The sequence below is a fragment of the Podarcis liolepis genome (assembly GCF_965112155.1).
Source record: "Podarcis liolepis genome assembly, chromosome: 8".
NCBI classification, from domain to species: Eukaryota; Metazoa; Chordata; class Lepidosauria; order Squamata; family Lacertidae; genus Podarcis; species Podarcis liolepis.
Genome location: NC_139560.1, coordinates 76,963,747 through 77,035,835, shown reverse-complemented (window position 1 = coordinate 77,035,835; position 72,089 = coordinate 76,963,747). Strand labels below are relative to the sequence as shown.

The 72,089-nt window shown below is 44.1% G+C and overlaps 1 long non-coding RNA gene across 1 annotated transcript; it reads left to right on the top strand.

Annotated features, from left to right (window-relative positions):
• Positions 1 to 46,252: 46,252 nt before the first annotated feature.
• LOC310714526 lies at positions 46,253 to 51,097 on the top strand. The gene is made up of 3 exons (XR_014529868.1): positions 46,253 to 46,314; positions 47,636 to 47,749; positions 51,042 to 51,097. It is a non-coding gene; the product is annotated as an uncharacterized lncRNA (long non-coding RNA).
• Positions 51,098 to 72,089: the final 20,992 nt, after the last annotated feature.

Sequence of the window (72,089 nt, the reverse complement as noted above, 5' to 3'; positions counted from 1 at the left end):
CCGCTAACCTTTTGATCGGCAAGCCCTAGGCGCTGTGGTTTAGACCACAGCGCCACCCCTGTCCCATCTAGATAAGCACTCTCAAACCTAGTGCTCTCCAGATATTTTGATACTACAACTCCCATCAACTCCAGCCATCATGGAGAGGTCCAGGTTGTTGAAGGCTGGCCTGGATAAAGCTACACAGGCAAGCCCTGGAAAATCCACCCTTTAAAACTTTATTCAGATCTGTGCAGCACTCATTGGAAAGAAAGAAATATTTATTTCAGTGCGTCTTCCCAGTGGATCATGCCTGGTAATTCTACTTAGTAGGGTTATGCTGAAACTACTCATTTTTAAAAAATATAAACATTTTTGGCAGTGCCAAAAAATGGCCTCTCCTTTTCAATAATTTATCAGCACTCTTTGAAAAATGTTCACATGCAGTATAATCCCATGCACGTTTACTAAGAAATAAGTCTCATATGTTCAGCAGGGCTTTTTCCCAGGTAAATCATGGGCATATCTGATTGCAGCCATATTTGTTTCAATGACTATATCATTTGCTGTCTGTGATGTTGTCACAGAGCCATACCGGACTGGCTATGAGGCATTATTACATCATCCTGTTCACTGGGCAGTGATTGGTGGGATGATTCAGGTAGCTAATCTGGGGAGAAGGAAGTAGCAACAGCCAGAGGAAATAAGAGTGCTAAATGAGATAAAACGTGAATATTCACGGGACATGTTTTAGGGAGAACCGTCGATCTCACCATCATATATCTAGTTTTGATCTAAAAAAACACACCAAAAAAACACTAAAGTAGGAAATACCTGGTACAATTTGTTAGTGTTAGCATTTGTTAGTTGATAATAAATACAGAATTAACCACTTCCATTTTCAAAGTGAAAAGAGCAAGATAAAAGTGAAAGACAATGAGAAGGCTTTCTGGGGGATTACAGAGAGTGATCTTAAGACACTGTATACACAACCAAGAAAAACAGAGAGAATCCTACCTCTTATACTCCTTGGACCTCCCTTCCTTTTCTTCAGCTCTAATCTGATTTTTGCCAGATCCTTTTGATCTCCCAGAGGCAAGCAAGCAAGGTCCACCACTACAGATGGAGTAAATATGGAGATTAGCCTCTTCTCGTACTGCATTAGCTCCTAATACCTGATTAAGTCCCCCGAATCAGGCAATTGTCTCAGCTTTGGCTATCAGAGAGGCAGAGCACAGAAGGGGGCAGGATGAAGGCCGATTTTGTAATGGATCCTTATTTTATCCCAGTGCTCTAAGAAGATTAGGCCTGGGGGTGTCACATTAGCCATGATCTCTGGGCCTCTGGTTGTCTCTTGCAGTTTTCAAACGCCTCGGCTTCAGCCTTAGAACAAACAGCCCGCTTGGACTCTTCGGCCCCATGTTGTGGCATGAATAATTGCACACAGCAAAGTGTCTCTGAAGCTCACCAAACACTACGCAAATTCACCAGTTTCTGCCGTTGACAAAAAGAGTGACTTGCGGCAAAAAAACACCCAAATCTTTGTGCAATTTAGGATGAAATTGCATTTGTCCGTAGCACTGGACTTGGAACTGTGCACAGATTACACTACCACTACTAACAACTTGTATTGTTCTTGTTATTATTATGCCTGTTTGCACCCCCGCTTTCTTACTCGTATTGTGAGCTACCTTAGGTTGAGAGTAAATGGCCAGCCTTGGCCACCTGATAAACTTTTTCTTTAATGCTTTATTAATATTAAAACAAAGAAACATACAGAAGAATTGTCCATAAAGGCAAAAAAGAAAAAAGAAAACTTACTACATTACATCACGATACATTCTTCCTCTTAAGTTTCTATAGACTTCCCATTTGCCCCATCAACTTCCCTATCTACCACTTGTTCTGTCTAACGCTCTGTATATTTCTGTTTTCTTTTGTTAAATTTCATCAAAATTATGAAATCTCCTAATACTCCATCATACCGCAAAAGTCATTCAAAGGCTGCCACAGACGGCATGCTATTACATTAATCCTTTAAATATTGTTGATACATATCCCATTTCTTAATAAACCTTTGATTGGTGTGACCTCTCAGTTTTTCTGTTAATTTTGCCATCTCTGCGTATTCTAACATTTTTATTTTGCCACTCCAGCTTTCTGGAGTTTTCTCTCCTTTAGTTCATATCTATTAATACTCTTGCCACTACGGCCACCTGATAAACTTCATGGCTAAGGAAAGCTTAGGACCCAGATCTTAGTGGATCCACTGCACTACACTGGCCCCTAACCAAAAAAAAAAAAGTGCTAATCTTCTATGAAACACTGGGAAAAATTGCACAGTCCCTGTGATTTTTTTTTTTATCCCCCTGCCCTTTCACTGCCCAGAACATATTGAGAGGTTATTTGTGCACAATTCTAGTCAACCTTGATCAAACTTACCAAAGTCTGGCTTTCACAGCTCCAGGCACTATACCATCAGTGCCCAGGAATCACCAGGACCGATCATGCAACGAATATAAGTGATAGCTCTCCATACTGAATGTAAGAGAAGCCATACCAAAGCAGCAGTTTCCTTATAAACCTTATAAACTCACCAAATACTCTTTGAGTTTTCACAAAATATTTACCAGATATTTAGTATTGTTATTTGCCATCCAAGGATACTTGCCCACCCAATGAAGTTTTATTTTAGTATTTAATATCTAGTGTTTGGGTGAGCAATGTAATTAATAGGCAGAAATCTGCCAAGGGGAGTGGCTGGGTGAACTGGCATCAAAACCGCCTATAAAATACAGTGGTACCCCTGGTTACGAACTTAATTTGTTCTGGAGGTCTGTTCTTAACCTAAAACCGTTCTTAACCTGAGGTACCACTTTAGCTAATGGGGCCTCCTGCTGCCGCCAGCTCACGATTTCCGTTCTCATCCTGGGGCAAAGTTCTTAACCCGAGGTACTATTTCTGGGTTAGCGGAGACAGTAACCTGAAGTGTTTGTAACCCGAGGTACCACTGTACAACACTTCAGCTAGACTCCTGTTATAGGAAAAAGGATAGAACTAATGCACAATTATGTGCCCTTCATATAATATAAACCTAGCTATGATGTTTTGCCAGATTTCTTATAATCTGCATACTCATATGTGAATATTTGATCTATTTCTGTTGCTGGTTGGGGAGATGTACCTCTGCCTAACTATCACATCAATCTTTGTGATACTGACATTACAAGTCATTACTTAATTATTTCCAGAACCTGATTGTTCCCCAATGCAGTATGAAATGTTTCGTTATCACATTATAAAGGTAGGGGTGTGTGAGAGAGCGAGAGCGAGCGCGCGATCAAATGTCACCACTTTTCAGTAACCTAATCCAGTCATTTCTAAAGCTTTTAAAATTAAAAACCCATCATAATACCAATTCATATCTAACTGATCTCCAAGGACCAATTTCTGCGCCGAGCGTCTTGCCAAGAGGCTGAGTACGCCAGTCTAAGGAATTGGCTTGAGCAGTGTGCTATGTGCATCGGTGTAGCAGAAGGCAACATCTTCTTGCTTGCCTACTTCCCAAGAAGCCCTCCCATTCCTTCCCATTGGCTGTGGCTTTGTGTTGGCCCCTGTGCCTACTATGAGGCAAGGGAGCCACAGGAGACTGGAGCAGCCCCTTTCACCAACTGAAGCCTCCATTTGTGTTATAATTCACCCCTTGTGTAACTCTTGCTCTCGCTGGCCTCCCCCTCTCTCAGCTGATTCCCCGCTGAGATTCTAAGCTCTTTGGGACAGACACTTACATTTTATTCCGCTTATGTTCCTCTGAAAAACCCCATATACATTGAAGACACGCTGGTGCCATCCCCATGTCACTGATTAATGCTATCAAGGAGCAAACAACATTCATTTTTGGACTATTTTGCAAAATAAGCAATGTATTTAAAAGTAACTGTTTGGTCCTAGAGAAACAAAAAAAGAAAGATCTTTGGATATGCTTCAAAGTAATGTGGCGTAAGCTAGTCAAGCAAGCTAGCATAGGGAAGGGAAAGAAAGAAAAAGAAGAGATAAGATGAATATAAAGATTTTCATTTGTATTTTTACATGATGGATTATAATCAACAAAGCAATCTCATCAGATCAAAGTCTGTTTTAATTCTTACCGTAAACTGGCATTTGTTTAGTGGGTTTCCCCTAGAATACATATAATGGCAAAGCAGAAATCTATTTTTCTTCTATAAAAGCCAAGCTGCTTGAATGAATTAATAAGTACTGATAAAACGAAAGCAAACAAACCATCCTCAGCTGACACCCTTTAAGGAATGGGTGTGCTTTGTTTTAAAATAATAAGATATTCTCAGACAGGTGGGGGGGGGGCGGGGGACAAATCTCCAAATCATTGATTGAGGCAAAGTGGAATGTTGTCTAGTGCACATCACTTCCTACAGGATTTAGAACAAGTGTGCACTAAAGCATAAACAAACAATGTAAAAGAAGAAGAAGATGCAAAGCCAAAACAAATAGCAATATCCATCTGCAGTGCAGATAATCTGGTGCCCAAATTCAGCAGGCATCTGCATAGTTATAACCTCCTAAATTGGAAACCGTGAGTTGTATCTGAGTACATCATGCTCCAAGGATACTCACTGAAATTAGTGAAGTTAGTCTTAAGTCCATTGATTTCAATTGATCTCCTCTGAATATGATTTAGTAAGATACAACCCTGTGTGTATAAAAGGATGCCACATCATCTATTTCTGATATGGGATCTCTGTATCCAGAGGTGCAGGGCTACATGCACTGTTCATGTCACAGGGATGGGTCAAAATGAAATGTGTAGGACTGCATCTAGACCTCCTTCTCTCTTCCTCTCCCATGAGAAGGGAAACTTGAATTCACATCTCTCAGTGCACCACGAAAGGTAAACCAAAGTAGTAACTATACATTGCAAGTGATCTGTTGTCTCCCATCAAGCTCTTCCCAGTTGTTATCTGGACACTATGACATGATCCTTGTGGAAGTGGATTCTATAAAGTGCGGACTCTTTGCATCGTTCCTTCAACAAACATTATTCCAATTTTGGGATCATAAAGGATTCAGCAGGATCAAATCATGTTGCCAAAAATTCAACCCTGCTGGATCTTTTGATGGAATGTGCGGTGTTGAAATGAACAGGACTATCCTAAAAGATAAGTGGTTTGAAGATTAATAATTGACCTATAGTATTCTGTGATCGCCGAAGAATTGATGCTTTTGAATTATGGTGCTGGAGGAGACTCTTGAGAGTCCCATGGACTGCAAAAAGATCAAACCTCTCCATTCTGAAGGAAATCAGCCCTGAGCGCTCACTGGAAGGACAGATCGTGAAGCTGAGGCTCCAGTACTTTGGCCACCTCATGAGAAGAGAAGACTCCCTGGAAAAGACCCTGATGTTGGGAAAGATGGAGGGCAGAAGGAGAAGGGGACGACAGAGAATGAGATGGTTGGATGGTGTTCTTGAAGCTACTAGCATGAGTTTGACCAAACTGCGGGAGGCAGTGGAAGACAGGAGTGCCTGGCATGCTCTGGTCCATGGGGTCACGAAGAGTTGGACACGACTAAACGACTAAACAACAACAACAACAATTATGTGACCTAAATACAGGGAATTGGGGATAAGGGATGAGGATAATGCTTTCTTTTGGATTACTGTGAATGCATATGGGGTATGTGTGTGTATATCTACATATATACATGCACATCTTCATGTCTTTTATGTACTAACATTGCCTTGACTTAAATATTATTTGCACATAAATTAACAGAACAGAGTGAGCAGGACTGACATTATGTTAATAGATCAATATTAGTTATACCAGGGAAGAAATAGCAAAGTTTGAGAGTTGTACAAATGCACAGTAAATCTTTCTTAACACCATTATTATTTGTAAATTGCTTAAATGGATATTAGAATTTAGCAGCTGCCAAGTTAAAGATTAATATTTCCAATAAAACCCTGGTTCTACAAGAGATATTAGAGTATCTTCCACTGGTCCCCCCCCCCTTCTTTTCTTCATGTGAGAAATAGAACATACATTACTCAACGGAGCAACTAAAACTTGTTTAAAGGAGAGATAAGGTAATTTCAGGGAATAATCTTGTTCACATTTTGACAGCTGCTGCAATTATTTGTCCTGCTATCATCACACTGACATTTTTATGAACTATTCTGTCCAAATTTGTTTTAATGTATGATTTAGTTCATTTGTTCAATGGAGTTGTTTAGAAGATAGAGAGAGAGCGCGAAAGAGAAATTCCTATGCAGAAGCAGACTAATACTAATGGGTATTGAAGTGCCATTAGGCAAAACTGCTCCCATAAGCAGTCCTTGATCTCTGTGAATATTGATTCTTTTAATTAAAAGAGATCACCGGGGTGGGGGGAGTCTAGGGGGTAAAAAATACTTGACAAGGCACCTTATGTAGATCTTTATGGACTGTCAATGAGCAAACGGTTTGAGATGTCAATGATTTCAGGCTGGAGCAATTCCAAATACGTTTCATTTATGGAGTCTTCCAATTGGACCCTTCAGATTTAGAATGTGAAATGTTGCTCTGTTTTTCTTTCCCATTAAATCTGCGTGTGAAATTCAACAAGTTGAGTTGTTTTAGCTGTTGCCCTGTGCACATTTGCTTCAGAGCAAGCCTTTCTGGGTACCTAAATGGGATCTCTGGTTTCCGTATCACTCCTTCTAGTGGTAAAGGTAAAGGGACCCCTGACCATTAGGTCCAGTCGTGGCCGACTCTGGGATTGCTGTGCTCATCTCGCTTTATTGGCAGAGGGAGCCAGCGTACAGCTTCCGGGTCATGTGGCCAGCACGACTAAGCCGCTTCTGGCGAACCAGAGCAACACACGGAAACGCCGTTTACCTTCCCACCAGAGCGGTACCTATTTATCTACTTGCATTTTGACGTGCTTTCGAACTGCTAGGTTGGCAGGAGCAGGGACCAAGCAACGAGAGCTCACCCCATTGTGGGGATTTGAACCACCGACCTTATGATCAGCAAGTCCTAGGCTCTGTGGTTTAACCCACAGCGCCACCCGCGTCCCCAAATTTGGTACCCAAATGGTACCAAAAATAAGGGCCAGTAGAAAACAAGAGGGAGATGATGGTATCAGCCCAATGAGGACTGAGCGTCCTCATTGCCCACAGAAGCCACAGTCTGTTGAGTGTTAATTGGAAAAGGAAAATGGAAGGGGTAGGACGAATTGGCTTGCGTGACCCCCAAAGAGCTGGTAGTATTTTTGAAGAAGGTGTGGCTGTCTGGACCATTCCTGTTTAGGGACTTGGGGGGGGGGGAGGATAAACCGTACTACAACTTTTATATACTGCCACATTTCCCACCGTTCTTGTTGACTTTCCTTGCCCTGACCATTAGAGCCGATCCATTATATGTCCTGAATTCTTTCTCTGGGTAAACATACATAGAATTGGGATGTTTGGTTTGTTGGCATTTCTTGATTATTTTGGCAGACATCAAATATGAGCTTGTAAGCTGTCAGCTGTCAAACAGTATTATATACTAACTTCTATTGAATATCACCACTCCAATACTGCCAGGTACTGAATACAGTTGCACACCAATAATCAAATATGACATAAATGCCAGTTATCAAATATTGCCAAGTATCCCTTGTCATATCTCAAATATTGGAATAAAAGATGATAGGATATCAAACATCCTGTCAGATACTATGTGTCATTGCATGTTAGCTATACAGTGCTGCTACCCTCTAAAACCTTTGCTTGTTAGCTGTTAAATATTGTCAAATACTGTCACATGTCAATTATCAATTAAACATGTCATATATTGAAATAAAATTTGGTGAGATGTCAAGCACATATCTCGAATATTCAGTGTATATTAAAGTAATATTCATCACCAGAATTTTAGAGAGAGTTTTAAGGATAAATTTGGGGAGCAAATGAATTCCAGCTTAAATTTGGGCTTGTGAGTAGTTTTGTGGCGGGGAGGGGTAATGCCAGAGATTGTAGAATTAAATGCTTAGTGGATGTTATGGCTCCAGCTTTAACAATAAAGCACGGTGATGACTTTTCGTGTAAAGGATAATGTTCAAAGCTGACAATTTAATGCTAAAAAGCAATTTACACTCTTGAATCTGTTTAAATTTTGCCATAAAAGGAAAGATACAACATGATGCATGATTTTCTCTCTCTTTCTTGAGAAACATGGTTGTCTTTCCCCGGAAAATTTTCTGTTTTTTTGGTTTTTTTAAGTCAATTAGTAACCATCAATAGATCCCAATAGCACATTCACTATTAGGGATACTTGGCAGGTTCAGAGTCTTTAGCTTTGTGTGCTAAATACCAGCAAATTAAAGGTACCCCTGCCCGTACGGGCCAGTCGTGTCCGACTCTAGGGTTGCGTGCTCATCTCGCTCTAGAGGCCGTGAGCTGGCGCAGTCCGAAGACACTTCCAGGTCATGTGGCCAGCGTGACGAAGCTGCAGCTGGCGAGCCAGCACCAGCGCAGCACACGGAAATGCCGTTTACCTTCCCGCTATAAAGTGGTACCTATTTATCTACTTGCACTTAAGAGTGCTTTCGAACTGCTAGGTGGGCAGGAGCTGGTACCGAACGACGGGAGCTCACCCCGCCGCGGGGATTCAAACCGCTGACCATACGATCAGCAAGTCCTAGGCACTGAGGTTTTACCCACAGCGCCACCCGCGTCCCAGCAAATTAGCCACCCCTAAATTAGATCACTCACTAAAGCATCAGAAAAGTTTCCAAGGGCACAAAACGAAAAAATTCCAGTGCAAATTGCCCTGTGCAAATGTCCTAATGCAAACACCAGTAAGTGTGTTTTCTTGTATTCCCGCCCCCATGACCCCCCACCCTGAAAACCCACATCACTTGTCAGTTCATATATAGAGCACTCCCATTTATCTTATTCTGAATGTCCATTTATAAAAGGTGAGTAGGCACTGCATGGACCTCGCCACTGTCTCAGTCCTGACACTCTACTACAACCACTTAAGCAGCACTGCTGCCACGCGATCTGCTACTGCTCTGAATTCTACTTAGGAGTGCATTCTGTGAAGGTTCAGCAACATAACTGGGTCACTTCAAACTGCTCCCTGCCAAGGACTCTGTGGAATCTAAGGGAGTTCTGTGACAGGTTATGAGATACATGAGCATTCTAGCATGTATTGTGCAACCTTCAGGGGCTCCTGTGGTTTTAATGGCATGGTGCTGTTATTGCCTCACCCCAAGACAAGCACAGCACCATCTAAAATGAGAAACTGAGAGAAGACAAAATTGGCAGCATTGTCCGTCCTGGTGTAGTGGTTAAAGAGCGGTAGACTCGTAATCTGGTGAACCGGGTTCGCGTCTCCGCTCCTCCACATTCAGCTGCTAGGTGACCTTGGGCTAGTCACACTTCTCTGAAGTCTCTCAGCCTCACTCACCTCACAGAGTGTTTGCTGTGGGGGGAGGAAGGGAAAAGGAGAATGTTAGCCACTTTGAGACTCCTTCGGGTAGTGATAAAGAGGGATATCAAATCCAAACTCCTCCTCCTCCTCCTCCTCCTCCTCCTCTTCCTCTTCTTCTTCTTCTTCCTCTTCTTCTTCTTCTGGTTGTGGAGCTTGTCAGAAGTTGTTTCCGGGTTAGAGCCTAGATAGGGTGAGGAAGGTACTGGCAGAGTACAAAATATTTAAGCATTTGGGGTTGTGAAGGATATAGCTGCTCCACCACTAATTGAACATAATTATCCTTTCAATGGCATAACTGCTCTGGGGCCAGTTCCCAGTGCCAGGATGCCCTCAGTTAAGAAAAGAGATTACAAGGCTAGAAATTTTGGGAGCGTTCAGTTCCTCTTACCCACACAGGCTTTTGTTTAGAGAGCAGACCAGTTCACCACCCACTTCATAAATTTGGCAGATAAACGTGGGTGCTTCAGTCAACTTCAGACCATACCACTTTTGCATAAGTTCATCCGTAGATCCATTTCATACATGTATCTTTTTTATTTAAAAACCCATACGAAACTTGCATTTATATATGAATTTGTGAATGCATTTTCTCTCAAAACTCCTATTTTAAAAGGCATTTCATCTATTAAAAATATGTATTTTTATACTTGTTTTTAATCTAAGAACCACATTGCAGCACTTGAGAAAATGTAAGATCCAAAGGATGACTGTTCTAATCCACACATTAGTCCAGGTGGTGGTGAGGTGAGCTTGTATCAGAATTGCCAAAGAACAAATTCCTCAGTCATCGTCAGAATAAGCAATTATGGCTACCCCCCGAGAGCATGTGACTTGCCAGAATGCACCCACTGAGCTTCACAGCTAAGTAAAGATTTGCATTGAGGATCCTCCAGTCTGCTGCCAAAAAATGAAAAAATTAGGGCTCATGGAAGTGAAAAGTGAAGCCAACTGTATTCAATGGGGTTTACTTCCAAGTAAGTATTCAACTTTACTTCAAGAGATCTTCTTAAAAGAAGGCTGTGATGCAATGGCATCCAGTGAAGTCAATGGTCATTTGACTACTGAGTAAGAGAGAATATAAATTTCATCTATTGTTTCCACAATGCTATTGAGGCTTTGTCCTCCAGGCTTGGGAGATCGGTTTCAAAGATCAAGCCCTAATCTCCAGTAGGGCACTGCACTGCATTGCTTGATTACACCAAGGAATCACTCTCCTACTTAACTTATCACAGCTTTGGTAAGCCCCATTGTTTGGGAAATCCAGTACTTTTGAAGCCTCGACTTAGGTGGCAAGCGATCAGCTAATATTTGTTGGTGTTTGGGAAGCGCTGGGGATACAGCTCAGTAGAGAAGCAGCGTCGGGACATTAGCATATTGATTAACGAGCCCGAAATGAAAAGCATGGAAAGAATGTGAAAGGAGCCAATTGGATAGGTGAGAGCAAACACAAGGCGCTGCCGCCCCGTGGGGGGAAGAAAGCATCCCATAGGAATTTTTTATTTCCAAATCATTGTATGTGTGGCAGGGAAATCCTTCCTGGTCCTATCCCTCCATTCATAATTATAACCTATAAAAAGTTGTGTGGAGCAAGCACGTCCGTGTTCGGACTTTAGGCAGCATTAAAAACCAAAAACCCCCAAAATGGCTTCAATATTAATTAATTGCAATACGTATAATAATAAATAAATAATAGATTTTTCTTTATATCCCGCCCTCCCCAGCTGAAGCCGGGCTCAGGGCGGCTAACAACATTAAAATAATACAACATTCTAAAATCAATTCATTATAAAATTAATTCAAATCAAATTGATGGCAACCATTGGGCTAGAGTTCAGTGAAGATTGCCAAAGGAGGGAATCAGGCTGTGCCCTGGCCAAAGGCCTGGTGGAACAGCTCTGTCTTGCAGGCCCTGCGGAAAGATGTCAAGTCCCGCAGGGCCCTAGTCTCTTGTGACAGAGCGTTCCACCAGATCAGAGCCACAGCCGAAAAAGCCCTGGCTATAGTTGAGGCCAGCCTAACCTCTCTGTGGCCCGGGACCTCCAAGGTGTTTTTTTTTTGAAGACCGTAAGGTCCTCCGTGGGACATACCAGGAGAGGCGGTCTCATAGGGATGAGGGTCCTAGGCTGTATAGGGCTTTAAAGGTTAAAACCAGCACCTTAAACCTGATCCTGTACCCCACCAGGTTCCAGTGCAGCTGCTATAGCACTGGGTGAATGTGATCTCACAGCGAGGACCCCGTAAGGAGTCTCGCTGCGGCATTCTGCACCCGCTGGAGTTTCTGGGTCAGTCTCAAGGGCAGCCCCACGTAGAGTGAGTTACAATAACCCAGTCTGGAGGTGACCATTGTGTGGATCACAGTGTCTAGGTCAGGGCGGGAGAGGTAAGGAGCCAATTGCTTAGCTTGGCGGAGATGAAAAAATGCCGCCTTTGTTATAGCTGCAATCTGCGCCTCCATGGAAAGGGAGGTGTCGAAGATTACACCCAAACTCTTAACAGATGGTATAACATTTCAATAGGCAGTAATCGTGACCATTTATCTATGTCGTACAGCCAAACTATTCAAAACCAATACAATATGGTGAGAATAACGAACATATATTTACAGCAGTTTGCTCCCCTAAACTACTTGTTTTAGTCTGTGTGTGGCGGAATACATAGGAACATATTCAGCCTTATACTAGATCAGATTCTGCTCCAATATTATCTACTACTATGATCAGTGGTGGCTTTCCAAGGTATCAGGGAGGAATCTTTCCCAGAAACCATTACCTGAGATTGGAGACACCAGGGACTGAAATTGAAGCTGCCTTCAGGTAAGCAGAGGATCCCAGAGGGGGGCGCTACCACCCCCTGGAGAGCGATGGTATTGCCTAGGGGGGTGCTATGGGGCAAGGGGGCAGCAGGGAGCTGCTGCAGGTGTAAATGACTGCCAGACTTTGAAAAGCTGGCCTTGCTTGTTCAAGTCTGTAGGTTTTGTTGAATTAATTGAACTAAATAGTTTTAACTGGATTTTGTTTACATGTAACTGTTATTATTATTAGAGGGACGCGGGTGGCGCTGCGGTCAAAACCACAAAGCCTAGTGCTTGCCGATCAGAAGGTCGGCGGTTCGAATCCCCACGACGGGGTGAGCTCCCATTGCTTGCTCCCTGCTCCTGCCAACCTAGCAGTTCAAAAGCACATCAAAGTACAAGTAGATAAATAGGTACCGCTCCGGCGGGAAGGTAAACGGCGTTTCCATGCACTGCTCTGGTTCGCCAGAAGCAGCTTATTCATGCTGGCCACATGACCCGGAAGCTGTACGCCGGCTCCCTCGGCCAATAAAGCAAGATGACCGCCGCAACCCCAGAGTCATCCGCGACTGTACCTAACAGTCAGGGGTAACTTTACCTTTATAATTTTGAATTTTATTGTGCTTATCATGTTCCTCGGTGGGTTGTGAAAACTGCTGCTCTGAACAGTCTTTTTTAGAGGATAGGGGGCAATGGGGAGGAGTTTTTGGAACCAAGCAGGGGGCAGCCCAAAAAGATTTAGGAACCGCTGAGGCAAAGCATGTGCTTTTATCACTGGGTATGACTTCTTTAATTTGAATGAATGAATGAATGAATGAATGAATGAATGAATGAATGAATGCAATTTGTATACTGCCCTTCATCTGAAAATGTCAGGGTGGTTCACAGCATAAAATACCGAATATAACCACAAACTACATAATAAAAACAAGAACAAAACAAAACAATAACCCCTCCCCTCCCACACATTTAAAAGAACATGAATTGATAACACTGGTCAACAACAAATTTGTTGTCTGCGTTTTTTCAGTTGATTTAGGACGAATCTGATGCGCTGAATCCAAAAATCACATTGGTTTTGCTCAATCAGGTCAAATTTGTGAGCTATGTCCACATGTCATTTTTTTACATTTTTGTTCACATGTACGCTTGTGTGGAGCATTTTAGAAGAAGTTGGTGGGGATAAAATGCCATGTCGAATAATTGTTTTGATTGGAAATGATTATTTTAATGACAAGAAGTATTCAGGTCCGATAGTCCTGGGTGATTATGTCGAAAAGGGATCAGTTTGAAGTCATAAAACCTCGAAATCTTGCATAAATTGGTGTGGCTGGGATCAACAGAAAGAACCAGAGCAGCCTCAAGTATCCTGATCTTCAATCAGCACGTCATCCTGTAGCTCATTGTGATGAAATTCCAGTGCCTATCTTCGGAGAACTTCCTGACATTAGTGACGAAGATGCCTCCAGTGTTGAAGGACATGAAGAAGAAGTGGTTCTTGAAGATGATGCTCCACATCCATTTTCCCAAAAGAAGTTGAATGATCTAGTTCGTGACCTCAGCTTGTCAAAGGACTCTGCCGAACTGTTGGCATCCAGATTGAAGGAAAAAAACCTCCTCTCTGACAGTGCTCGCATCAGCTTCTTCCGCAACAGGCATCAAGAGTACCTCCGTTTTTTCCTCGGAAGAGAAGGACTTGGTGTACTGTGCAGATATTGCGCAGCTTCTGCTCAAGCTTGGAGTGCCACAGTACGAACCCAAAGATTGGAGACTGTTCATTGACAGCAGCAAGCGATCACTGAAATGTGCTCTGCTACATAACGGCAACCAGTTTGCCTCTATACCCCTGGCTCACTCGAGTACACTGAAGGAGAACTATGAAGCGGTGAAGTATGTGCTGGAGAAAATTGGTTATGATCAGCATAAGTGGTTTATTTTTTGTTGACCTGAAGATGGTGAACTTTTTGTTGGGACAACAGTCTGGCTTCACCAAGTACCCATGTTTTCTGTGCATGTGGGATAGTAGGGATCATGTTCAGCATTACACGAAGAAGGACTGGCCTGTGCGGGAGGAATTGGTGCCTTGCAAAGAAAGGAACGTCATCAATGACCTTCTGGTGGACAGAGACAGAATACTCTTCCCACCACTGCACATCAAGCTCGGCTTAATCAAGCAGTTCACCAAGGCTCTGGACAAGGATGGTGACTGCTTCACTTACTTGTGCCAGGCTTTTCCAGGATTGACCATGGAGAAGTTGAAAGCTGGCATCTTTGAAGGTCCTAATATCCGTCAGCTCATCAGAGATCCAGAGTTTGGAAACTCAATGAACGAAGTGGAACTGGAAGCGTGGAAGGCATTTGTTCTGGTAGTGAAGAACTTTCTTGGCAACAGTAAGGCCAAAAACTATGCAGAACTTGTCAACAACATGCTGACTGCTTTCAGAAACCTGGGCTGCAACATGAGCGTCAAGATGCACTACCTATTTTCACATATGGACCGGTTTCCTGAGAACCTGGGTTCAATGAGTGACGAGCAGGGGGAGAGATTCCATCAGGACATGAAAGAGATGGAGACCAGATATCAGGGTTGCTGGGACGCAGTCATGATGGCTGACTACTGTTGGACTCTGAAGAGAGACCTCCCTGCCGCTGAGCATTCCAGGAGTTCCAAGAAACGGAAGTTCAAGCCCTGATGTTTGAAAAAAGGTGAAGCAACATGCAATTTACGTGTACTTACCTTTATCAATGCCCACCATTCAATTTACAGTAAACCTGACCTGATGGAGAGAAACGGATGCCATTTCCTGATTCAGCAGTGCAAAAATACCCTAAATCAGTTGTAGAAATCTAGACAACATTCAAAAAGTAAAAAATTGTTGCCCAGTGTAATCAGCCAATGGCCTGGTTTTACCTGCTGCCTAAATATGTATAATGAAGGCACCAAATGAACCTTCCTGGGGACAGCGTTCCACAAATGAGGAGCCACCACAGAAGAGGTCTGTTCTCGTGTTGCCACCCTCTGGTGGAGGAGGCACCCGAGGAAGGGCTTCAGGTGATGATCTCAGGTCTGAGTAGGTTCATTTGGGAATGAGTGATCCTTGAGATATTGCAGCCCTGAGCCATTCAAGGCTTTATAGGTCAAAACTAGCACTTTGAGTTGGGCCTAGAAACTGATTGCAGAACATCCAAGTCTCCCTGATTCCCAGAGATGGTGCCCTTACAGAAGCCATTCCGGTTTCCGATATGATCCTGGAATGTCCCGCTTTTCCTCAGGACGTCCCTATTTTCATTAGAGAAATGTTGGAGGGCATGGAGTTATGTGACCCCTGAGCCAAGGAGATAAGTAACTATACAACCTTTGGAAGACATCTGAAGGTAGCCATGTATAGGGAAGTTTTTAATGTTTTATTATGTTTTTATATACAGTGGTACCTCAGGTTACATACGCTTCAGGTTACATACGCTTCAGGTTACAAACTCCGCTAACCCAGAAATAGTGCTTCAGGTTAAGAACTTTGCTTCAGGATGAGAACAGAAATTGTGCTCCAGTGGCACGGCAGCAGCGGGAGGCCCCATTAGCTAAAGTGGTGCTTCAGGTTAAGAACAGTTTCAGGTTAAGAACAGACCTCCAGAACGAATTAAGTACTTAACCCGAGGTACCACTGTATGTTGGAAGCCATCCACAGTTGCTGGGCAACCCAGTCAGATGGGCAGGGTATAAATAATGAAATCATTATTATTATGGAATAGGACATCCTTATTGTCACCAGAGAAATGTTACAGGGTATGCTCTTCAGCATTCTCCAAAAGCTGTATAATGAGGTTTCCAGACGCACCTCTGTGGGGAGGCCGTTCCTTGCCTGCACAAGGGCATCATCACTTTGAATACACCTTGTGGAGGAACACTTCACAAAGAGCAGGGACAGATTATGGCTGGAATCCCAAACGTACCTAAAATGGAAGAAAGTCCCCATTTATGTTGATGGGACTCGTTTCTGAGAAATGTGTTTGGGCTGTAGGCATTTGAGTCTCTGAAGGCTACACTGCAAACACCAATAATTATGACAAAGACAATCCTTCGCCGTAATGAGCTCTCATTACTACCCTGACTGGAACCCATCACAGAAGGAGAGGGAAGGAAAACAGAGCTGCTCTTTGAATCCAGGTGTACCCTTCAGGGCAGGATTGAGACATGATGGCAAAGGCATGGAGGGGGGGATAAGGCAGAGGGGGCCAGGCAGAGCTTTCCCTGATGTTTGCTTGGGCTATGCTTAGGTATGTCATTCCAGTATTACTTAAGCGTGTTAGGTATATATCAAATATTAGCAGCAAGGGAGGAGGGAATCCTCATAACGCCTTGACAGTGTCCTTTTAAGTTTCTCCAGGAAAAAAAGAAAACCACCTTCAAGAACTGCAAACCTGTCAAGGAATGGCTGACTGACTGCCTAAAAAGTTTTATGCACTGTCCATTTGCCGTTGCTAATCTCACCCTAGGCTGGATTAATTAAACGTATCTCAAAGAGAAGGGATCTAACTAGGGGAAGCGAATGGCAGAAGTATCTGTGTCTAAGCCTGAGCGCGAAGTGGGTGGAAGCAAATGATAAAGGACGCAAGGTTGCTGTGAGGAAGAGAAACTCATGTTCCGCCTCCTCTCCTCTGTAATGTGAAGTGATGGAGACTTCTCTAAGGTGGCCACGTCTCCTACTTTATATAGAACAGTTCCCTGTTTGAAGGTGTTCACTAGTGGAGGGCTGACAGCATCTTAAAAAGCAGAGACATCACTTTGCCAACAAAGGTCCGTATAGTTAAAGCTATGGTTTTCCCAGGAGTGATGTATGGAAGTGAGAGCTGGACCATAAAGAAGGCTGATCACCGAAGAATGGATGCTTTTGAATTATGGTGCTGGAGGAGACTCTTGAGAGTCTCATGGACTGCAAGAAGATCAAACCTATCCATTCTTAAGGACATCAGCCCTGAGGGCTCACTGGAAGGACAGATCTTGAAGCTGAGGCTCCATTACTTTGGCCACCTCATGGGAAGAGAAGACTCTCTGGAAAAGACCCTGACGTTGGGAAAGATGGAGCTTGATCCATAGGATCAATAGATGGATAGCTCGGTCCATGGACTGCAAGAAGATCAAACCTATTCATTCTTAAGGAAATCAGCCCTGAGTGCTCACTGGAAGGACTGATTCTGAAGCTGAGGTTCCAGTACTTTGGCCACCTCATGAGAAGAGAATTCTCCCTGGAAAAGACCCTGATGTTGGCACAAGGAGAAGGGGACAACAGAGGACGAGATGGTTGGATAGTGTTCTCAAAGCTACCAGCATGAGTTTGACCAAACTGCGGGAGGCAGTGGAAGACAGGAGTGCCTGGCGTGCTCTGGTCCATGGGGTCATGAAGAGTCGGACACGACTAAATGACTAAACAACAACAACACGATCCAGATAGAGATGCGGGTGGCGCTGTGGTCTAAACCACTGAGCCTTTCGGGCTTGCTGATCAGAAGGTCAGCAATTTGAATCTGTATGATGGGGTGAGCTCCCATTTCTCTGTCCCAGCTCCTGTCAACCTAGCAGTTCGAAAGCACGCCAGTGCAAGTAGATAAATAGGTACTGCTGCAGCGGAAAGGTAAATGGTGTTTCCGTGCGCTCTGGTTTCCATCACGGTGTTCCATTGCACCAGAAGCGGTTTAGTCATGCTGGCCACATGACCTGGGAAAGCTGTCTGTGGACAAACGCCTGCTCCCTCGGCCTGAAAGCAAGATGAGCGCCACAACCCCATGGTCTCCTTTGACTGGACTTAACCATCCAGCCAGTACTGTCAGCTGTGTGCTCTTTCACGTCACTTGCTACCTGAATCTTTTTAGTGCAGATCCTGCACATTGATTCTGGGACCTTTTGCATCATGCACCATTGTTCTATAAAGACTAAGCTCTCTAAGGAAATGAGCCCTGATCTGACTTCCTTTTCCTCCTGTTTGCTTTTCTTCGCTACTCCTTTATTTTTTTATCCCTCTGTGGAATTTAGACATCTCCTGCAAGGTTGCTTCCTTACCTCTACTTGGTTAAGATTGTCTCTGGTTCCCCTGAGCATTGCTCAAGTAAAAGGCTCTAAATAAATGTGAACACAAGAATGCCTGTCCTTACAGGCGATCTTTCTGCATATGGTGTCATCATGCATGTATTCCATTGCTGGACAAATTAGTTCTCCCTGACAAATTAATACCCCCAAACATCATAAAGCTTTATGACTAGTTCATTGTTTAGTTAATTCTGTCACTTGCTAGCCATACGGTGCATTTTAAAAGGGAGGGGAAAAACACCCTTATACAAACTGTCATCTTTCTGAAGCATGGGAAATTATACAACCCTAATTTCAGCACATTACTTGGCAATTACACTAAGTAATAATAATAATCTTACGAACCAAAGGATTATCAAAAGCTATAACAGCCCCATATGCTCACCTGAGTGTATGTTAGAACTTAGCAAAAAATGGCGGTAGGGTCAGATATTGCCCTTGCATTAAGCGCAGGCTATGGCCTCAAGCAGCCAATACTGGGTATTGGGAAAGGGCAGAAAATTATTGGTTGTTTAATCTACTATTGTTTTTATGCTGCTGAGGTAGAGTCGGGGGAGAAGTGCTTGTGTGATGTGTGCCATCATAATTTGAGTGGTCTTGCATGGGGTGAATTGCAGAAAGCATGGTTTCACCATATGTCATTTGACCAACAAGAATAATGCATGCAATGTATGGAAATACCTGGGGAACCGCGGGTACAGATTTTACCACACTTCAGTATGGGGAAGTTCTCCTTACTCCTTGGCCGATCGATACAAACAACCAAGCTATTCCAGAGAATTCACTCTGAGGTATTTTAGTCGTCTGTATGGCTTTTGGCATCAGCCAAAAACATTCCTGTTTAAACAAGCCTACCGAGATCCTTAGAAAGTTGAGGTGATTTTAATCTGTTTTAGTATTCCTTCCAGTAGCACCTTAAAGACCAACTAAGTTAATTCTTGGTATGAGCTTTTGTGTGCATGCACACTTCTTCAGATACACTGAAACAGAAGTTGCCAGATCCTTCTATATAGTGAGAAGGTGGGGAGGGGTATTACTCAGAAGGGTGGTGGGAATGGGAGATTGGCAGATAGCTGAGATGAGCCTGTTGATGACTCTTAACGACTGTAATAGGTCTTACAGGAAAAGGCAAGGGGTGAGAAGGTGAGAAATGGCTTAGTCATGAATAATGAGATAAGAATCCAATGTCTCTGTTCAGACCAGGTCTCTCCATGGTTTTAAGTTTGGTAATGAGTTGCAATTCAGCAGCTTCTCTTTCCAGTCTATTTCTGAAATTCCTTTGTAGTAAAACAGCTACTTTGAGATCTTGTATAGAATGTCCTGGGAGATTGAAATGTTCTCCTACTGGTTTCTCTGTTTTGTGATTCTTGATGTCAGATTTACTGCTGCCTTGAATGCCTGATCAGAGCCAACCTTCTCTGTGTCACTTATTGTGTTGTGTTGTGTTGTGTTGTGTTGTGGTGTTGTTGTATTATTCTACTATTGTCCCATCATTCCTCCCAAGGGTCTTATGGTGCCATACATAGTTCTCTCCTCCTGACTCCAGTTTTTCTCCTCACATCAACCCTGTGAGGTAGTTTAAGCTGGGAGTAAGTAGTGACTGGCCCAAGATGAGCTCAAATGCATTGGTGGAGATTTGATGCTGGGTTACTCTAGACAGAATCTGACAATCTAGAAGGACAGTACAGATAAACAGCTAAGCAAAATGGATGAACTGTGTCAGGGATATATGCCATGAAGAAATCAAGGGGATGGGGGGAGAATCCCATTGGTAACTCTATGATACGTTGTATCATATGTGGTGGGAATGTAAGGTTATTAAAAGGCTTCTGGGAAATGATTTATAATGAACTGAAGAAAATGTTTAAAATAACTTATGTTAAAAAAACCCAGAAACTTTCTTACTAGGATTGATAGGGACTGAATTCCCCAAAGAACAGAAGAAAATATTTATTTATGCTACAACAGCCACCCGAAAATTGTTAGCCAAAAGATGGAAGGAAGAAAAGACACTGAGGAAAGAAGAATGGCAAATCAAACTAATGGACTTTGCAGAGATGGCAAAATTAACAGCAAAGCTCAGAGACTATGACAACGAGAAATTTAAAAAAGAGTGGGAATCGTTTATTGTTTATTCACCAAAATACTTGTAAACAAGTTGATACATTGGCAGGATTTTAAGTAAACACTTGCAACTAGCAGAAAATTAGATAAAATGAAGGGAAATAATAACTGGAAATGTATAAGTATGGAAATGCAGCAGAACTTTGTTTATATAAGGAACCAGAAGAGGGTATGGAGGAAAGTCTAGAGATTCAAAGAATCTCAAAGAGAAGGTTTGTGAAAATCTAGATCTGGTAGAACGGTGAGTTAACATTTGTTTTTAATTGTGAAAACGTAACTGTGGAAAATTAATAAAATTTTATTTACAAAAATAAACAAAAATAAACAGGGTGGGCAGGAAAAGATGTACACACAAAGGAAGACCATGTCATGCATTGTGTCATAGGCCTGAGGGGAGTGTTGAAACATACACCCACCCCACAGATATGAAGAACCTTTTCTGGGGTATGAACCAGGTCATAGTGTATTAACTATGAAAATAATATTTGGAATAGAGCGTTGAATCCATTTCTACCATGCCTAGAAGCGTGTTGTTTTTTGAATTATGGGGTGAAGAAATAGTTGCGTAGCTGTAACAATGCAGAGCAGTGCCCTAGCAATACTCTCAAGTTTGACTGGGCTTTACCAGTCTCTGTGTTTGAACCAAACAAGAACACAACACAACTCGTACAACTGGTCTCTGCATAATATATGCCCATACCCAAACCACTGGTGAGCAAGCAGAGAAAATAAGAATGGGGAGAAGGGGAAACCCAGTATAAAGGATGATAATTTCAGCATTCAAAGCACAAGAGAATTGCCTTGGCTGTGATAACCACAGAAAAGTGAAGAAACAGAATCTCAAAGCAATGTACTATATCGCCAGAGGTGTCAGCAGTAATATCATTTGACTCAAGCTTGACAATTTTAGTGAAGTGGCCAGTTTTCTCTCTAAACTTCCACCTTCCTACATTTTTTTCGATGCACTGCTTATTCTGTTTTATTACATCGACCGCCAGTGCGTCTGTATGTGTCTCCTTCTCTTTAGTTACTTTTATGGTTATGATCGGAGTGTAATGCATTTTTTCCTCAATGTTCTCCACGTAATGATCCCTGTCTCCCACTGAGTCCCACAGTGTAAATGAGATGTGACAATGCTGCAGTGCGGTAGTGTTTAAATTGAAACGTCGTAAGGAAAAGCCACACGCTCCAGGCCATTGATGTTACAATGCAGTGGCTCAGAGAGTTATGTGAACGACTTACATTGTTTACTACTCAGAGATAAAGCTAATCTTCAAGTGAGTGAAAAAGTAGGAGTGAATGACTGGCTTTAAAAAGAAAATTAACCACAATAGGAAGGAAATTTCAGGTTTTACACACTGGAAGGCAATCAGTGTGTTTGTGTGCGTGCACGCACATACACACAAACACACACAGGGAGAAAATGGTCTTATAAGAGTTGTGACTCATTACATAGTTTGGGAAAGCGAAAGATTATCTGCAGAACTTGCTATTCTAAAAGAAAAAATATCTATCTCTCCATCTGTCTATCACAGGGGTAGGCAACCTAAGGCCCGGGGGCCGGATGCGGCCCAATCACCTTCTAAATCCTGCCCGCAGATGGTCCGGGAATCAGCATGTTTTTACATGAGTAGAATGAATCCTTTTATTTAAAATGCATCTCTGGGTTATTTGTGGGGCATAGGAATTCGTTCTTCTTCTTTTTTCAAAATATAGTCCGGCCCCCCACATGGTCTGAGGGACAGTGGACCAGCCCATGGCTGAAAAAGGTTGCTGACCCCTGGTCTATCATCTCTATCATCTATCTATCTATCATCTATCTATCTATCTATCTATCTATCATCTATCTATCATCAATCTATATCTATCTATCTATCATCTATCTCTATCTCTACTACTCTCTAGTAATTTCGTTGTCCCCGAGAGGGGGCAATGACAATAAAGATATTATTATTATTATTATTATTATTATTATTATTATTATTATTATTATTATTATTATTATCTCTATCTCTATATCTATACAGTGGTGCCCCGCAAGACGAATGCCTCGCGAGACGGAAAACTCGCTAGACGAAAGAGTTTTCCGTTTTGGAGGTGCTACGCAAAACGAATTTCCTATGGGCTGGCTTCGCAAGACGACAATGTCTTGCAAGTTCCTGCTGGTTTTTTTTCCTCCCCCCCCCTTTTCTAAGCCACTAAGCCACTTATCAGCTGATCCGATCAGAAAATAAGCCACTAAAAGCCGCTAAAAGCCGCTAATATCCGTCAATGGGCTTGCTTCGCAAGACGAAAAAACCGCTAGACGAAGAGAATCACAGAACGGATTCTTTTCGTCTTGCAAGGCACCACTGTATCTATATCTATCTATCTATCTATCTATCTATCTATCTATCTATCTATCTATCATCATCTATCTCTATCTATCTATCATCTATCTATCTATCTATCTATCTATCTATCTATCTATCTATCTCTATCATCTATCTATCTATCTATCTATCTATCTATCTATCTATCTATCTATCATCTATCTATCTATCTATCATCTATCTATCTATCTATCTATCTATCTATCTATCTATCTATCATCTATCTATCATCTATCTATCATCTATCTATCTATCTATCTATCTATCTATCTATCATCTATCTATCTATTTATCATCTATCTCTCTATCTCTCTATCTCTATCTCCATCTCTATCTCTCCATCATCTATCAGCCTCTCTGTATATCACTCCATCTATTAGACAACTCAGGTATTGATGCCATGATTGTTGTCAGAATGGCACCACTGGAAATAAGATGAAAGTATCAGTATTAACACCAAAATTTGCAAAAAGTGTGTTAAAAAAACAATCATCACCATAATGGACACACCTTCCAAAAAAAGCAATAATGATTCTAGTCCACTGCAACTAAGCAATGTAGAGGAGGCGTGGAATATAGAGTGACAGTAGTCAGGAAAAGAAAAAGATAAAGGGGGAATTGTAATGGAGTGGCCTTCTTAGAAGGATAGCTGGCAGGAACCCTGAATAGAATTACTCAGTGAGCTTTTTTCTGGGGGGATGCAGGGATATGCATACCCCAAAACATTTTGTGAGTCTAAGTTTGGCCTCACTGAGGGGCAGTATTTCAATATGAGTAGGAAAAAATAAAAAAAATGTTTAGGGGTACAGTGGTACCTCGGGTTAAGAACTCCATTCGTTCTGGAGGTCGGTTCTTAACCTGAAACTGTTCTTAACCTGAGGTACCACTTTAGCTAATGGGGCCTCATGTTGCTGGCCGTGCCGCCGCTGTGCAATTTCTGTTCCCATCCTGAAGCAAAGTTCTTAACCCGAGGTACTATTTTTGGGTTAGCAGAGTCTGTAACCTGAAGCGTCTGTAACCCAAGGTACCCCTAAACATTTTTTTAAGAAAAAAAGCACTAGAATTACTCATTTTAGGAAAGAGGATGGGCTGGAACATTTTTTCGCAGGTCCCACTTATCATTACATTTTAGCAACAAGCTTGCCATTTTGAGTGGCTCAGGCAGAGGGAAGGGCCACCCCAGCAGTTGTTTTTCAGCACTGACACATCGCAGATTGAAAACGATTTACTTAATAAATCACTGAGAGAATGAAGATCCAAGTTGCCCACTATTCGCATTGTCCCATAAGGAAACTGCAATTTGAAATATATATGTTATCCACATTACGGGCCAAGACTATTTCATTTCTTCATTAAATTGCGTGGGTAGATTGAGGGGGGAGGGTTGTGTTTTATTCCCTGTCTCTATCTCTAATGTACTTTTTATTTGAGGGGCTATTTTAATGCAGGATTTGTATGTGTGTGTTCGTTCATCCTTTGAAATTCACAATTGCCCAATTTTTGCAATACAATATTCACAAGAAGGCATGCCTTGGGAGAAAGTGTGCATTGAAAATGAACGTGCTTGTGAAAATATTCACAAATTCTTGCAGAAATGCGGAGATTGGAAAGATTTAAGATTGGAAAAATGAAAATAAACTGAGAGAACTGGAGCCAACAAATTCTTCCATCCATAGTACAGTGGTGCCCCGCAAGACGAATACCTCGCAAGATGGAAAACTCGCTAGACGAAAGAGTTTTCCGTTTTGGAGGTGCTTCGCAAAACAAATTTCCTATGCGCTTGCTTCGCAAGACGACAATGTCTTGCGAGTTCCTGCTGGGTTTTTTTCCTCCGCCCCCCCCTTTTCTAAGCCACTAAGCGGCTTATCAGCTGATCCGATTAGCAGATAAGCCGCTAAAAGCCACTAATAGCGCTAATCCGCTAATCCGTCAATGGGCTTGCTTCGCAAGACGAAAAAACCGCTAGACGAAGAGAATCACAGAACGGATTCTTTTCGTCTTGCGAGGCACCACTGTATAGACAATACTGAGCTGGATGAACCATTTGAGCTCATTTAGTTAGTCAGTTAGGATGAGCTCATTTAGTTAGTCGGTTGCAAAATATTTCTATTCCACCATTTCTATGTATAAGGCAGTGCCAGATTTAGGTATGATGAGGCCCTAAGCTACTGAAGGTAATGGGGCCCTTTATATATCCAGCTGTCCTTCGTCAACAACCAATTGCCGCTGTTCTTGTGTGTTGAATATATGCTATATGGTAATTTATGGACCTAATAGGTCCATACACAGCACAAAACACTGTTGCTGTATGTAGACTTTATTTTATTTGTTTTTTATCTTATATTTTGGAAATGTACATCCAGTTTTTTTCCTTTACATTTTTTTGAGGGCCCCCAAGAGAGTGGGGCCCTAAGCTAAAGCTCGTTTAGCCTACTGTATATGTAAATCCAGTACTGTTATCAGGGGCAGTGTGCAACTGTGAAACATGGTTCAAAACAGTACAGAACGATCATTAAGATGTCCAGGCAGCTTCCTGTGTTTCTGTGGGAACAGGGCATCCTATGACTAAAGGTAAACGCAAAGGGACCCCTGACCGTTAGGTCGAGTCGTGGACAACTCTGGGGTTGCGGCACTCATCTCGCTTTACTGGCCGAGGGAGCCGGCATATAGTTTCCGGGTCATGTGGCCAGCATGACTAAGCTGCTTCTGGTGAACCAGAGCAGCGCCGACCTTCTGATTGGCAACCCCTAGGCTCTGTGGTTTAGAGGACAGCGCCACCCGCGTCCCTATCCTGTGACTAGCTTCCAATATATCCCCTAAAAAGCTACTTCAGAAGGTTGGGGAGATGGCCTGGAATTGTATATAATGTGATGGCCGTGGGGTCTGCGGTCAGAGAAAATGAAAACGGGAGCCCACCCACCTCATGAGCAAGTGTTCATATAAGGTAACAGGTAAAGGGGACCCCTGACCATTAGGTCCAGTCGTGGCCGACTCTGGGATTGCAGCGGTCATCTAGCTTTATTGGCCGAGGGAGCCGGCGTACAGCTTCCGGGTCATGTGGCCAGCATGACTAAGCAGCTTCTGGCGAACCAGAGCAGCACACGGAAATGCTGTTTACCTCCCTGCTGGAGCGGTACCTATTTATCTACTTGCACTTTGACGTGCTTTTGAACTGCTAGGTTGGCAAGAGCAGGGACCCAGCAACGGGCGCTCACCCTGTCATGGGGATTTGAACCGCTGACCTTCTGGTCAGCAAGTCCTAGGCTCTGTGGTTTAACCCACAGCGCCACCCGCGTCCCTAAGTGTTCATATAAGTGCATACATATCCATTCCAGATTTTCTGCACCATTGCGGATTTTGCCTTCCTCTTCATACGGTTCTGTATGGTTTTGTTGTTTTTTTTGCTCCGACACAAAGAGTTATAAACACTGCATTAATAAATAAATAAAAACCCTGTTGGGCCGGCGAAAGTTTTCTATTAAAAGTTAACATGTTTAAAAAGAACGAATCTCCGTTGCGCCGGGCCATCAGTCATTTTGCTCCTTTTATCCAGCAAACCCTTGTGGGATTGGCTCTGGTGGTAGTTCATAATGATGCACTTCATAGGAGAACAGCTGCCGGTGCTCACCTGTTTTCTCACCCAACCAGCGACTGGGAGAAATTCTTCAATTTAGCAAACAAACTTAAGCCGTTATTAGAAATGACAGGGGAACCTGATGAAATTGTACTTTCAATTGGAAAACAAAATTGCAATCAGGCCGACATGATTTCCTCGTGGCCGGACCACGCTAATGCCGAGCGGCGAAACACGGGCAAATGTATTTAAAAGTCATAATGGAGTATTACCCATGCAGCCTTCTCCTTTTACTGGCCCTTATTAATATAAAAAAACTTCAATTTGCATGTAAATGTGGTCAACTTTCATATCATCAAAATACATGAGGCCCGGGAAAGTAATGAATTGAAGTTTGATGCAGCAATTACTGACGTTTATAAAGAATTTTAAAGAGGTCATTCTAGCCTGGGCTGAGAAAATGAGGAAATCAACAGGGAATAGCGTCGATATAGCAACAGTGGGGGTGGAAGTCAGTCCCAGGTGTTGCAAGGCCAGAGGATGATTAATAGAGAGGGAGTAAGAAGGCACTCACCCAGAAGAACTGGGCTGGACCTGAGGCTCAATAACAGAGCTTTCATGAAAAGGTTCTTGCTGGGTTCCCTCTCAAAATGCCTTGGAAATGTGATCCAGGGGGAATAAAAGGAGCAAGTGTTTATGAGCGAGAGCTGCGCTGAAGGTTTAATTGGGCTCCACATCCTTTCAGCTCCCTTCAGTACTTGATATGCAGTTTAACCTTTCTCCCCCTCCCCAATCCTCTCTCTCCACTGCAGCCCCCCCCCCAACCTCTCAAAGTCAGTACCCGAGTGCGGCTGGGATTTTAATAAGGCACAGTGTCCTGATGGCAGCTTGTTGGCAAAACATTGACTTGGTTGCTAAATTGAGTTAAGCCGCTGCATCGGGGCGCCGTAATGGTAATTTGTAACTACTATCCGCCCTCTTCCATGCCACGCACACAGAAAACCAGTCACAGGGCTTATATCTATATAATACTCGTACAGTTAAGCATCAGACGCCCGCAAAGCTAGGTGGTCACTTGGTGATGCAAAGTCTCCGTCGCCTCCTCATTCCAGCCAATTTTCTCTAGATAGATAGGCAAGATATAGATTGACAGATATATAGATATGTAGTCATAGCAACTGTTGAGCTTTAGAATGTTCAAAGTGCTTCACATAAACGTTCTTGCAAATCTGTGCAACAATTCTGTAAGGTAGGCCACCGTTACTAACTCCATATTATGGGCAAAGAGGGGCACTGAGTTCAGGAGATACTCAAATCCTGAGTTCATGACAGAATCAAGATTTAAACAAGAGATTATCCAATTGAGAAAGTCAGCATGTGGCATCCTTGAGCACTTTATAGAGATCATTTTAATTTTCTGCCAAAGTGTTGCTCCAGATGGGGGTGTAGGAGAAATTTCCAAAGCAATACATGGACTAAAACACAACCATCCCTCAAAATTCATACTTCTCTAAATTTTGCAGCTCTCCAGTCGAATCTTATGTTTCAAGTGTGCACAACATGTGGAAAGTGCATAAATGCACTCATGAACATACAAAACGAGGGGAACTGCTTGCAAAAATATGTATATTTGTCAAAATTGCATACAAAAATGCAAATATTGGGGATTAAATTGCTAGCAAATCTTCATAATAATTTATTTTATAAAAAAGTAAAATGATAAATAAATCTGGAGAACTGTGATGGCCTGGGATTCCGATTCGGAGGATGAAACAGAGGAATCCCAGCCTGCACAAGAGTCCCCGCCTCCAGGGCCGGCTGAACTGGGGCAAGGCCTAGATGCTGAAGAACCTGCACCTGTGGCAGTGCATCAGGAGCTGGCCCCAGGTGAAACCCTTCTGGCCCCAGAGAGGCTTGACGACTCAGTGGCCACAGGTGAGCCTCCTCCAGGGCCCAGTAACCCTTCGGCCTCTCCTGATCTGCAGAGGCTTAGGGCAGAGAGGCGAAGGGAACTGGTTGCCCCCAGGAGGAGTGCTCGCCTTAAGGCCAGAGGAGGCGGGGCTCCTGGGGGCCGGGACTGCCCCTGGCCTTAGAAGAGGATAAAAGCCCAGTCAGCCCGGCCCCAGGTTGCGGGAGCAACGTCGTTGTTGGCTTCGGTCCTTCCTGTGTTCCTGATCCCTGCTCGGCCTCCTGTTCCTGACTATCCGGTACTCCTGTTCCCTGCTCGGCTTCCTGTTCCTGACTATCCGGTACTCCTGTTCCCTGCTCGGCCTCCTGTTCCCGACCATCCGGTGTTCCTGTTCCCTGCACAGCCTCCTGTTCCAGCGTACCTGTTCCCCGCCCGGCTCTCTGCCTCGGACCTTGCCCCTCTTCGTGTGGACTCTGCTACGCCCAAGGTACCTTACCCCCGGGACCAGCACAGTTTGCTCCCGCCACACCCGCACTCCCCCTTTGTAGGGGTGCGTTCGGGAAGAGCCAGAGGCCATGGCTGAACAGGCAGCTACACTGGTGGCTTTGGCCCAGGAGAACCAGGCCTTGACGCACACCGTGCAGCAGCTCAGCGACGCGGTTGTGGCACTTCAGCAACGCTTGGAAGCCCTACCGGCTCCTGGGGCCGACGCCCCGGCTCCGGGCAAGTACCCAGTGGCTTTGCCTGAGAAATTTGATGGAGCCCCGGCCAGCTTTCCCATGTTCCTGGCCCAGGCCAAGCTGTATATTCAGGGGCGAGCCCGGAACTTTCCTGACGACCGCACCAAGGTGCACTTTTTGATTAGTTTGTTAAAGGACCAGGCGGCCAAGTGGGCGTTGCCGCTACTCAGGCAAGACTCCCCCTTGCTGGCAGACTATACGGGGTTTTGCAATCGTTTGGAGGCCGCGTTCGGCAACCCCCAGAAAGAGAGTCAAGCCAACCGGGCGATTCGGCGTTTGAAACAGGGCAAGTCCACGGTGGCCACATATACCACGGAGTTTCGGCTGTTGGCACAGGACTTGACCTGGAATGACTCAGCACTGCGGGACCAGTATCTCGAAGGGCTTTCGGACGAGGTACTGGACCAGTTGGCCACAATGGAACGCCCCACCACGCTGGACACTCTCATTCAACGGAGTCTACAAATAGACGACCGGTTGGAGGATCGTCGTCAGGCCCGGGGTCGCCGACACTCCCAGTTCACGGCACCAGCTTTTTCCGGCAGCCCCACGGTCACAACTGATTTAACGGAGGAGCCTATGCAGCTCGGGGCAGTGCGGCCACGCCTTTCCCCCGCAGAGAAGGCGCGGCGTCGGGAGGGAAATCTCTGTCTTTACTGTGGCGGAAGTGGACACTTCGCTCGGTCCTGCCCTGAGAAACGCCAGCCGCAGGGAAACCGCCAACCCCAGTAGCTGATGGCCCTAGCTACCGGGGGTCCCAAACCATACAGAATGGGCCCGCACCAATGGACTTGCAACATCTTATGGTTTCGGTACGTTTATACCCTCCAGGGGGGCCCTGGATCCTCACCCATGCTTTGGTAGATTCAGGGGCAACCCGCTCCTATATGGACGCTGCTTTTGCCACCCATCATCAGGTGCCACTTCGGAACAAGCCAGTACCGATCCAGGTGGAAGCGATTGACGGACGACTTCTGCGTTCAGGTGCTGTTACTCAGGAGACCCAGCCCCTGGTCCTGTGTCTCCAGCAGCACCGGGAGTTGCGAACTTTGGACATTGCTTCTATGCCCCGCTTCCCCCTGGTGCTCGGGATGGACTGGCTGGAAGCCCACAACGTTCAGATTGACTGGGTCAAACGGACCGTGCACTTCCCAGACCCATGTTCCCATGCTCAATCCGGAACGCTGGCGGCCGTGCCCTCAGAGGAGGCAGCACCCATGCTCCCAGCCGTGTACCAGGACTACCAGGACGTGTTCGAGGAACGGGGGGCAGACCAGCTGCCGCCGCATCGGCCTTTTGACTGCGGCATAGACCTCCAACCCGGAGCGCCTTTACCAGTGAGTCGCTTATATTCCCTAACAGAGCCAGAGCGCGAGGCTTTGCAGGACTTCTTGCGCAAGAACCTGGAGCGTGGGTTCATTAGGCCTTCCACCTCGCCTACCGCGGCACCAGTGCTTTTCGTTAAGAAGAAATGTGGGGAACTCCGCCCTTGCCATGATTACCGAGCCCTGAACAAAATTACCGTCCCAGACCGGTACCCCTTACCCCTTATCTCGGAGCTGCTGGAGCGGGTGCAAGGGGCACAGGTGTTCACCAAGCTGGACCTCCGAGGGGCCTACAACTTGATTCGGATCCGAGCCGGGGATGAGTGGAAGACAGCGTTTGGGACCCGGTACGGGCAGTTCGAATATTTGGTTATGCCTTTCGGTTTGTGCAACGCGCCTGCTGTGTTCCAACGCTACATCAACCACGTGTTTCAGGACTTGTTAGACAAGTACGTGGTGGTGTATTTGGATGACATACTGATTTACTCCCGTGACCCGGCTCACCATGAGGGACATGTCCGGACCGTGCTGCAGCGCTTGCGTGAGCACCGTTTGTACGCAAAGCTCAGCAAGTGCGAGTTCCATCAGCGGACTGTGGACTTCCTTGGTCACCGGCTCTCTCCAGATGGGGTGCAAATGGACCCGGGGAAGGTGACAGCGGTTCGAGAATGGGCGGCACCCCGGAACCGCAAGGACCTACAGCGTTTCCTGGGGTTCGCCAATTACTACCGGACCTTCATTGCGGATTATGCTCATCGCACCACCCCGTTGACCCGGCTACTGCGCCCAAAGACGCTGTTTTCCTGGGACAAGGAGGCAGAGGAGGCGTTTCAGGGGTTGAAGGCCTGTTTCCAGAGGGCACCAATCTTACAACATCCTGACCCCTCTCGACCTTTTGTGGTGGAGACCGACGCCTCCAGTACGGCTCTCGGTGCCGTCTTGTCTCAACAGATTGGGCCTGAAGCGCCACTCTTACCCTGTGCCTTCTATTCCCGCCAGCTCCTACCAGCGGAGCGTAACTATACTGTGTGGGAGCGGGAACTACTGGCCATCAAGGTAGCCTTTGAGGTCTGGCGCCACCATCTTGAGGGGGCACGACATCCGGTGGAGGTGAGAACCGACCACCGGAACCTGGAGTACCTCCAGACCACCCGCAAGCTGAACCAAAGACAGATCCGGTGGGCGTTGTTCTTTTCCCGGTTCCAGTTCCGGATCCGCTACATCCCTAGCTCTCAGAATCAGAAGGCGGATGCCCTGTCCCGGAAACCTGAAGACAACGCAGACACGGTACAGCAAGCAGAACCCACCACGATCCTACCTCCGGCTGCATTCCTGGCCACCCAGGAGGCGCAGCCACTGCAGGTTCGGGTGCGGGAACAGCAGCGGGTCGACGCTTGGGCCCAGGATCGGCTCCGGGAGCTGGCTGAAGGGTCCAGCCCACAGTATCCGGGACTGGTCCTGCATCAGGGCCTTCTGCTGCATCACGGTCGTCTGTACATCCCGCCAGGGCCACTACGGCTGGAGGTTCTCCGGATGGCCCATGATGCCCCAGCAGCGGGGCACTTTGGACGGTATCGGACCACCCATCTGGTCAGTCGAGAGTTTTGGTGGCCCCGCCTGAAGGCTGACGTGGCTCGCTACGTTGCTGGTTGTGATGTCTGCCGGCGCGCCAAGGGACGTACCGGGCGACCCCCCGGCCTACTTCAGCCATTGCCAGTTCCACCGCGTCCTTGGCACACGGTTTCATTGGACTTTATAGTGGACTTACCCTCGTCTCGTGGCTGTACCTGCCTTCTGGTTTTCTCCGACCATTTCACCAAGATGGTGCACTGCGCTCCCTGTCCATCTGTACCCACAGCCAAGGAAACTGCTCAGCTGTACCTTCAGCATGTCTTCCGCTTGCATGGCCTACCTGAGCGTGTGGTGTCCGACCGGGGCGTTCAGTTCACATCCCGGTTCTGGCGAGCATTACACCAGACCCTCGGGACAGAGGTCTGCCTCTCGTCAGCCTACCACCCACAGACCGATGGCCAGACGGAACGGGCGAACGCGGTGCTGGAGCAGTACCTCCGGTGTTACTGCAGCTACCAGCAGGATGACTGGGTCGACCACCTGGCATTGGCAGAGTTCGCCTATAACAACGCGGTGAATGCGTCCACCCAGCAGACCCCGTTCCAGGCCAGTTATGGTTATCATCCACGGCTGTTTCCAGAGGTGCTGCCGGCGTCCGCGGTCCCGGCGGTGACGGAGTGGCTTCAAGAGCTCCAGTCCCAGCAACAGCTTTTGGTGGAGCAACTGCACCAGGCCAAGGAAGCGTACAAAGCCCAGGCCGACCGCCACCGCCAGGTGGGGCCGGAACTTCGTGTCGGTGACCTGGTTTGGCTCTCCACTCGCCACCTCCACCCCTCTCGACCTTCGCGGAAGTTGGACGCCCGCTTCACCGGCCCGTTCCCTATCGTAGACCAAGTCTCTCCTGTGGCATTTCGTCTCCGGTTACCCGCAACCCTGAAGGTTCACCCGGTCTTCCACAGGTCCCTTTTGAGTCCGGTGGCCCCACCCGACGAGTTCCACCCGAACCGTCCCCGACCGCAGCCAGTGTTGGTTCGGGGAGAGCCTGAGTACGAGGTGGAACGCATCCTGGACTCCCGATACCGCAGGGGAAAGCTGCAGTATCTCATTGACTGGAAGGGGTACGGACCGGAGGACCGTTCCTGGGAACCAGCGGCCAACGTCCACGCACCTGCCTGCCTCCGAGAGTTCCATGCGACGTACCCCGGCAAGCCGGGTCCGGACCCTCGGTTGAGGGGGGGGCCTGGGAGGGGGGATGGTGTGATGGCCTGGGATTCCGATTCGGAGGATGAAACAGAGGAATCCCAGCCTGCACAAGAGTCCCCGCCTCCAGGGCCGGCTGAACTGGGGCAAGGCCTAGATGCTGAAGAACCTGCACCTGTGGCAGTGCATCAGGAGCTGGCCCCAGGTGAAACCCTTCTGGCCCCAGAGAGGCTTGACGACTCAGTGGCCACAGGTGAGCCTCCTCCAGGGCCCAGTAACCCTTCGGCCTCTCCTGATCTGCAGAGGCTTAGGGCAGAGAGGCGAAGGGAACTGGTTGCCCCCAGGAGGAGTGCTCGCCTTAAGGCCAGAGGAGGCGGGGCTCCTGGGGGCCGGGACTGCCCCTGGCCTTAGAAGAGGATAAAAGCCCAGTCAGCCCGGCCCCAGGTTGCGGGAGCAACGTCGTTGTTGGCTTCGGTCCTTCCTGTGTTCCTGATCCCTGCTCGGCCTCCTGTTCCTGACTATCCGGTACTCCTGTTCCCTGCTCGGCTTCCTGTTCCTGACTATCCGGTACTCCTGTTCCCTGCTCGGCCTCCTGTTCCCGACCATCCGGTGTTCCTGTTCCCTGCACAGCCTCCTGTTCCAGCGTACCTGTTCCCCGCCCGGCTCTCTGCCTCGTACCTTGCCCCTCTTCGTGTGGACTCTGCTACGCCCAAGGTACCTTACCCCCGGGACCAGCACAAGAACTGAAGTTTAGCTTCAAAAAAAAAAAAAAAGAGAGAAATTAAGAGAAGCCAAAACCAACTTCGGGAAGAAGGTGTGAGGGCACTGACAGGGTGCTAGATTCCCGTCCCCCCCCCCCAAAAGTTGGCCAAGCACTTGCCAGGGTTTGGAAAGGAAGTAGGAGGGCTCTAGGACCCTGCCAGAGCCCTCACAATTTCTTCCCAAAGCCCAGCACCTCTTATCTGGCTTTGGAAAGAGGGTGTCAAACTTTGGCCTCACACAGGAGTAAAAAATAAAGATCAGTAGGTAAAGCATAAGTCTGGTACTGAATAACATCTGCCATTTAAACTTATATTGAGTGTGCATGCTTTTGCTTGGTTGCAAGATCTGGGGCGTGGGAGACAGCATGGAAAAAGAGAAAGAGAAAAAGAAAGAAATGCAGAAACAAGTGTTAGTGCTTTTTTCAGGACATGAAAAAATGTCTGCACATGCATGAACCACAAAGGCTTTGAGCAGCTGGTCTGCTAAGGGCTTTCTGCACATGTGCAGAACCTCATTTAACATTCTGTGCTGGAGAACATCTGCAGAAATGACCGCTCCCCACATCCAATGGGGGGCACCCTTTGTGTGATCGCACACAGCCCCCTGCATCCCAGTGCGGCTCCTGGTAGTTCAGGTTGGCTTCATCCTCCCCAGGCTGGATACCTGAAGGTCTCTGCCTACCTCAGCCAATCGCCCAATCCCACCTGGGGAGGCGTTGCCAGGGGATTGGCCAGGTAAGGGGAGGGACCACCCTGCCCACACAACAGAAGGTGAATCTTACCTGCGAAGCGTCAGTTGGCTCCAGAGCTTCTCCCACCCCGCCCTCCGTCAGTTAAGTCTTCTTTTGCAGGTTAACTTCTTTTCCACAGGTATGCAGGTGCTGCTACGTAAGGGTCACTGTTGAAGGGCCAGAAAGGAATTTTCCTGCATTGACAGGTTTTGCCTTCCCCATAGCAAAATGTCACAACATTGGCAGTTTCAGGCCTTGGGCAGAATCCTTTAGTCTATCTTCCTAAAGGGGGTGACCCATGCCCCCCTTGTGGCGGTGATCTCAGGGTTTCCCATTAAAGGGGTCTTGAGGGGAGGCATTGTCCATATGCTGAGAGGTTGTCATTGCTTTCCCCACCAACAGCGGGCTCTCTGCTTGAACATATATTCTCCAGAGCCAGCCCAATCCCCACATATTATGGATAACCCTGATGTCTCCTAGATCCTCAGCTGGGGACTAGGAAGGATAAATGCCCAATGCCTGAGCCAAGGTCTCCCTACATCTGAAATTTAATAAAGTTGTGGCCAATTTTAATCCCATAGCACGTTGTCCTGAGTCATTATTCCGCTCAGGAGTCGCCTGGGGTTGGGGGACTCCGCCTGTCCACGCAAATGGTACTTGCTTCATAGCACAACCAAGCCTTACAAGGTGGGCAAGCTCACATGAATACTCCCTTAGAGTGTCCTTCTTGACTCCTATTCAAAATATGCTGAACAACGTTAAAGCTGTATCATTTCCCAATCCATGACTCGTTTTCCAGGGGCAAATACTTGACTTCCCTCTTCCAAGCCCAGGGAATGACTTAATTCCAATATGAGATTGCTAACATCTTAAAATAATAAGTAACAAGGATCTGTTTCAAAGATTCATTTTCCTTTTTTCATTAAGAGCGCAAACCTTAAAGAGCTAGATTCCTTAAAACTGCTCATTCTACTCAATGATCACTGAGGTCAATCAATGTGAAAGATCAAAATTGGAGTAAATAACGGAACAGAAATCAATTCATCTGAAGAGCTAGCTAGATTAATTTGGAAGGTGATTGGGTATCCTTAATTCTTTCTGCTCCTGTTTCTTGCTTTGTTGCGGTGGGTGGTTTCTAAAACTAATTTTCTATTACTCCATTTCAAGTAAGTCTCTAGCTTAGTTAAATATTTTCAGTTACCTTAATTAAAACAAACGGATAAGCAATTGCACAGATAATTCCGCAAATTAAATCAGAAGCACGTAGAACAGTTTGGCTCAGTGGTAGCAAGTGAACAACTAGTTAGCATTCGAAAATGTTGACAGAATGTTGTTGTTGTCAGATTCCTTTATCATGGGTGTGTTTTTATGATTCAGAAAATTGTGTACCCCCTCACAACAAGATCACGGGCAAATTGAAAGTTGAGCATCTCTGCATCTTCTGTTTCATTTCTAGCCCTACAGTTTATTTCTTCCCCTCAAGGGATGGCAAGCTAAATCAATGCTTATATTTCTCCAGCCTGTGAGACCCAGTCTAAGCATTTGCAACTTTCACTAATCGGAATGGTAAGTGATAAAAGGGCAGCTTTTCTTATGAGAGAAAAGTCTGAGTAGGGTAAGTCAAGGTTCTTTATGTGATTCTGATATTTGGCTGCGGGAGGAATTTTTCCCATGTCTGAAGAATTTTTTCCTGTGTCTGAAGAACAAAACATAATTTTCACAAATCCACAAAGAAGCACCCATCGAAATAAGAAGTGGGAATAAAGGGGATTCCACATCATTTTTTCTGGTATGATGCTGAAATTTTATTCATTTTTATTTCTTTAACAAAATTTAGATACCGCTTGATTGAAAAGAAAATCCTCTAAGTGGTTTACAAAAAAATGCAGCAATCCTGTACACGTAAATAGTGCAAGCCTATAAATGGGGCAATCCTGAATATGTCTACTCCTTGAGTTAAAGGTAAAGAGACCCCTGACCATTAGGTCCAGTCGTGAGCGAGTCTGGGGTTGCGGCGCTCATCTCGCTTTATTGGCCAAGGGAGCTTCCGGGTCATGTGGCCAGCATGACTAAGCTGCTTCTGGCGAACCAGAGCAGTGCATGGAAACGCTGTTTACCTTCCTGCTGGAGTGGTACCTATTTATCTACTTGCACTTTGACGTGCTTTCGAACTGCTAGGTTGGCAGGAGCAGGGACCGAGCAACGGGAACTCACCCTGTTGTGGGGATTCAAACTGCTGACCTTCTGATCAGCAAGTCCTAGGCTCTGTGGTTTAAGCCACAGCGCCACCTGCATCCCTCCTTGAGTTAAAAGTATACTATTATAATTATTTTATATTTATTGGGTCATATCCAAATGGTGTTCCACCATTGACAGAAGACTGACCCAGCAGAGTCATTCCCCAGCAGCCTAAGGCTCTGTTGTCTTGTCTCTCTTTGCTCCATCCTCTTCATTTCTCTGCATGTTCTGGGAGACCAGTGGGGAAGGAAGCTGCTCGCAGCAGGAGGGGCAGACTCCCTGGATTCTTCAGCAGCTTGCTTCATCTTTGTCTCCTGGTCCTCCTCCTCTCCTGCCTCTGAGTCTGGACTGCCCTCTGAAAGCTTCTTCTTGCTCACTAAACCCTGTTACCTCTTCAGCTTCTGACACCTCCTCCTCCCAGCCTTCTCCTTCTCCCTCTGACCACTCACCATCGTCCCACCACCAACCCCCGAAGGCTCTGAGCCTTCTTCCCCTGCGGGTTTCCTTGGGAGTTCTCCAACTAATGCCTCCCACCACTTCTCCTCATCCAGCTAGTCCATGACAGTGAGCAATACTGAGTGAGATAGACAAATGGGCTGGCTTAATATTTAGTCCCCATCCAGCAGGAAAAGAACAGCATCAACTACATTAAAATCTAGAAAATATATATATGTATTTAGCGGTCATCTAAATGAAGCAGGTGATGAATCCCAGGGACAAGAAGTTCCAAAGACTCACAACTGAGAAGAACAGTAATTTAACCAAAATATAGGGGGAGTTCAATATATACCTTGGCACCTGCAGTGTGTGGAATACTTCGCCATGCATTACTAGTCATGTGCATGCAGGTAAAGACAAACTACATCCACAGTACATACCGAGAGAGAAGGGTGGGGTGGAGAGGGGAGGTGATGTAACTTCTAGAGATCTTGAGGAGGGAGCAGAACCCGGGAGAATCAGAGACAACTTTAGGGACCCCATGCTAACATCATTCTAAAAAGGCTCTCCCCAAACATCAACAAGGTCATAGGCATCTAATTGGCCACTGTGAGAACAGTGGACCTTTGGCCTGATCCAGCAGGGCTATTCTTTCAGTGCCTTTGGTAGTCCTGACATTCATAATGCGTTTTTGCTGGCTTTGGGGCCACTTATGGGATTATATGATGCATTAGCATAAGTATGTTCAACAGGTGTAAATTTTAAACTTTTAAAACTGGCCGAACTTGACTGCTAATAAATCCAGGGAGAGCTAATATATTTCACTCAACAGAGGCAAAATGGTTTATTTTGGCTTTCTCTGTGAGAGCAACACCTGGCTAAGAGTTTTCAATAAGATTTATACTTGGCACTAGACCCGGTTCAGACAGTCAGAAGGCTCCATGCAGTCATCTGCGAGAATGTCCTGGGTCACTGGCAGGCTCACAAACCAGCAGGGATTTTCTGCTTCAGGCACCAAAATATCTAAGGCTGGTCCTGCCCTTAAGTATGGGTGAAAATGTGCATCTTGAATTGTGTGCAGGAGATGAAAAAAATCAAACTACTCTGAGTAGGATCATAATGCAGTGAACTTTGAACAGGCAGAATAAGGTAGACAGGTTGCTAAAGCCTTGTCTGCCATTTTTCTTCTTTTAGGATTAAACATTTGGCTTTTTCCACACAAGTGAAGAATTATGGATGAACTGTAATTATGAATAAGACTCATTCTTGGGGGAATTAAAAATAACCGAACACAAAACTACACAAAGGACAGATTACCTTTCTAGTTTCCAAGGCATTTTGCTTTCTTAAAAAGATGATTGCAGCATGTTTTAACATATCTGTTCACAGTCATCAAACGTACACCAAAAGCTTCTGTATACCAAATTTTCAGCTCCCCAACACATAATTAAAGGGTTTCCCCCATTAATTACTTGCTTTGTATTTCAAACTAGGTGCATGCGTATAAACAAATGTTCCAAAGCCTGTGAAGCAATATATTAGGGGGCCACACCTCAAATAATAAATTCTTTCATGCTCCGAATACCTGTTTCCAAAATTATCTGCTGTGTTTAGTTATATAACTCCCAAACATTTCAGTGAGTGAGTACAGGAAAACTTACTAGAACTCAGGGTTACCCATTGGAATTTATTGGCAGTAGCCAGGACTAACCAGTGTGTCGCAAACTACATTTTAACATATCCAATTAACCACCTTGAGATGTGATGACCACTGGCTTAGGATAGACCTGTTGACTGAGTACAGTGATACCTTGGTTTAAGAACAGTCCGGTTTAAGAACGATTTGGTTTACAAACTCCGCAAAACCGGAAATAGTGTCTTGGTTTGAGAACTTTACCTCGGTCTAAGAATGGAATCTGAACGGTGGAAGGGCAGCGGCGGCGGGAGGCCTCATTAGGGAAAGCACACCTCAGTTTAGGAATGGTTTTGGTTTAAGAACGGACTTCCAGAATGGATTAAGTTTGTAAACTGAGGTACCACTGTACATGCCTCTCAATGTTGTTGTTGTTTAGTCGTGTCCGACTCTTCGTGACCCCATGGACCAGAGCACGCCAGGCAGTCCTGTCTTCCACTGCCTCCCCCAGCTTGGTCACACTCATGTTAGTAGCTTCAAGGACACTGTCCAACCATCTTGTCCTACATCGTCCCCTTCTCCTTGTGCCCTCCATCTTTCCCAACATCAGGGTATTTTCCAGGGAGTCTTCTCTTCTCAGGAGGTGGCCAAAGTATTGGAGCCTCAGCTTCAGGATCTGTCCTTCCAGTGAGCACTCAGGGCTGATTTCCTTCAGAATGGAGAGGTTTGATCTTCTTGCAGTCCATGGGACTCTCAAGAGTCTCCTCCAGCACCATAATTCAAAAGCATCAATTCTTTGGCGATTAGCCTTCTTTATGGTCCAGCTCTCACTTCCATACATCACTACTGGGAAAACCATAGCTTTAACTATACGGACCTTTGTCGGCAAGCTGATGTCTCTGCTTCTTAAGATGTTGTCTAGGTTTGTCATTGCTTTTCTCCCAATATGCCTCTCAATAGCTGACAACAAAGATAATGCCACGGAATATCCATGTCTACAGCCAGGGCAGTGCGCTGGTTAGAGTGCCAGACTAGGAGCCAGGAGACCAGGGTTAAATCCCAATTTAGCCATGAAGCTTTGACCTTGGGTCACTCACTGCTCCTCTGCCTAACCTACCTCACAGCGTTGTTTGGGGGATTAAATGAGGAAGGGGAGAACAAATGTACACCACCTTGAGTTTCTTGGAGAAAAGGTAGGGTATCAATGCAACAAAGAAATGATCGAGGCAGTGTTCTTCTGAATACCCTTGCTAAGATGTGGTTGGTACACAGAGCATCTTTTGCCTTCATGCCCTGCTTGTGGACTTCCTGAAGGCATCACACTGAGCACTTCTGATGCTGGTAGAGGCAACACAGAGAGACAGCAGAGCAAAGGGATATCCAATCTGTCATGAAGCTACACAGATTTAAGTACATACAGTGGTACCTCAGGTTTCATACGCTTCAGGTTACATACGCTTCAGGTTACAGACTCCGCTAACCCAGATATAGTGCTTCAGGTCAAGAACTTTGCTTCAAGATGAGAACAGAAATCAGGCTCCTGTGGCGCGGCGGCAGTGGGAAACCCCATTAGCTAAAGTGGTGCTTCAGGTTAAGAACAGTTTCAGGTTAAGTATGGACCTCCAGAACGAATTAAGTACTTAACCCGAGGTACCACTGTATAACTATGTTGCTGAGGGCACTGCAAATGCGCAAATTAACGTTTTCACAAAGGGCTACCAAATATCGTTCCAAAGCACGATCACAGAGAGTTGTTTCAGATCAGTTGCAGAATAAATGTATCTGGGATTCCATCCTCAGACATACACAATAAGTAGCTGAACAGGTCAATTTCAAGGGCTGCTGTGGTCAGGCTATCCTATTGCACTCCCAACCATTTGTCACTCTGCTCACAGCATCAAAACAAAGGCAAAATTGGTGTCCCTGGACTAGGGTCTGACCGGCAGCTCCGCCGCCCACCCACGATTCACCCGTCTTTGAATAGGCTCGTGCTGCCTCTTCAGCGGCGCACTTCATTGCTGCAAAAGATGATCCATGGGATCAGGTTGCCAGACATATTAATGACAAATGTTGGACATGGCTAACTTAAAAGAAGAGAGTCTCCTCTCAGAGCTTAACCTTAACCAGTCTTGACATCAGTCAATTCTTTTTCTTCCCCCTTTTTGAAAAAAGCAAGATGTAGCTGACCTTGCAGGTCTGTATCAGTTCATCGCTGTTGGCATCTACATTTTACAGCTCTTGACAACTTGCAGGTCTCACAAGGCCACTTTTTAACATTTCATCCACCTTCTAGGAACTGACTAGTGCTACCCGGTCACACAGGTACTGAAATACATTGCTAGGCATGCATGCCAGCCACACCACGTGGTGCTCTTTGGCATCCAGCTTTCACATTTGCTCCAAATATGCGTTTGATTCTTTGCGCAGGCAGCTGGGAGTCCAAAAGACCATTCCAAAAGTGATAAAGGATTGGTACGGCTTCGTAAGAGGCATGAACATGCTGGCTGTGTTCTGCTTCCACAGCTGGAGCCAGCAATGTTTCCAGATACCAATTGCTGGAGACCATAGGAGGAGAGAGGCTCTTGTGCTCAGATCCTGCACAGGCATCTGGTTGGCCACTGTGAGAGCAGGATGCTGGACTACACGGGCCATTGGCCTGATCCAGCAGCTTCTTCTTATGCTCACATGTCCCATAGAATTGGGTGGGTTTTTTTGTTTTTTGACAATAATATTTATTACTTTTCAATAGACATAACAAAAAAGAAAATATGCAACAACACAACAGAGAAGTGAAAAAGAAGAAAAAAGAATAACAAACTTAAAATACCTAAACAGAAAAAAGGAAACTCAATTAATTAAATAAAATCTATTTTCATAAACATTTTCGTTGACTTCCTCTAATCTCCTCCATCTGAATTTCCTCTTAATTTGAATGTAGCAGTTTCCAATATCATTATTTCATAAAACAATATTACAGTCGTATTCCAATTTCTTTACCTTTCTTATAGTACATTTTCTTATTTATATATTTAAGTCTAATTTAATCCTGGGCCTGATTGGTTCTTTCAAGTGGTTACATATCTTTAATATTAGAATATTTGTTCAAATAGTCTTTAAATTTCTTCCAGTCTTCTTGGTAATCCTCTTCTTTCTGGTCGCGGATTCTCCCGGTGAGGTCCGCCAGCTCCATAAATTCCATTATCTTCATCTGCCATTCTTCTACCGTTGGTAATTCTTGTGTTTTCCATTTTCCGGCTAGTAAAATCCTAGCAGCTGTTGTGGCATACAAAAATACTTTCACGTCTTTTTGGGGCAGTTCAGTACCTACTATCCCAAGGAGAAATGCCTCTGGTTTCTTAATAAATGTATATTTCATCATTATTTTTTTTGATTCATTATAATTTTTCCCCCAAAAGTCCTTCACGTTGGAACAATAGAATTGTAGAGTTGGAAGGGACCCAGAAGAAGAAGAAGAGTTTGGATTTGATATCCCGCTTTATCACTACCCGAAGGAGTCTCAAAGCGGCTAACATTCTCCTTTCCCTTCCTCCCCCACAACAAACACTCTGTGAGGTGAGTGGGGCTGAGAGACTTCAGAGAAGTGTGACTGGCCCAAGGTCACCCAGCAGCTGCAAGTGGAGGAACGGGGAATCGAACCCAGTTCACCAGATTACGGGTCCACTGCTCTTAACCACTACACCACACTGAGGGTTGCCTAGTTCAACCATCTCGACTAAAGCAGATGGGCATCCAACCTCTGCTTAAAAATCTCCATGGAAGAAGAGTCCTCCACCTTGCAAGCAAGTCCATTCCACTGTCAAACAGCTCTTACCATCAGAATGTTCCTTCTGATGCTTAATAATAATAATAATAATTTTTATTCATACCCTGCCCTCCCCAGCCAAGACCGGGCTCAGGGCGGCTAACACCAAAATAAAAACAATTGATTGAAATACAACTTAAAAAACAAGATTAAAATACAACATTAAAACATTAAAATGCAGCCTCATTTCAGTGGGAACTTAAAACAAAAACTTTTGGGGGATGAAAATGTCAAGTCTTCACCAATGCTTACTATCCAGACTGGTCCTACATGGGCCAGATAAAAGCCAGGGAAGTCCCCAAATAGGAGTTGGGTATGTTTAGTGGGAACCTTTGAAAGTGGCTGTTGTATATCCTCTCAGTCTTTTCTGTTCTGGGCTAAACATACCCAACTCCCTCAACTATTCCTTATAAGTCTTGGTTCCCAGACCCTTACAAACACTCATCATTGTTATTTTTAGTTATATGCATGCAACACCTGCAACACAAATTTCTCTGGGTAGCTTATAAAAAAATAAGTGGAAAGTAACTGAATGAAAATATAAACATAACATTTTTAAAAGGGGGGGCACATAAGTACACCATCAGAACTTGCTCCACTCCCTTAATTTTTTAAAAAAAATAAACAACAGAAACCTGGGTTACTTCAGTTATTTAAACAGCCTGGGTGAACAGAAAAGTCTTTATGTAGCACTCGGAAGACCACAGAGAAGATGCTAGGTGAGTCTCCTGAGAAGCCTTATCTGTAATCTGAATGCCACAATGAATTCACAATGCCCTCTTCCTGGAGGTTGCCCACCTCACTTTATTTGGAGTGAGGGAGGTGGGACACAGCAAGGTTGTGTGTTCTTCTCTTGCCTCTCTTTTGGCCAAACAGGTTTTGCAGGTACTGAAGCACCATAAAAGTCTTCAAACGTCTGGGCACAGATGGTTGGCCACAACAAAACCCATATCCTAAATCACGTCACACTGACAAAATCTGTCTGTGGCTCCAGTGAGTACTTTGTTAAAAAGCTAAAACAGTCAAAAGAGCATCTGAGGATCATGGGTTCAAGCACTGCAGGGAGTTGGACTAAATGACCCTCATGGTGCCTTCCAGCTCCATAATTCTATGATTCTATGAATTCTAGCCAAATGCGATGAGTTGGTGACCAACCAACAGAGTTTGAATACAAAACCGATTGAATGACCTCAGGGTTCTCCCATCCAAGTACTAACCAGGCCTGACCCTGCTTAGCTTCCAAGATCAGACGAGATCAGGCGTATTCAAGGTAGTATGGCCGTAGACTAAGCCTACGGCACCCGGTATTCCCAGGCGGTCTCCCTCAGACAGGATTGAGGGAAGTCAAAAATCTGAATAAGATGTAAAAGTATGTTTAATTACTGTTGAAAATGATATGTTATATATATATATGAGACCTCAGGGTTCACACCCATGGAAGTAGTGTTCTCCAATGCTTTTTTCTTGGGGGACGCATACCCCTAAACATTTTGTGAATCTAAGTTTGGCCTCATTGAGGGGCAGTATTTCAATATGAGCAGGAAAATGAGAGTACCTCTAAACATTTTTTAAAAGAAAAAAAGCACTGGTGTTCTCTCTTTCTTTCCTCAGCCTTTCATTCACTCTGTCCTCCTGCCCCTAGAGGCCCCTCCCTTCCATTAAACATTTTCCTAGTCCTTGGACAGCCATTCATGATTCTTTCTTCTCCATATTCCCTAATGGGTTCTTGGTTTGCTGCTATGGTTCTTCACTGTTTCAAACAAAGAAGAAGAAAATAATTACCTTTCTGGATCAGATCAAGGCTAATCAAGGTTCCCTATTACCCTCGCTCCCCATGGCGGCCAACCAGATGTCTCTTGGAGCTTCTGAACTCTTGCTGCTGTTGTGAATTGCTCACTTTCTGCTCTACATTGAGTTCTTCTCAGTGGATGTGATGGATCGGGACACACACCTCAGAACCAAGGAGAAAAGGAGATCTCAGCAAGAGGGCAGCGAAAGAGGAGCAGTGGAAGAGTTGGAAACAATTCTCAAGCTTTCTTAAACTTGTTTGGTTCTACAGCATATGTGACTGGATGGGCAAATATCTGTCTAGACAGCAGATTAGAGTTTAATTAGGTTTCTGCTCATTTCTACAACACAAGCAGAAGACTGTATTTAGAGGCTTTTGCCATCTTCAATGCAGGCTTATTTGTGTCTTGTTCATTTACAGCATGTGCTTCTTTTCTTACCACACCCAGAACCTGATTTCTGTATTTAGAGGAGTAATTTGCCGATGACTTTTGTTTGTGAGTTTGCTTCCCTTTATTTGCATGGCGCCTTGATTTTTAAAGGAGGGAGTGCTGAGATGTTTCACTATGTGAGCTAAAGAGGGACAAAGCTTCAACTTATGCAGCCCTCTGCAAAGCTAACAAGACTGAGCTAGCCATGTTGTTGGTTGAACCTGGTGGGGGCCAAGCAATTCATTTGCGAATGATCTGTCAGTGTTCTCTGTGTTTTCTTCCTGCTCTCCGTTCTTTCTAACTGCCCCCTTCCAATTCCTTTGTCAAGAAGTTGAACGTTAAACTCATCTTTTGTGGGCAAGGTAGCCACTGACATACTCCAAGCTGTTGAACATGTCCCGAGGAGCAAGATAAGACCACTTTGCAGGACATAACAGTGCTCTGAGCTGAGCAAACTATAGTAAGGAAGAACTTGTACAGTGGTTACAGGTGCTTCAGGTTACATACGCTTCAGGTTACAGACTCCGCTAACCCAGAAATAGTACCTCGGATTAAGAACTTTACTTCAGGATGAGAACAGAAATCGCGTGGCAGCAGTGGGAGGCCCCATTAGCTAAAGTGGTGCTTCAAGTTAAGAACAGTTTCAGGTTAAGAACAAACCTCTGGAACAAATTACAGTGGTACCTCGGGTTAAGTACTTAATTCGTTCTGGAGGTCCGTTCTTAACCTGAAACAGTTCTTAACCTGAAGCACCACTTTAGCTAATGGGGCCTCCTGCTGCCGCTGCGCCGCAGGAGCACGATTTCTGTTCTTATCCTGAAGCAAAGTTCTTAACCTGGAGCACTATTTCTGGGTTAGAGGAGTCTGTAACCTGAAGCGTATGTAACCTGAGGCACCACTGTAAGTACATAACCAGAGGTACCACTGTATATCTAGAGGCTTACACTACAGAATCAATGCTTGTTTATTCCAGTCTTCCACATACAACCATTTTGTGTCACATGACCCGGAAAAACTGTCTGCGGACAAACGTCAGCTCCCTCGGCCTCTAAAGCGAGATGAGCGCCGCAACCCCAGAGTCGTTCGCAACTGGACGTAACTGTCAGGGGTCCTTTACCTTTACCTTTTTTCATCATGGCAAGTCTTTATATAGTCAGAAGCTAACCAACTGCTACAAATTTGCATAATTTGCCACCAGCTGTTAGCTGAGCTGCTGTGATGTCATGGAATGATGAGGGACATTTTAACCGCTGAGGACAACAATTAGAGGATCTGTGTGACCAGAAAACAAGAAAACCTCACAGCAGGCTTAGACAATGTAGTGGTAAGAGAATAAGCAGTAGGCCCTAGTTTAAATCTAGTCAGTGTAGTGCAGGCCTTGGGAGACCAGGGTTCAAATTCCTGTTCTGTTGAGTACAGGCACTGAACCCAAACAAGATCCTATCCTTACCCTGTGTATTATCATTAGAGACAGGTGGACTGTCCTGTTGGCTTGGAAATATATCTCAACAACAGAAGCTGGCAGTAACACTATGTCATTGTCTACAGTTCTTTAACAATAAGGGTCTTGACATCTGTTGCTTTTGGCTGGATACACCTGAAGAGAGAGAAAGAATGTTGCCCCAATACTCTGATTTTAAACTACCACCAGTAGTTTCCCATGTCTCCATGTCTCCCTCCACAACAGGGGTGGAGAAGCTGTAGCCATCCAGAAGTTCTTCAACCACAAGTCCCATCACTCTGTACTGTACCATTACCAATGCTGGCTGGGACATTTAGAGGGTGACATGTTCCCCACCTCTTATTTCCACATGCACGGTCAATAAAGAACTTTCATACCTCAACGTAGCACGTTCATGTCTTCTTATAGCACTTATAGCTTTATGGAAGTGAGCCGATGGCAACTTACGGGAGCCAGTGTGGTGTAGTGGTTAAGAGTGGTAGTCACATAATCTGGGGAACCGGGTTCGTGTCTCCGCTCCTCCACATGCAGCTGCTGGGTGACCTTGGGCCAGTCACACTTCTGTGAAGTCTCTCAGCCCCACTCACCTCACAGAGTGTTTGTTGTGGGGGAGGAAGGGAAAGGAGAATGTTAGCCGCTTTCAGACTCCTTAAAGGGAGTGAAAGGCGGGATATCAAATCCAAACTCTTCTTCTTCTTCTTCTTACAAGTGTCAGGACCAATGCCTCAACACCTTTTACATGTGCTGGATCAGAAAGATTTTGGGTATTTCATGGCAGGACAGAATTTCAAACAAAGATGTGGTCTCTCAGTCCAATCTGGGGCTGCCTGAACTTCCTTCAGCCCAGTCCCAGGTTTACCCAAATCAGTCTGATTCAGTTTGGGATCAGAGATTTGAGCAGAGCCAGTGTACAACCTTAGTATTTTTAAACTGCTTTCTGGCTGGACCTCACAAAGTGCTTTAAATTAAATTATTCCAACCATAGGCATCATTTTTTTTAAAAAAAATGTTTACATGTGTGAACCAGCATGTCCTCTTGGATTCAATAGATTTAGCAATTCTTAAAAAGTATGATAGAAGAATAGAGAATAAGAAAAAGCATAAAATAAATGTATGGTGGGAGAGGGGAAGCATTCACAGACAAACCTTCTTCGTTGCTCCTGTCTCTCATTCTTTGATTTAGTACCACAGAAGTTCAGCCATTGATGCGACAACTCTTGTTTTGATTAGCTGAGCCAGCAATGCACTGCACTGTCATTCTGCCTATAGAGAATTAAATTTGAGCTCACGAGAACAGGTTTGTTTTGTTCTAAATTAGTTTTTGTTTTGTCTCCTATACACATACTCACCTCGTTGCTGTGCTGATGACATCAAGTGGAATTATGGTGGAATTCAAAGGTGTTTCACAGCCTCTGACAGTAGCAGTGGTGGCGGTTGCTTAATTTTTAATCTGATGAGCTGTGCTACTAATGTAATGTGCTTGTACGTCTTCGAGTGTTTGTGTATCGTTGCAAAAAAATACTGTAGAACCCTGAAGGTGGAAAAAGAGAAATAGATCAAAAGCAGAACCAGAAATCACGATGAACACGCCTTCATCTAATGAACCTTCTTTAAGAAACAATTGAACCTGTGGTTGTATTTCTGCAACCACAACCAACTCTGACCAGTTGGAACCAAGCCAGATAATCATCAAAATGACCAGAAGAGAAGAGAAATATCAAGAAGAGTGGAAGAAATTTAAAGACTATTTGAATAAATACTGTAACATTAAAAATTAGAAATTACTTGAAAGTACTAAATAGGTCTAGGATGAAATTAAGAGTTAGTAAAATAATTGAGATTTAGCACCTTAAGAAAAGTTAAGAAATTTTATTTAAATTGGAATATTGTGTTTTAATATTGATATTAGAAAACTGCTACATTTAAATACAAGGAAATTCAGATGGGAGGGCTCAGAGGAAGTCAAAACCATGTTTATGACGTTAGAAGTTTAAATAACCAATTAATTTGTATTGTCTGGGTGTTTGTTGACATGTATTTTTCTTTTCCTATTTTCTTTTTTGTTTATATTTGTGATTTTTTGTTGTTGTAGTATGTGTTATATTTCTAAGAAACTTAATTGTTGTTGTTGTTTAGTCGTTTAGTCATGTCCGACTCTTCGTGACCCCATGGACCAGAGCATGCCAGGCTCTTCTGTCTTCCACTGCCTCCTGCAGTTTGGTCAAACTCATGCTGGTAGCTTCGAGAACACTGTCCAACCATCTCTTCCTCTGTCATACCCTTCTCCTTGTGCCCTCCATCTTTCCCAACATCCAGGTCTTTTCCAGGGAGTCTTCTCTTCTCAGGAGGTGCCCAAAGTACTGGAGTCTCAGCTTCACGATCTGTCCTTCCAGAGCACTCAGGACTGATTTCCTTCAGAATGGATAGGTTTGATCTTCTTGCAGTCCATGGGACTCTCAAGAGTCTCCTCCAGCACCATAATTCAAAAGCATCCATTCTTCAGCGATCAGCCTTCTTTATGGTCCAGCTCTCACTTCCATACATCACTCCTGGGAAAACCATAGCTTTAACTATACGGACCTTTGTTGGCAAGGTGATGTCTCTGCTTTTTAAGATGCTGTCTAGGTTTGTCATTGCTTTTCTCCCAAAAATAAAAACTATTAAAAAAAAAGATAATCATCAAAATGATAATCTCTTCTGACAGTGAAAACCAAATTGTAATGTTATTAATCCTAGGTGACTGTGAAATGGCATGTACATGTTGGAATTAAGAGCTAACTACGATGGCTGCACTGGGATTCTAACTCACGAAATTCTAACTCATGTCTGGACAGAGGAACTTCATCATGAAGAAGATTATACATACCATATCTCTTTGCATGAAGATAATGGATTCTCTGAATTCACTTGGCTCATAGCTATTTTATGATGGACTGAGAGAAAAGGGCATCATCCCCCAGGTGAAGAAGCAGGATTGGTCTGTAGAAGATACAAGATAAAATCCTGCCCATTCACACTCCCATTTCTGTACTGACAAAAACAATAACATTGTTCACTTATACAGGTTACCGTATCAGAGACCAGTCTCCCCCAGATGGCGTACCTGAATCCATTTGTTTGGGTCCTATCCTCTAGAGCAGGAGAAAGCAATCTTGTTCCATCTTCTATGTGACAGTCCTTAAGATACAACAGGGGCTGTTGTAGTAACCGTGGGGGTAGAATTCCATGTTACAGAGCTGGTTCTTGGGAAATGAAAAGTGGGAATAAAAATTATATCTTCTATCAGATATTCAGCAGGATTGAATGGATATACTTTTAATGATGCACATATGCATTGGCTATGATAATATCATCTGTTCTTCAGAACAGTAAAAATATGGGAGAATAATCTCAGAATGTGTTAATTAGCTTCTGTTGTGTGTTTTATTTTTCCTGTCCCCGCCAACTATTTTTGTAATTTGGAAAAAATGAATAACAATATTTTTCAGAAAAGAATTAGAATCTGTTGTTTGGGTGCAGATTTATGGGGATCTAAGCTTTCCCCCTTCTACGTTGCTATCAACAATTGGACTCTTTTCTTTTTTCCCATATAATCTACTCGGTGGAGTCAACAAAATATTGTAAATCTGTCCTGTCTTGCAGCATGGGAATGGTAATGGAGCAACTTCACTCTCCTCCCCCACCCCAATTAAGTACAAATACAACTGCAATGAAAGGACTACCCTGATGTTTGTTATCTTGATCTGGCCAATAATGCAGTCATGGGTCTTCTCACACGTTGATTTTTTCAACGTTGTTACCTGCTTTTGGGGGAAGAGCAGTAGGTTATAGATCGACATCAGTAGATACAGTGGTACCTCAGGTTAAGAACTTAATTCGTTCAGGAGGTCCGTTCTTAACCTGAAACTGTTCTTAACCTGAGGTGCCACTTTAGCTAATGGGGCCTCCTGCTGCCGCCGCGCCGCCGGAGCACGATTTCTGTTCTCATCCTGAAGCAAAGTTCTTAACCCGAGGTACTATTTCTGGGTTAGCTGAGTCTGTAACCTGAAGCGTATGTAACCTGAAGCGTATGTAACCTGAGGTACCACTGTAATCTGTGGAATTAAGTGAAATGGAACCAGAAGTGAGGCTTTTTGAATCCAAAGGTGTATCTACACTTCAGACACCTTTAACCAGAGTCAATATTTGCTCACGCTCCCCAGGAATCCCTGATAACTGTCATCTGTGCAACAGATCTCCAGCAAAAGCTCTCAGTGCTCATACTAAACTACAGTTCCCAAACCCCTTTGGAAAAAGCTATATCTGAACTAGTATATTTTTGTAGTAATATTTACTCTTTGAGGCATTCCCATATGACGTCAGTTGAAGTATTACTGTCTGGAAATGTTCCCCTACTAGGTCCGTCAGTCTCTGTGTTTACATTATTACTTATATCCACACTACAAACACATTTTAGAAAGCGTGTAGAATACGAAATAGAAGCTTAGGTTTTCAAGTTGAGATTGAATTTTTAAATTTTATTTTAAGCAGCAAAATAATATATTTTCTCTCTCTTTGAGAATATAATTGCTATTCATTTCTTTAAGCAGAACTCCACCTTCAATTTATGAAACCTGGATGTTAACAGTTAAGGCTACCAATGAGGTAAGCTGGTTTTTCTTGTCAAGTTCAGAGCGCACACACATCAATTTTACTCCTTTTCAAGTAAAATGTGTGCCACACTATGCAGAATGATATATTAGCACAGTATGTTTAATTGGTAAGAAATGATAAGTGGAACACTGGCCCTGCAGGGATCGTCCAAATCATACTAGAATCAAAAGGGGTGAGAGATGACTGCATCTGTGTGACAAAATGGAGCATTCTGGGCCCTCCTGACAAAGAACCAACTGTAATGTGCCAAGGGATTCAAAAGGGGGATTTATTCTGCAGAACCCATGCGCTTTCTGCCATAAAACACCAAAACAGCTTCCATGTACTGGAGGGGTACTGGCTTCATCTTTCCCACAACACAGCTCTACCTTTGTTGTTGTTGTTGTTTAGTTGTTTAGTCGTGTCCGACTCTTCGTGACCCCATGGACCAGAGCACGCCAGGCACTCCTGTCTTCCACTGCCTCCCGCAGTTTGGTCAAACTCATTCTGGTAGCTTCGAGAACACTATCCAACCATCTCGTCCTCTGTCGTGCCCTTCTCCTTGTGCCCTCCATCTTTCCCAACATCAGGGTCTTTTCCAGGGAGTCTTCTCTTCTCATGAGGTGGCCAAAGCATTGGAGCCTCAGCTTCACGATCTGTCCTTCCAGTGAGCACTCAGGGCTGATTTCCTTCAGAATGGAGAGGTTTGATCTTCTTGCAGTCCATGGGACTCTCAAGAGTCTCCTCCAGCACCATAATTCAAAATCATCCATTCTTCGGTGATCAGCCTTCTTAATGGTCCAGCTCTCACTTCCATACATCACTACTGGGAAAACCATAGCTTTTACTATATGGACCTTTGTTGGCAAGGTGATGTCTCTGCTTTTTAAGATGCTGCAGCTCTACCTATATAATAAAAAAGAAGGTATGGCAGCTCATTAGCCCAGCCAGAACTAGTGCTTAGCCAAAATATTCAGCTCAACTATTGGGAGGCTTTTGTGCAGCTGGACAAAAATCCCATCAAAGACTGATTTGCGGGGAGGGGGTCTTAACCATAATTGTGAAATAGCTGCATATTTTCCTTACTTTTACTTTTTCCTTTCCTTTCCTTCTAAACTTACCACTACTTGGCTTTTTTGTATGCAAAAGAAAGAAAAAAGCCCTCTACTTTGCTCATCTCTGACTGTGATTCCCTGAATATCCCACACAAATTGTCCCACAAAAGTGGTGTAACTGGCACACCTTTAGCGCAAACAGGTGAGACGAGGAACCATCTCTGGCCTGTGCAATTGTGGAGCCCTCAATCTGAAGCATTTGTCCAGCTCTGGAGTCATGCACACTGCATGGCTTAATCTTGCCTTCCTTACCTGCTTGAGCTGAAACCTGCCTGACTGCCACCCCAGTTTCATGAATATATTTTGCCCCTTGCCCTTAGGGATTTGATCTGCCTGTGCCAAATCCAGACCCCTAGCTGTGTCTTGTCTTGGAGATTTTAAAAACCTGACACCACATTAGGCTTCCCACATGTTCCTAACGCACTCATAGAAACAGATCTTCTTATAGGCTGAACTGGTTAATGGCGAAGCCTCATTAACATCACTGAGGTTATTGGGGTTCTACTTTTGATTGAAATGTGATGGAAAATAAAAATATAAACTCCTGATGTCACCAGAGAACCCAAATAATATGATGGTTGTTTTGTTGTTATCATTTTTTTATTACAAAGTTATTTTTATGGCTCTGGTTTTGTATCATAAGCTTGTAGGGATTTTTAGAAGGGTTCTTGCTGTGTTTTTGCCATCTAAAGCTCCAGAAAAGATTTAAAATGAATGAAAGGATATGTACATTGTTGATGTTCATAGGTAAAGTAAAAAAATTCCTTCCAGTAGAACCTTAGAGACCAACTAAGTTCGTTATTGGTATGAGCTTTCGTGTGCATGCACACTTCTTCAGATACCATGCACACGAAAGCTCATACCAATAACAAACTTAGTTGGTCTCTAAGGTGCTACTGGAGGGAATTTTTTTTATTTTGTTTTGACTACGGCAGACCTACACGGCTACCTACCTATAAATAGGTAAAGTAGCCACTCTAGTAAAATGTTGTCTCCTTGAAGCTGACCCAGAAACTCCAGCGGGTGTAGAAGGCTGCGGTGACGCTCCTTGCGAGGTCCTTGCTGTGGGACTACGTTCATCCAGTGCTATACCAGCTGCACTGGCTCCTGGCGGAGAGCAGGGTCAGGTTTAAGGTGCTGGCTTTGACCTTTAAAGCCCTTCACGGCCTAGGACCCTTGTACCCACAGGACCTCCTCTCCTGGTATGCCCTGAGGAGGACCTTACAATCCACAATTAATAATATCTTGGAGGTCCCGGGCCTCAAGGAGGTTAAACTGGCCTCAACCAGGGCCAAGGCCTTTTCGCCTTTGGCCCCAGCCTGGTGGAATGCTCTATCACAGGAGACCAGGGTCCTGCGGGACTTGATATCCTTCCACAGGGCCTGCAAGACAGAGCTGTTCTGCCTGGCCTTCGGTCTGGGCCCAGTTTGACCCTGTAAGTTATGGGACCCTGTAAGTTACCTCTTTGGCCTTTTTGGGGGCTCATGTGGGACCAACATGGATAGCCGGCCCTGATGAATACTTGAGGTTCCCAACCCCTTGTGGTTGTAACTTCATGGGCAGTCATTTAATTTTATCCTGATTCTAATTTTTAAGCTGTATTTTAGTCAATTGTTTGATTGTGTTTTAATGCACAGTGGTACCTCTGGTTATGTACTTAATTCGTTCCGGAGGTCCGTTCTTAACCTGAAACTGTTCTTAACCTGAAGCACCACTTTAGCTAATGGGACCTTCTGCTGCTGCGCCGCCGGAGCACGATTTCTGTTCTCATCCTGAAGCAAAGTTCTTAACTCGAAGTACTATTTCTGGGTTAGCGGAGTCTGTAATCTGAAGCGTATGTTACCCGAGGTACCAGTGTAATTGACATTTGATGTTAGCCACCCTGAGCCCGGTCTTGGCCGGGGAGGGCGGGGTATAAATAAAAATTTACTTACTTACTATTTGATCTTTGTGGTTTCCAAAATATTCAGGATTCTTTGCATTCCACAAGGAAAGTGTTGTTGTTTTTTATAAACTGCATTGGAAATTTCCACATTTTGAATATGCTGCAAAAATAATTGTCCCTGTCTAGGTATAGACTAGATATGCTTCTCACAAGCATATCTCTTAGAAATGCTCATGTAAACAGGTGGGAAATGCTCCTGGTCTTGCAAACCTGAGAAAGAACAAAATCCCTGCCAGCAGGCCATGGACTTCCCACAAATCTAGCTTGCAGAAGCTCCAAGCATAGACAGGCTAGAAGAAAATTTATGTGTGATCAGCTGTTTGGGAGGGGGAGCTGAATTCTGTCCCCCTCTCTCCTCCCTTCCAAACAGCTATTTGGCATAACTGATGCTTTCTAAAAGTACTCCTCATGTGCAGTCCTGGCAGTTGCACAACTGTGTTACTGGATTAGGACTAATGTACCCATGTGTGTGTTTACCCCTTGTGTTCCATGATGCTTACTCCCAGATAAAGTCTGCATAGGAGTTCAGCTGTAGTCCATTTTCATATTTAATAAAGAACTTTATTTTTCAATTAAATCCATGTGGTTTTTGTAGCCTCCAAGGCTTTGTCTGATATGTCCCTTTCGAACCTTTGTTGCCCATATAAAAATCTCCCTACAATATTTACTGCTGTTTCTAGGAGTGCTTTGGCATCAGGTGTGCTGAGCTGAAAATACTGTAATAGATTGGGCTGACATTATACGATTTAAGGTCCCAGTACTTCAGCAGAATTGCTGCCCAACTTTCCATATTCAGAAAATATATCTCCATTTTACCTTCTGGGTTTATTGTATCCATTTTAGTACTTTAACCTTTGTCATTTGACTCCATTAAACTCCATGGATGCTTCAGCTGTTTCTGAGGGAAGAGATTTCTTACCTAGGATGCTGAACATTTTATAGTGTTCTGTAATTGTAGCATTTTATTTAAGAGCATTATAAGCAACACATAAGTCTGCCACAACTGAGGCTTTTTCAGCTGTTTGAATTAATGCAAATTCTGTTACCATTATATTTTATAAACAGGGCATAAAAGAGTGTTCCAAGTGAAACAGAAGCGGAGAACTCTGCGATCATGCAATTTTCCTCAGATTTATTGCCTGTGAGTCTCTGTGTAAATCCTAGCAATTTCACAAATTGGAAATGGCTCCACCACATTGTCTTCTGTATTTATAAAGGGGTTCATAATTACCAACATTCTTTTTCAGAGCCCTTTAGATATAGGCAGCTCTTATTTATTACATGCTTGCTTTTTAAAATACATTTTGCACTGAATATGTATCAGTTTGCCTTAGTCAATGTTAAGATTCATTTTGCCATGTGTCAGTATGATTATCCAGCAGATAAACAGTATTGTGAATAAAAGCCTTTATATACTCCCCGTTCCTCTCAAATTGAGCTCATTGAAGCTGGTCTTCAGGAACAGGAAAAGAGGGGGAAATCAAAACATCACATGGTTGGATAGCCTGTTTAAGAGGTTTCGCTGAGATGGAAACTATGGGTGCATTGAATATTTGTGCATTTCATTATGGGGAGCAGAACATTTGGGGGTATTTCCAAAGTTCCCCCTCCTTGCTCATCTTGTTCACTGTCTGGATTTCCTTCTGATCTGCAACATCTTTGCCCAATAGACTACTATGTAGTGGCATTTATATATTTTTCTTTCTAAGGAGTTGATCCCAACCAGTCAAGGATCTCATAGCAAATCTGGTGATGTCAAAATAACCCACTCTGGTCTGTCTCTCACACAAGTTCCTCTCTTCTATCCATCATCTCTCTTTATGTATCTTCATTTATCCAAAATTTATCTTCAAAACATATGTATAAAGTTAATAGAGTACTATAAAAAAATTAACAGTCATAAAGAAAGCAAAGGAGGAAGGAAATTAAAAGAAAAGAGAGGTTTCCGCTTTTCTACCTGCCAATTATTTGTATATCAGTTATTCAAAATATTTAACCTTTACACTCCAAAAATATCCAGCTTTCCCCCATTCTGCTAGATGGTAATCCCAGATTTTCTTCCCGGGCACCCAGAATTCACAAACACATTCTTTATCATGGTCCAAAGACCCACAAAAACAATTTCAAGAGCAAAGGACAACAGAAATATGGAAAAGCCGTTTACTAGGCAGTCACTCAGAATTCATCTTTTCTCACTCAGGAAGTCCAATTCATTTATGTATTGTTATCTTCAAGTGTCCAAAATAAGCGTTTTCCAGTTCCTTGTGGCAAAACTCCTGACACATTTTGATGGAAGTAAGAAACACTGTTTCTGCAAATTATTAAACTACCAGAGGAACTTCCCAGGGCTGATTTTCATTCACGATAAATATTTCTTATACTTAAGGTGAAATTCAGTTGATCACCAGTACAGATGGCAAAAATGTATAAAACCGGGTCAAATATATGTTGGAAATGTAAAGAAAAAGAAGGAACTTTTTATCATATGTGGTGGGAATGTAGAGAAATTTTAAAAAATTGGGAAATGATATACAATGAATTGAAAAAAATGTTTAAAATGACATTTGTAAAAAAAACCTGAAGCATTTTTGTTAGGGATTGTAGGACAAGAGCTGCCAAGAAAAACAAAGAATTTATTTGCGTATGTTACAACAGTGGCAAGAGTCTTGATAGCACAAGGATGGAAGAATGAGGAAATCCCAACAAAAGAACAGTGGCAAGAAAAATGGATGAGTTATGCAGAGTTGGCTAAATTGACATATAAATTGTGGGACAAGGACAACTGTGGCTTTAAGGAAGAATGGGAGCTTTTTACAAATTATCTTAAAAGACAACAAAATGAACTGGACTCCTTGGCAGGGATTGAATAAACATACACAAATTTATTGGTTGATAACATGTTAGATAGATAATGTGAGGATATGTAAAATGGTATAACATGCAGAGAATAATATGTGCTGAGAAATCAGAGAGAGGAGCTGAGGGAAGTCTTTGGTGGGGGAGGGGAGGGATGAATGGAAGAGAGGGGGGAAAGGGGAAAAATAATGTATGGTTATATTGTTCGTTACTTTGTTGTGTTGAAATTGCTAAAATTGCTTAAAAAAAATTAAAAAACAAAAAACTGGAAGATCTAAAAAAATAATATTCAGTTGATCAAATCCAGCATTTGTCCTGGAAATTTGTCTTCTCCCCATCTGCCACTGCCACCTTATTCTTCAGAGATCTCCCAGATTCAGCATAACATATTGGTATTCCTCAATAAGCGAGCAGGATTGAAAACATTAATCCTTATCTCTGGATCTGCTGCAGGTGTTGTGCAGGGAGAGTCCCAGAGAGGCAGGAACAGGTTCTTAAATAGGGAGAAATAAAGACTCACTTGACTTGCAAAAATAAAAAAGGAGTATATAGGCACCAGCCTGTCACTCAAGGAAAACTACAAGACATGTGGAACTAGGCTTGCAGGATGTGTTTTAAATAAGCAGCTAAGTTCTGTGCTTTTAGGGCATTGAAATCTCTTCAGAGTTTCCGTGAAAGTAAGAAACAGTTTGACTGACTTTAGCTGAAGTCTTGGTGTTGCTTGCTTGGAATAGCAATGAAACATGTCAAAGGCCAGTCATTCCTAGAGCTCGAGCTACTATGCTATTCTTGCACACAGATTTCCAAGCTGCACTTTGAAACCTATATGGAAGCCAGCAACCTTGATCCATTTGAGGAGCCATTGTTGTACAGACCCTGGAGGCTGAAGGGAAGATCATTACACATATTGCTCGTCTGCTGACTTAAGCAGAATGAAATTATCTGGTCTTTCAAGGCAACAAGAGCTCCATTTTGTAGTCAAGGCCTGAGGCACCGTGATCCACAAACCTCCTTTCTCTAAACCAGAGTTATTATCAATGCCAATAGTAAATGCATAGCAACGCCACCTTTTTAAAATGCTCTAATAACAATTAATAATTATAATAATAATTCTAAAAATATGGATAAGTCACAGGATATTAGTAGTGGGCACTTTACAAGCAGGTGGTCTATGAGGAGATAAAAAAGAGAGAGATCAGTTTAGCTAAATTTGAAGGTGGTCTCATATATAAATAGAACATTGAAGCTGGAATATAACACTCTGAACCTGCCTAGCTGGATATATTACAGCATTAAGATTTTATTATGTTTAGGAGAAGGGAGGCATGCAATGTCTACTGTTTTGCCAGGAGGAGAAACGTCATTGCTTCATGCTTGGTTTGGTACTGAGGAAAGGGTCGTCTTTGCAAACTTTTTTTCCCCTTGTTGGGAACAATAATCTCTGAGGGCCTTGGTGGTGGTAGTGACTGCTCTTGTTATTTACTGAATTTCTTACCATCAGTTCCCAAGGCAGCTTACAATATAAAAATGTAAAAACATCACTATACCTTTAAAGCACATTCAAGATGCGTTTTCATTCTCTAAGAATTCTGAGAATTGTAGTTTGTTAATGGTTGCTGAGAATTCTAACTCTACGAGGGGTAAACTACAGTACCCAAAATTCTTTGAGGGAAAGAATGTGCTTTAAATGTATTTTAAAGGTATTGTGTGTACGCAGCCTTAGTTAGTTAGAACGTGTGCAGAGGAGGGCTATCAAGATGATCAAGGGTCCGCAAACCAAGCCTTGTGAGGAACGGTTGAAGGAGCTGGGTTTGTTTAGCCTGGAAAAGAGGAGACTGAGAGGAGATATGATGGATATCTTCAAATATCTCAAGGGCTGCCATGTGGAAGATGGAGCAAGGTTGTTTTCTCCTGCTATAGAAGTAGGACTCAGACCAATGGATTCAAGTTGCAAGAAAGGAGATTCCAATTATTATTATTATTATTATTATTATTATTATTATTATTATTATTATTATTATTTTATTTATACCCCGCCCTCCCCGGCCAGAGCTGGGCCAGTAAAATTACAAAAAAAAAACATAATAGAAAAAATAAACAAACCCAATTTAAAATACAGGTTAAAATACAATTTAAAATGCAGCCTCATTTTAAAAGTAGCCCATAGATCAAAACCATAAGGAGAGAGAAACATAAGGGTCAGACTGAGTCCAAACCAAAGGCCAGGCGGAACAGCTCTGTCTTGCAGGCCCTGCAGAAAGATTTCAAGTCCCGCAGGGCCCTAGTCTCTTGTGACAGAGCGTTCCACCAAGTCGGGGCCAGTACTGAAAAGGCCCTGGCCCTAGTTGAGACCAATCTAACCACCTTGTGACTTGGGACCTCCAAAGTGTTGTCATTTGTGGACCTTAAGGTCCTCTGCGGGGCATACCAGTAGAGGCGGTCCCATAGAACTTTCTGACAGTAAGGCCTGTTTGACAGTGGAACGCACTCCCTTGGGAGGTTGTGGGCTCTCTTTCCTTAGAGGTTTTTACGCAGAGGTGAGATGGTCATCTGCCATGGATGCTTTCGTTGAGATTCATGCATTGCAAATGACACCTCATGTTGCACCAGATTTGGCTCACTGGCAGTCAATCTTGAACACAGTTTGGAACAGGAGTCATATATGTCGGCATAGCTTCGTCCACCTTTTTTTTTTTTAGATTGCTCAGTTACATGCTTATTTCTCATTTTTACAAATGAACCACTGTGGCCGATTCGTGAGAATCACCAAACTTTAAAAACTGCAGGTGACAATCTGAGAGCTGTAGGCATAATCACGCTCAACTACAGAGTTAATGAGCAGGATAGCAATGTAGGGAAGACATATTTTCTGCCAAAGCACCATGCCAAGCTATGAAAAGCTTCTGTTAAGACTTTAGTGTGCTTTGAGCTTCTACTCCAGAACACTGACTCTTCAAAATCTATTGTGAGCTAACTTCTTGGTACTGGGAACGTAATGACAGAGGAATGCTACTGAAGTGAAGCACTATGTTTACGAAGGTAATCAATAGCATGATTAACTTGGTAAAGTAGAAGGCTGATCAATCTTATTATTGATCAGTTTAACAAATGCATTAGAGTGTCTGTGTAGTATGGCTACATGTGTCAATGGCAGGCTACATGCGCATTGAACTAGTCAAATTGTCTTGCTATAGATGCACATAGTATTGAACAGAACAAGAGCCAAAGGCATCAGAAATTTGTTCGTTTACTTGTTTATTTGTTTGTTTTGTTTAAACATTTCCATTATGTCACTCACTGTCAATTTTCAAGGTGGTTTTGAATACTGGAAGTAAAAGTTGGCTCAGCATTCCTTCAGTTTATCTGTTCACGCAGCAATTACTGCATATGCGGGTGGCGCTGTGAGTTAAACCACAGAGCCTAGGACTTGCTGATCAGAAGGTTGGCGGTTCAAATCCCCGTGACAGGGTGAGCTCCCATTGCTCTGTCCCCGCTCCTGCCAACCTAGCAGTTCGAAAGCACGTCAAAGTGCAAGTAGATAAATAGGTACCGCTCCGGCAGGAAGGTAAGCGGCATTTCCGTGTGCTGCTCTGGTTCGCCAGAAGTGGCTTAGTCATGCTGGCCACATGACCTGGAAGCTGTACGCTGGCTCCCTCGGCCAATAAAGTGAGATGAGCGCTGGATCTAATGGTCAGGGGTCCCTTTACCCTTTACCTTTATTGCACAGCAAGCAGTACACTGTTCGACAGCAGTCAACAATTTGCAGATCAACTAGTCTTCTTGAGTGAATGTTGTTGTTGTTGTTGATGATGATGATGATGATGACCTACATCATACTCAAAGGAGAACCACTGAAATCATGGGCTTAGGATAGTCATGACTAACTTAAGTCCATGGTTCCAATGCAAGCAAAATCCCTGATCTAGAACATGTGCAGAATAGAAATGAATTTGCTCTCAACCACAAGAATGAGTTTCAAAGCTGTACTGGAAACAGTCTTAAACTACAAATAAGCAGTGGCAAAAATACAAAGTAACACATTGCTCTTAAACAAACTAGGATTGCAGTCCCTTCTTCTTTTTAGGCTTTAATGCAGTTCAATAAACTTTCATTTCTCTGGTCCCAGAACAAAAGATCTTAAGCAATTTGCTTGTTCATGATCACAGAGATTGGCCACTACATTCACTACTGGTTTCATCTTCCTGCTATGAGAAATTTCTGCTTGGCTTTCCAGTGATGAGTCAGCAATTACCCTAAAGACTTAAGCAGAAACATCCAACATTTTCTACTGCATTTGCTAGAGTGAAACCTCCTGCCAAATGCAAACTTCCCTACTTTGCAAATGCTAACTTTTCCATAAGTTTTTTCAGACTTTAATCCATATAAGCATTACATTTTATGTATATTAAACTAATATATTTAACACACTCTGAGTATTACTTAGTTGGATAACATTTATGATAATGATGATTCACTTCTTCTCTATTGCCAACACATTAAGTAAAAAATGGTGTGACATTATTTTCAGGGAATATGCTGTTAGGAACACAATATTAAATAATCACTGAAGATTTTAAAGGAATGTACACATCTATTTACTCTGTTTTGAATATATTCTTAAATAAGAATTCAGGGTGATCTACAAAAACTCAGTGAAACATTAAAAATACAAAACCATTCCATTTAAAATTGCATATTATCAATCCATCACTAAGGTACAGCATTAAAAAACATCACATTGATACTGAACACCCCTATCTGTTCCAAAGGCCTGGGTAAAGAAACTGCCTTCAAAAGATGCTGAAATATCAACACTGAGGAGGACAACCACAGGGGAAGGGAACCACAGGTGTGGTGCCACCACTAAGGAGGCCCTTTTCCTCAGCAGTGTACAAAAGGTTGTGCCTATTGGCAAAATCTTAAATCCTGGGCTAGCAGATATCAGAAAATATACTTCTTCAAATATTTGAGACCAAGTCATTCTAGTCTTTATATATCCATGTCAAAACATTGAATTTTGCTCAGAAACGGTGATAATAATCATAGTAATAATAATATTTTTTTATTTATACCCCACCCATCTGGCTGGGTTTCCCCAGCCTCTCTGGGTAGCTTTCAACAAAATATTAAAATACAGTAATGCATCAAATATTAAAAGCTTCCCTAGACAGGGCTGCCTTCAGATGTCTTCTAAAAGTCTGGTAGTTGTTGTTCTCTTTGACATCTGGTGGGAGGATGTTCCACAGGGCGGGTGCCACTACCGAGAAGGCCCTCTGCCTGGTTCCCTGTAACTTGGCTTCTCACAGCGAGGGAACTGCCAGAAGGCCCTCGGTGCTGGACATCAGTGTCTGGGCTGGATGATGGGGGTGGACACGCTCCTTCAGGTATACTGGACTGAGACTGTTTAGGACTTTAAAGATCAGCACCACACTTTGAATTGTGCTCAGAGACATACTGGAAGCCAAGTAGGTCTTTCAGGACTGGTGTTATGTGGTCTCGGCGGCCGCCCCCAGTCACCAGTCTGGATTAGTTGTAGTTTCCGAGTCACCTTCAAAGGTAGCCCCACATAGAGCGCATTGCAGTAGTACAAGCGGGAGATAACAAGAGCATGCAACACTCTGGCAAGACAGTCCGCAGGCAGGTAGGGTCTCAGCCTGCATACCAGATGGAGCTGGTAAACAGCTGTCCTGGACACAGAATTGACTAGAGTTCTCCCCATTTGTATCCAGAATAGATTCTACTGATGTCAGTAGGTACTTAGACTTAGTCATTGTAGTAGAAGCTCCTGGCTTATGAGAGGTACAGTTGGACTGTGGAAGCATTAAATTATATGTTTAATGTACGTAAAATGTTGGGGAGCCTATTCCAGAGCCCTGGTGTTTTTTTCACTCTAGGGTAGGGCAGGCTGAGTCTTGTGACTGGCTCACGAGGTATTTTTTCCTAACTCATGTAACCTGAGCTTCTCTGCTACTATCAACAGGGAAGCTATGTGTTGTGTTGGTTCTTTGGGTGGTGTTTGTCTGTATGTGTTACAACAGCAGAGAGACACACAAGCTGTTTTTGCTCTCCAGAAGTGTGAACTTACTCTGTGGTCAGAGGAAGAGATTTGCGTGGCGAGTTCCCGCCCCCCACCAGGATAAATAAAGACACGAGACACCATGGTTTAAGGTTAAATGGGCGAATTAGGCCACAACTTTATTGAATTCAGGAATGAGAGGCATTGGCTTAGGCATTGGTCCTAACGACTATCCGGCTCCAGCCCATTTGCTGGAGACATGGGGAAGGGTTAACACTATATCGGGGGAGTCTCCCACCGAGGCACGTTGACTAGGAGCTCCCCCGGGTCACCGCTCGGCGGCGTGCCTTTGGCCCACACCTCCATAGGCTTCGGACAGGGCCACGCCCCCCGGAGTCCTTTAACGGACCACCCTTCGCTCACTGGGGGGAGGTGATGCCGTTCCTCCCCCCCAAATCCTCTTAACCCCTTCTTACCAATGCCTACCACCAATGCCGAAGAGTTGTGACGAGTTGCTACGAGGTAGGCAAAAAACCAAATGGCTGTAAATTGCCAATTGGGAAAAATTCCTACCATGCCCCATGCGGCGACAGGCCGAAGTCCATAGCAAAGTCAGAGACCTACCGAAAGCCTACCTAAAGGGAGGGAGGGTGGGAAAACGTGGGGGCTAGCTGGCAAAAAGAGGGTGAGCCCCCTCTGCGCCGGCCCTAAATAGGGCAGACACGGCCGGGATTCCCCTGCTCTCACGGGGGCTGAAACCAGCCCCTGCTCATGTGGGGGGTGGGTGTGAAGCCCGCAACCCCACCTCCTGGGCAGGCCAGAAGTGGCTTTCCCGGACTTAAGAAGACTGATGCCCATTACTAATATGCAATGTGGCATTTTGTTGTTTTGCAACTGTTAATGTTTGTAACGAAATGTTTAAAAAGCAAGTTCTGCAAGTAAAGCTTTAGAAGTTATTTCAGATCAGAGACTTTCCATTGGCACTTTATATTCTAACAGGAAGTTCTGGAGCAAAAGGAGTTGGAAAACAAAAGAGAGGGAAACGGAATAAGCCATCATGAGAATATTGCTGGAAGGAATAGAAGAGGACAAGGATGCCAGAATAAAATAAGAACAGCAGAGGCACAAAACGAACAAAACAAACGAGGAATTAGAAATATCGAAAGCATTTTGGAAATCTGATAGAGATGAGACAACTCCTGATCAATAAGTGTCGGGACAACAAAATATTAACAGAAAGGTACAAAGGAAACTGGATTGCACAGTGCTTGTTTCCTTTGGTTTTCTCAAAAATTCTAAATTGTGATGTGATGGTTATTGACCCCAATATAGGCAATAAATGGGGATAAAAGTGGTAGTTATAGTCACATTATCTATCTAACCATTTGGTACATATTCAGGCCACCAAGCCTTCCTGTTTTGAGAGGTTTCTGCAATATCCATTCTGTCCTCCTCCTCCTCTCCACCTGCCTGCCTCTCTTTCTCCCAGACTGGGGTACACTTTTACAATCCAGCAACTCAAATGACAGGCAATCCAGTCAGGGCTTAGTTTAAAGTCACAGCAAGGCTTCAGTCGACTCTGCCATATGTATCAAGCAGAGTTGCTCCCCTCCACCCCACGCTCATCAAAGCATTAGCAGGAACATTTGTCAAATTCTCTCATTTTAAATTCTAAAGCATAGAAACTCATCTGTTTTCAAGCACCACCCCTCGACATAGGCGTTTGATCTATCAATCCCCTTTGAGAAAACCTTGAAGTCAGGTGGTTTTCTATCATATTAAGGAAGGGCAAATATGCTATCCACCTTCAATAAAGTAAAAGAGGGGAGTAACAGGCCCATTAGTTTACCTTTGATCACAATTAACATTACCCTTCTCCATTACCATTACCATTTATGAAGATTGTCAGGCTTCACTTTCAGTATGTCTATACTAGGAAAGGTAGCACGTTTGAGTTCTGGCACAAAAAAAGTTTGGATACCTGAATTATGGGGGTTGGACTAGATGACCCTTATGGTCCCTTCAGCCTTGCTGCATACTATGTGAGACTTACAAAAGAAGCAAGAGGACAATGATGCCATTGATCCCTCAACATCCCAGAGGCTTCATAGCATGTGGAGTGAGGCCATTGATATGTTGAATTCTCAAAGTCAGTGGTGAAGGTGGGTTGTTTAAAGTCTAGGCTTAACAGCCTTTTAATGGTGATGTGTAATGTTTCACTTACTTCAAAATGTGGTCAGCCCTACTCTTCTGCTCATTCTGCTGAGTGAGGCATGCCCTAATACCACCACTGATCAAAATACTGATTGGAAATCATATTAAACCTAGACAATTTGGGTTCCATTTCAGGCAGGACTCCACGCAAAAACAGAACCCCAATTTCTGGGGTTAATGTGGACACCCTGAGTGACTCAGACAATGAAAATCTATTTTAAAGTAAAGGCATGGTTTAGAGCCATGGATAAGAACATTTCTGCATATACGACAAGTAGGACTTGTCTCCTCCAGCCCGTTTTTATCAAAACAATAGTTGGAACATTTGTCAGATTCTGTCATTATGAATTTTAAAGCAGAGAAACTCATCTGTTTTCAAACACAACTTCTTGGCCTAGACTGTTACTCAATACGACCATTTCTTTCCCGCTACAGGAATGGTAATCCTTAATCCTGCATTTTAAAAAGCTAAAACTAACAATTATGGTACAATTCAGCCAATGTTAAACACTTAACTGTTGTTGCTGTTGTTATTATTATTATTATTATTATTATTATTATTATTATTATTATTATTTCGACGGTAGAGATTTGAACATTGCTTAATTCTCTCATTGACCTCAGCTGACCTTGGATGAGATTGTACTCCTCAATTTTATTTCCATATTTACTTTTGAAATTATTCAATTTGCTCCCCCCCCCCATGTTAAATGAAACACGCAAAATAGCATGTAATCCTCCCCTGCCCAAGAAGGAAATGAAATGCTTGATTAGAAACAAATCTTGTATTAAAGTATAAGCAAGGAAACAGATTTAACATCAAGATTTAAGGGCTGTCCTAATAAACACCTGTGCCTTCACCAGGCAGTTAAATTTCAGTGAAGGAAGTTGGACAAAGAGGTTGTTGGGCGCAATATGGCCTTGGCTCAATCTCTTAACCAAATGTAAGCCTTAAAATGGAGGCGGTGGGAAGGAGGAATCCAACACAGGGATAACTCTTTAGAACTATGCCTGACTCCTTCCAAATAAATGCAGTTTGCCTCGTTGTTTAAATCAATGCATCATCATCATCCTGTACAACTGTACCCTAGGAATGTAATGAATTCAGTTCTCTATTGATATTATTGCGTTGGTCCATAGGCCAGGGCTCTCGCTCCTCCTCGCCCCCTTTTCAGAGGGCATGAGCAAACTTGCCCTCCTGTTGTGTTATTTTCTGCGAGGCTTTCTTGCCCTCCCTGACTTCCAATGATCAATACACTTTGTTGTGGGCTGGGAGGTGGAGGCGGACGGGGAGGAGAATGAGACGAGAGAATGGCAAACTCTGGCAAAGCCCACTCAGCCGAAAACCTCCCATGAATAAAGCACTTAAGATGTAGACTGTATAATTAAGTGAGGAGCTGCACTCCAGTCTCCCGTTGCACAGAGGCGGGTTATTAAGATGAGCGAAACACGCTATCATTATCCAGTAAAGAGTATGATGATTGGCTGCTCTGTGTCAGGCCTCTGGTGGCTGGCTTTGTCACAAATGCGGAGAGGAGAGTTCACTTTCTGTCAAAACTGGCTTTGCCAAATGTTATCATTTTAAAGGCCGTGAAAGAGAGGGAGCTGGGCCTAGGGGTATACACAGCCCCATATGCTGGTGACATAGATACAAGTGTAATTCTAGACTATTAGAGTGACATATAAGATCGTTTCTGCCCCAGAACATGAGACAGCTGAGGGGATTATGCAGGACAGGCTGTCATGCAATAAAATTTTCAGAAATCTGTTAACCCCAGCTCAGACCCAGTGAATATTTTATTGCTGAACACTGTGGAAAAGGGATATTTATTAACTATAGAAAGGTATAGCCAAGAGGCTGGGTGGATGGAAGGTTACAGAGAGCCAAGCTCACTTGATATTGTACGGCAGAAGGAACAGAATGACAATGGAGGGTGTGTGTGTGTGGAGAATATCTCTTCAATGTGTCAGGGAATATTTGCATCTGAGGCAGAAATCACTCATAATAAATAGGTGACATTGAAATCCGAATGGGAGGAAGGAGGCCTTTTGCTCTTAAGGCGAAGTGCAGTCCCTGTGGCATTCAGGAGTAGAGTCCATACGCATTCAGACATGCAATGTATTTGACAGAAACCACAGCAGCTTCGGGAGATGTTCTGGCAAACCCAGGATGTGCTCATTTGGTGCCGGTGACTTTATGTGAACTGAGACTGTGGCACTCTTCAATTTCAGAGAAAAAGAACTGGCATGATTGTCAATCTCACCTACTGTTCTTTTGCAGCATCGCTATATCAAAAAGGTTTTGCTGTGTGCCAAAAGGCAGGCATTAATGACTAACCTCTAACAAAACTCATACAAATCAGGGCTGCACCAAATATTATCCAGCTGTGTATTTTATGCCACACACACATCCGCCCCTGGGGCAGTGGTCTACACTAGTAATTTTCTCTCCCAAAAATGACTGGTGGCATTATTACTATTATTATGTCTGCTGGCTGTTGCTGCTTTCATAACTCGCTCTCCAAGGCTGCTTCAGGTTCTTCTTTCTTCCAAGTGAGTGATCCCACATAGCCAGAGAGATGATGTCACAGTCCTTTGTAGCTTGTCAGAGCTGGCGACACGATGACATCAGTGAGGGAAAGTAAGGAGAAGTCAGAGTGAACAGCAAAGGTTTCCTAAAGCAGATTAAAATAAATAACTGAAATTTTACATCTCTCTCTCTCTCTCTTTAGGCAGTGCCAAGCATGTTCATTTTTTTCTTTTAAAGGAAGTAGTTGTGACCAAGCCCTGATAAATTAATGTAATTGAAATTCTGAACAATAAATAACTACTGTATATTATAGCTTCACTATGCATAATATGAGCATGCAGAACAAATGAGCACAATGTTGATTCTTTTACGCATGATTGTATTTTTTGTTTTTGTATTTCTGTTTGTGTACTTCACTACACAGGTTTATGTTTCCTGCCAAAATACATTGTGTAGCTAAAAACAAAAATGCTCTGTTTCCTATTTTTTAAAAATGCATAATTTCAATCCTTTCTCAGGCTGCAGAATAAGACAAATTAATATCCCCCTTTAAAGAAACTATCCACACGTATGTCATTAGCAGCATCTAATCTCTGATTTTCTTTTTTTAAGTCGATACATTTCCCATTGCACAGTTTTAACGCAAGTGGCTACAATTACATGTGATCGCATTCAGCCAACAATGTCACAAAGGTCAGCAGAGAAAAATAACATGATATGCTATTTCAAAACTGCCAACATCTGAACGTGGAGACAAGGGTGTAAGAGGAGCCCAGGGGGGGCACTTGGAGAACAAAAGCAGCCCTTCTGCTAATTGACTGAAAAATTAGCCAGTTTCCCCTGTGGGAAGCACACAAGACTACAGCAGATGGAGGCGGCTTGGACACTGTGGTGCAGAAAACTCCTCGAAAACCTGCTGTGAATCTGCCCGCAATTATGGGTCACAACACTTTCCCTTGTTTAACAGAGCACAAGGAGCAAGACAAACAGAGGGGTAGCCAAATGGGAAAGGTGATAACCTATTAAAAATCAGGCAGTTAATCTCTTATTTTAACTGCTAAATAACTGGAATTCCTTGAAGGCCTGAGATCCATGTGTTGTTTTACAGACAATAGTAAAGCCACCTCGGAGCCATTTATTTCAATAGTCTGGGACCACTGATGCTTGCTGTTTCTGTCTTTTATTTACTGTAGGATTGACAGCCCATATTACCATAAAGACTGCATGAGGAGATACAGAAATGGCCCAGCACAGAAAGCAAGCTCCCACCGTAGCATTATCATTTTAATCAATGCCAATACACTAATAAAAAATTGTGCGTAACTTTTATGTTGGTAGGGATCATACCTAGTTTCCCACTTTGAAATTCAAATGCAGGCCACGCAGTGCAATGCTGTGCGTGTTGGATTTACTTCCAGGTAAACATGCATAGGGTTTGTTTCGTTAATCTTTGAATAAATTACCGCAGTGTGCTCAAGGAAATGCTTCCCCAGGACTATTGTTCCAAAGCTGTCTTGAAATTTTTTGAAAGCCTGGGACCGCACTGGTGTGGCCCATATTTTGGGGCCCCACACCCACCTTGATCTAGGCAACATGGCAAAATTACTGGAGCCACAACAGAATAACTTCTGCACCACGGTCGAAAGGGGCTTTGCGTTTCAGAAGCCTGCAGTTCTTTGCTCTGTTACTGTGTGTCTCAGTCCTTGACCTCCACTTCTAAGTGAAGAGAATGTACCCACAAGGAACTCCCATATCCAAACTTGTTAAAATGGGGGTGGTTAATATCTCCTTCTGTATGTGAGAAATCCACACGTCTGCCAGAACCGTTGAGGCAGATTATATTTATGTTTCTCATGAGTAGCTGGCATGTGGCTATAAACCCACTGTATGTGGTTTATGGAAATGATTTGTGAGGACGTACTTCTGATACAAAACTGCTTGAGATGCCCAGCATTGTTTCCATGAGATGCAATTCAGTAACACTGACTACGAATGCAGTTGTGGAAATGGTTGCCAGATTCTGTCAGGACTCTGCTGGCAGCGTAGTTTGTCTCCCTTGACTGCAAAGTAACTGGAAACAGGACATGAGTGCTACAAATGTAAGCTGCTGCACAGCTTAGTTCAAGGCTGGATCTCCATAACGCAGGCAGCGGGTGGCAGAAAGCTGAGATGGTAGAATAGGCAGTACCACTTCAGATTGTGGTACTTCGAATGCTCCCTGAGGCGAAAGGCTCCCTGCAAGCAGACAACCAGCCCAGCAGGGAGACATCTAGAATCTTTCTTCCTGATATCTTAATTTTCTGTTTTCATGAAGCATTTCAATGGAGAATTATGTTTCCTACTTGCAGCCTAAAGTGGTACAGTGGTACCTCGGGTTACGAACAGCCCTGCTTATGAACGCTTCGTGTTATGAACTCCACAAAAAGTAGGTGTTACGGGTGGCGCACTTTGCCCTGGGATACGAACGCAATCTGCTTCTGGGGCCACAGGAGGCCTATGTAGGGAATGTGTGCCTCGGGTTAAGAACGATTCAGGTTAAGAATGGACGGAACAAATTAAGTTTGTAACCCGAGGTACCACTGTACAGCTGATTCTACCACCATGTGGCTTCATACAAGGAGATCCACACAAACCCGCTCATCCCCTGAAAGCATTTGTGATGTCACAGGCAACTGTGGCCTCATCTGGCCTATACATTGAACACCCTGTTATACCACTTACACAGTGGTGGCTTCTCCGCAAGAATCCTGGACCCTGTAGTTGAAGAGTGCTGAGAGTTGTTAGAAGACCCCGGTTTCTGTCACATACCTACGGTCAATCCCTCTTCCCAGAGCCTAGGACTTGCCGATCAGAAGATTGGCGGTTCGAATCCCCGCGGCAGGGTGAGCTCCCATTGCTCGGTCCCTGCTCCTGCCAACCTAGCAGTTCGAAAACACGTCAAAGTGCAAGTAGATAAATAGGTACCACTCCAGCGGGAAGGTAAACGGCGTTTCCGTGCGCTGCTCTGGTTCGCCAGAAGCGGCTTAGTCATGCTGGCCACATGACCCGGAAGCTGTACGCTGGCTCCCTCGACCAATAAAGCAAGATAAGCGCCGCAACCCCAGAGTCGGCCATGACTGGACCTAATGGCCAGGGGTCCTTTACCTTTTTAACAACTCTCTGCAGTGGCAGAGAAAGAGGGGGTGCGGTAGGGGTGGTCTGACCCAGGTGTCATCCCTTCCGGGGGGTTGATGTTCAGCACACCGCATGTCCGTGACTCCCAAGCCTACCCCAAGCCATCATGGGAAGTGGGGAGTTGTAGTGCTTTGCCGGCACCATTCCACCCTTCCCCCTTAATTTTGACAGCTGGGGGAGGTTTGGTAGTCGCGGGTGGGTGGCACACCAAATGTCCACCGTCAGCGGCTTGCTTTGCCCACATGGGTGGCTCGCTCTGCCCCCAACTGCAGCGCGCATGAGCTGCTCCGTGCACTCGAGTGGCTATCCCACCCTGGGAGGGCACCCTCCACCCCCTGCTCCCCTTGGGAGTACGCCCCACCCCCCTCAGGAGCACGCCCAACTTGGGCAGCGCAGGCACATGCTCTGCCGCTGACTATCTGCACCCTTAAGAAGTTGCACTTCCCATGAGTCTTTGGGGGAAGCCATGGGTGTTTAAAGTGACATGATAACTCTTTAAATGTGTAGTGCAGATTGGGCCTGAGTGGAGCAGGGGTAAGTGATCATTGAATCATAGAAGTGTTGGGAGAGACTCAGTGGTTCATTTTATCCACACGGATCCCTACAGTGCAGGAATATGCATCTGGTCAAACCCCTGACCTTGGCATTTTCAGCACTGCACTCTAACTAACTGAGCCGCCTTCATGACTTTCAGTGGCAGCCTTGTGTTCTTTGTGAAATGTAGTTGTGCTCTCCTTGCCCATTGCTGGCAAAGCTGCAATTGTTTGGAATGCTCTTTCAAAGTGTCTCCAGCACACAGCCCTCCTTTTATTTGTGTTTCATGAGAAGTGTGTTGGTTTCAAAAGAGCACAGTTCTCAGAGACATCAAAATTGAATTTTCGGCAATTTCTTCAGGCAACCTAGAATGATAGGACATAAGAAGGAGGCCCTAGTGAGAATACTGCTGAGTGTCAGGAAAGATCCACAAAGCATGAACACAAGATTTATATTGTCAAAGCTCTGCAGAAAAGGAAAAAATCGGCAAAGTATCAGCATTATATAGTGGCAGGATATTTTCTTTTTTGTTGCTGTTAATTGTCAATGGTATGTGTCACTGCAATGATGTTATGAAATGAATGTGAAATTATTCCTCAGTGTGTTTAACCGCAGGCTCCT